This window comes from Quercus robur, chromosome 5, assembly GCF_932294415.1.
Source record: "Quercus robur chromosome 5, dhQueRobu3.1, whole genome shotgun sequence".
Classification (NCBI taxonomy): domain Eukaryota; kingdom Viridiplantae; phylum Streptophyta; class Magnoliopsida; order Fagales; family Fagaceae; genus Quercus; species Quercus robur.
The window spans coordinates 46,448,653-46,517,302 of record NC_065538.1 but is presented as its reverse complement, the minus strand read 5'-3'; the positions used below and the strand labels follow the sequence as shown (position 1 = coordinate 46,517,302).

The window sequence follows — 68,650 nt, the reverse complement described above, 5'->3', positions numbered from 1 at the left end:
AAATCTTTCTACTTGAATATATTCTTTTTCCCATAAAAAAGTTGCAACATGACCAAAATTACAAACTAAAGAAAAGCAGCCAAAATGGTACAGCGGTGTCATAATAGAGTTCAACAGATACATAGTTTTGATGGAAAGAGTCAAGCAAAGTTATTAGTTTACATATCGTTCTGTGCAACCCTTGGGCAATGATATAATGTAAGAACAAACCCAACATCTTGATAGCAATTTCACACCTTTCTAACACTAGAGAAAATTCATACAATACAAACAAGAAAACAATTAGTAAAAGGAAAGACCAAAAATTGTACCGATAAACTGGGACACTTCTTGACAAAATCCTAATAAGTTCCCTAGCCTTGATCATAATATATGGGTCCCTATCTATGAAGCACGAACGCGGTTGGGAGGGTGCTGCACCAGAGTCCGATGCGGCTACCCGCACGTTGGTACCGAGTCTAAGCTTTTTTTTTTTTTTTTTAACAGATTCACGTTGACTTGGCTCAATTTGTGCCGACTCGGCTTCCATTCTCGCCGATTTGCGCCGAACCAGGAAGATTTGGCCAAAATCAAGTCAAATCGGGTCGTATTGACCGGCAATTGAAACAGGCTAAAATCGGCCTTAAATCATGTCAGAATAGCCAAAATCGGCTTTGAATGAGGCCCAAACATCCGAAATCTATCCTTCCTCAATTTTATTCTGAATATTTGTTACTTCTTTTGTGTTTTCTTTTTTGTTTTGTGTTTTTTGCCTTCTTTCTTTGTTTTGTGAATCAAGGCATAGTAATGTGTTTTTTAAAAATATTTTAATAGTAAAAATATATAGAAAATATAAATAAAAATATTTTTAATTACCGCACCCCGCCGCATCCACACCCTACTTTTTCAAAAATTGCCAAGTCCCACATCCGCACCCGAATCCGGAAACGCACCCATGCTTCATAGGTCTCTATATTTCTGACACACAGAGAAGAGAGAATCATGAAATTAATCTTTCAAATGTAAAACAATGAAAAATAGAAACTTCAGGCAGTTTTTAGTAATATGAGATGAATCTGATAACTAAACTTACTAAGTTCATATGAAATGCCATACTCTTTCAAGGTAGATTTAACAGTTGGTCAAACCTCTTGCAAGTACTTTTCCGAAGAAAGCAATTAAAAAAAAAAAAAAAAACCCAAAATTAAGAGCAAACAGTCAAACACCATAAAGAAAAATAATTTTAATTTAAAAAATAATTTGTGGTTTTGAAATTTTTATCTCTATATTAAGGGAAGATAGTGGAGAATTCCGGATTCATTCCAAGAAGGGTTGAACTTTTCGATTTTCTAGCGGTCCATGTTTGGGGTCCTCATCCCAAGGCTTTGGTTTGTTGTGCTTCTTCTGAACAATCTATTTATTTATTTTTTTTTTTTAACTGTTTTAAAAGGAACTAATGGCCTGTTTGGACGTTTAAAAAATGAGGAGGAGTAGAGTAAAGGGAGGGAGAGTAATTCAATTATCTTGTTTGGAAGTTTTTTAAGGAAGGAGGGGGAGGGGTTTGGAGGGATTTGAAGGGGTTTCAACTACCTCTAACTTCTCATTTTTAATTCCCCCAAATTAGAGAGATTTGGAGAGAGAGTAGAGTAGATAAATTATTGACCAAATGAATTCCCCAATTTACCCTTTCTAAATTAACAAAATTACAAACCAAAATAAACGCTCTCTTCAATCTCTCTTGTTAAAACCTTCCTTCTTCTTCTTCGTCAAGATCTAGGGCTTCGTTTCTTGTAGCACAGACTCAGAGAGAGAGAGAGAGAGAGAGAGAGAGAGAGAGATCGTACGGACATGGTGGCTTCTCAGGAGTACATGGACAAGATGCAGCTCCGCTAGAACTATCGGAATCTCTGGCACACTGATCTCATGGGCACTATTCAAGCAAACACTCTTTATATACTTGAACTTGTGGATCTTGAGTGTGTTGTGGATTTCTGAGTTTTTGAGGAGCTGTTTTGACTTTGACTTGGTTTTGACATTCATTGACTTTGTGAATTCGTTTTGATCTCTGTGAAATTTGAATTAGTTTTCTTTTTTCTTTTTCTTGGCATCCAAACAGCGAAAGAATAGATTAAAAAAAAAAAAGATTTTGCTTTATTAATTAGATGGACAAGGCATTCTCAATGGACTCTATGTTGCTAAGTCCATCTTTAAATAGGGGTAAATTTGTCTATTTAAACCATTTTCTCTCATTTTCATCCTAATTTTTAAAACATCCAAACCAGAGGAAAGGTTAATTACTCTTTTCCCCCTTACTAATTTTAAAAACATCCAAATAAGGTAAAGGATAACCATTCCCCTTTACTCTCCTCTCCTCTCCTCTACTCTCCTCCATCTCTAAACTTCCAAACAGGCCATAAATTTGAACAATAATTTTAGGGTATGTTTGATAACTGTTTTTTCCTCTTATTTTTAGTTTCCAAAAACAATTTTCTATTTTTGAAACTAAAAAACTTTTTTTGCAACCTAAAATGGATAGGAAACAAAAACTGTTCTCAAAACTCAATTTGTGAAGTAAACCGAAAAGATGCGAAAGACTGTTTTCAGTTTTTAATTCTCAAAAGTCAATAAAAATACGCATTTAATTTAATGAACCTGTCTCATTTAATGAGTTAATATTAGAATTCAAATCCTAGTAACAATATATTTTAGTTTTTTGCTATTTTTTTCTTCAAAAAACTATTTTTTTAATTTCAACTAACCAAACATGTTTTTGGTTTCAAAAAGACAAGAAAATTGTTTTTTTTTTTTTAATTTTTTTTATATTCCCAAAAACAAGTTTTTGAAAAAAAAAAAATTTGTTACCGAACATAACCTTATATTTTAAAATTAATTGTATCTCATATAAATTTTTAAAAAATAATATTGAAATTTCATTAAGATAATATTTGGCAACAAACTTGATTATAGCCTAAAACTACAACTTCACTTAATAACTGTTTATTGGAGGAGAATTTTAAAAAATCTACCATTGGATTACGTTTTCTTCTTATATCCTTCGTGCTTGCAAAATTTCTAGAAGATCAAAGATCAATAGCTATGGCATCAATCAAATGTTTAAATGTCAAGTTTTTGTAATTTAAAATTATGGTATATTACAATAAACCTACCTGTAATTAGACCTGTTTTTACTTTGCTTACTTGTAGTTTAAAACTTGACATTTTGCCCACCTAAGATTAACTCAATTACTCTTCCGTAACCTACCTTCTATTTGCCGTTAGATAAACATAATTTTAGGCAAAAATAAACTTAACAAGAATCAAAAGGCTAGGGTTTTAAATTATGAATTGGGCAACCAAATTTACACAATTTCAAGTTGAGCCTGGTCCCTTCCCCATCATAGTCTTAGTATACTAGTAAATTCGCTCTCTCATTCTTCTCTTCTCATTTCTCCTTAATTCTTTTTTTCTTTTTCTTTTTTAATATATATATCAAATAAACATATAAAAAATGTAATCAATGAATAAAAGACAAAAGAAACACATTACAATAACAACTTTCAGATGCAATATCTTTGTAAAGTGCCAAACCTGACTTTAACCTCCAGCCCTTCTATACAGATGGGTGAATATGTGTAACGAAGAAGAAGGGTAGTGCATTAGGTCAACTGGTTGTGATTTTCGTTAGAGAGAAGGGCATTGAGGGACGATAGGGGTTGGGGAAGAAATCTAGGAGGACATAGCCTTCTCGAGGCAAATATGCTTTGGGATTTTTTTATTTCTTTTTATTTTTTTAAGATTCAGGTAATAGTTTGAAGGTTCCTTTCTTTCTTTCCTTGGTGGTGTTTGGTTGTGTAGAAAAGATCGAAAATTAGGAGAGGGACAAGCTAAGATCAAGCTCAATCCATGGTAGAACAAACCAAACCCACCCTTAAAAAGTGTTGCTGGATTTCTCTCCCTATCTTACCCCCCTCCAATCTAGCACCTAGGAGCCACCACCGTGACACCAAACCCATGGTTGATCAACCATGATCCAAACCCATGGCTGGATTTTTCTTTACCTCACTCTTCAGTTGTTGGCTTATCTCTACCTCACTCTCTTTTTTGGCTTATCTCTATCTCACTTTCTTTTGTTGATAATGTTGTTGGTTGTTTTGAGATGTTGGTCTTCTTGTAAAATTTGGTTCAAAATTTTGAGTTGTTGTGAGATTGGTTTTTTTTTTTTTTTTTTTTTTTTGAGGCAATAGATAGAGTTGTTGTGAGATTGTTGATATTATTATAGATTAAAAATAATTTCATTAGGCCCTTTGATTGGCGTGTCATTCCTCCACTTTGATCTCATTGAAGTTCATGAGCAATTAAAAACCTTAACTTTTTTATTCTTGTTATATTTGTTTTCGCCTAAAAATGTTTTTTTTTTTTTTTCCTAATGACAAATGGAGAGGTGGGTTACATAAGGTTAATGGAGTCAACATCAAGTTAGTAAAGTGTCAAGTTTTAAACCACATGTAGGCAAAGTAAAAATTGGTTTAATCATAGGTGGGTTTACTATAATTTGCCCTTAAAATTATGTGTGTACACCCCCAAAAAGGATTTTCTTAAAATATTTTTTTTGTATGGTATCGCACATTGGGTCCTTAGTGACGTGATTCTTTGTGTGCATGCATTTCTAAGGTGAGGTGTGTGTGTGTGTGTGAGTTGTTTTTTCGTATTTTTATTTTAGGAGTCACTATCAACCATTGGTTTTGTATTAAGTGTGATTGGTCACTTATATGTCTAATTTATTTTAAGTTACCTAATTAACTAAACCAATTTTAAGGGTTTATTAATTAAATTAAACCAAAAGTCCCAAACCAAAGATCTTGGACTCAAAAGTTCGGTTACATGTGGAGAAGGTGTTAGGCACCCCACACCGCCTATCCAAAGGATAGTACCCAATTTTAATTTATTTCTAACATAATCTTTTTAGTGATGAAATAATACACTTGGCATTTTTGTTTTTGAAAAAACTTTGTACAAACTATACACACACACACATGTGAGTATTAACTTATGTATAATGTATCATGTGAATATTTATTTCAAGGATTTATTTACAACCAAAGTATGCGAAGTATATATTTACATAGCATGTGTGAGGTGTGGACACCCCCCAAATTTTTGAAATTTTCTGGGTTTGGTCACACATTGGGTCCTTGGTGACGTGACTCTTGTGTGCTTATGTGTCTAGGGTGGGGTGTGTGTATGTGAGTCCATTTTTCTTATTTATTTTTTTTTAGGAGTTGCCACCAACCATTGTGTAAAAGACCACCAAAGCTCTCAAAAAAGAGATTTGGGTACTTTTTTAGGGCACCTCTCTTTTTGGGTAAATGGTGTGGAGTCGCCACTTATTTTTTATACACAAAAAAAAAAAAAAAAAAATTAAGTACAAATTACATGACTTAATTGTTCATTTCTCATTGATTGAATAAAAAAGAATACATAGTTGATAAATTGAGTATTACATGGATTTAGGTCCTAGTTACAAATTACCAAAGATACATGGCTTTTGGTCCTAGTTACAATCTACCTAAAAAATAAAATGAAAATAAAGATAAAGCCTAGGTCTACCTATCCAAAAACACTAAATTCGAAGGTTAGGTTACAGAATAGGAAGGTGTTAGGCACCCATTTCGCCCAAACAGAGTTTGGTCTTCTAGACTCTCATGACCAATGTACCCTTTTATGCATGACATGAATGATATGTTGCACATATGAAAAACTAAATCACATAATTCTATTTATGAATGCATCCTCTTCTTTGTTTAAAAAAAAAATCAGATTAGTGTTGTGATAAAAATAAAAATAAAAATAAATAAAAATTGACTTGGTTTAGAAAAAGCAAATCTATTTTTGTACATGTAAAAAAAATAGTTTTTGGCATAGAAAAGTCAGACTTGTGTTTATTAAATAAAACAAAGCCTTTTGGTTTTTTTTTTTTTAATTTTTTTTTTTTAAATATTAGATTTGTTTTTGAGAACTAGAAAATTTGGTTTTTGGTTTATATTAAAAAAAAATCAGATCTATTTTATAACAAAAAAAATATAGATTTGTAGAGAGCTAGAAAAAATCAGATCTGTGTTATGTGAAATAAAAAAATAAATAATAAAAAAGATTATTTAGAAGAGAACTATGTTCATCAAATAAACCTATGCTACATGCATTAGACAAAACAAACAAAACTATTCATAACCTTTTTTTTTTTTTTTTTTTAATTTCAAAATCTACAATGTTAAAAAAAATCCAGATCTATATCTAAAGATGATATAGATAAGTTTTTTTTTGGATTTAAAAAAAAATTAGATTTGTATCTAAGGAAGATACAAATTAGTTTTTTGATTAAAAAAATTCAGATCTGCATCTAATGAAGATGCAAATCAGTTTTTACTTAGACAAAAATTTAGATTTGCATCTAATGAAGATGTAAATCAGTTTTTTGATTGAAAAAATTTAGATCTGCATCTAATGAAAGATGCAAATCAATTTTTTTGATTAAAAAAAAATTCAGATCTACATCTAATGAAGATGCAAATAATTTTTTTTGATCTAAAAAGATTTGATAACAAGCAGATTTTTGAAACAAAAAAATAGATCTTGACAATAAAAACATCAAAAACATATTCCAATAGAGAAAATATTGACAACACATGATATGAGTATTTAAAAATCAAAACTAAACAAATATTGAAAAACTACCTCTTGCATGGACGTACTCTTTTTCTTGAGAGAATATTTTAGGGTTCAAAGAAATTTATGCAATTATCTTTGAAACCTAAAAATCCTTGCTTACAAAAAAGAAATTCTTAAGACTAAAGCCTCCAGAACCTCTTTAACGTAAGAGAGAAAATACCAGAAAGGGGAGTCAGAAAAGAGGAAAATCTGAGAGCGTGAAAAAGTGTTCTCAATTTTGAGATCTAGTCTCTATTTATAGAGGCCGGAAGGCTCGAAAAAATAGCTTAGATGATTAGAATACGAACAGGGATGCGTCCTTATCGCTAAAAAATAAAAAATGATGTGTTTTAACATAATCCCAATGCCCTCAGGCCGAAACCCAAATTTGTGCTATTCAGCACTTTGAAAGTGCCAATCGGCACTCCAAAAGTGCCAAATGGTGCCAATCCCGCTTTCGAGTTTGGGTGTGTTTTGGACTCATTTTTTTAGGTCTTTTTGGGCTGGGACTTGCACTTAGACGCATTTTTAATCCATATTCTAAGAATTAAACTCTTTTCTAGATAATTCAGGTCTTTTCAGCAACAATTCTCTTGTAGATAAATACTCTAAAAAAAATCTTGATAAAATCTAGATTATCCACAATTTTATTGTTATCAAATTATCCCCTTTAATCCCATGCAAAAAATCCTATTTTTGACACTAACTATCAACTAATCACAAAATTATTTAATTAATTTTAATTGTTTAATCAATTAGAATTAATTTAAATTAATCACGCGTGTTTGACTCTACCTAAACACAATGCATGCTGACTGTGCAAACTTGATCATGCGATATCTTTCGATCCGACGGTCTGATTTGGAAACCGGGCATACCATCGTGATTGTTAGAACCTCAAGATTATTTTTATGATATGCAATGAACAAATTAATGCATGTAATGCAATCATGAATTTTGGGTATCTGAGTGGTCATTCTAGTCATTTTTCTTGATTAAATCATGAGTGCAAAATCGAATGTCTACAGAATGCCCCTTATTAACAGATCTTGGAAAGCGAATGTCAATGTAAAACAAAGACACTGATTTTAGTGGTCATGACTTAATTGAGGTTGAATTTTCAAAGATTACCTAGCTCTTGAACCTAAAATCTTAGAATATAGAACTAGTGCTTTACCTTTTGACAAAAATGAAAATTGTGAATACTTGACCTACTTGGTAGTTGATGAATTTTTAAATGATTCTTGATAATTGAGGTGACCGAGAGGCTCTTCTATCTTAGACTGGATGTGGATGGTAACCAAGGGGCTTTTCTACCTCGGAATTGGAAATGTGGCAATCAAGGGGCTTGTCAACCTCGATCTTGAAAAAGGTAACCAAGGGGCTTTTCTACCTCGGAATTGGAAATGTGGCAATCAAGGGGCTTTTCAACCTCGATCTTGAAAAAAGGTAACCAAGGGGCTTTTCAAACTTGATCTTGGAGAAAGGTAACCAAGGGGCTTTTTAACCTTTGAACCAGAGCTATGGCGACTAAGGGGCTTTTCAACCTTAATCTTGAAGAAAAGGAACCAAGGGGCTTTTTAACCTTGGAACCGGAGCTGTGGCGACCAAGGGGCTTTTCAACCTTGATCTTGACGAAAGGGAACCAAGGGGCTTTTCAACCTTGGAACTAGAGCTGTGGCGGCCAAAGGGCTTTTTAACATCGATCTGAGCTGTGGCAACCAAGGGGCTTTTCAACCTCGATCTTGATGAAAGGTAACCAAGGGGCTTTTCAACCTCGAAATTAGAGCTGTGATGACTAAGGGGCTTTTCAACTTCAATCTTAGCTTTGGCAACCAAAGGCGTTTTCAACCTTAATATGAGCCGTGGCAACTAAGGGGCTTTTCAACCTCGATCTTGAAGAAAGGGAACCAAGAGGCTTTTCAACCTCGATCCTAGCTGTGGCGACCAAGGGGCTTTTCAACCTTGATCTTAGCTGTGTCTTGCAAAAAGTCAAAATTTAGGATTAGACTTTAAATGATGAGGGCTTTGTGGTCCCATTGTTTTTGAGATATGTGATTTCCATTTATTCCTTTTTTATTTGAATTTTTTCATTAGCACGAAACCCTTGACGGATTTTTGTGGTTTCTTGAAAAAGATTTTTTTTCTTTGAAACTTGAAACTTGAAATTTTGAAAATTGAAACTTTGGAATTTTGAAACTTGAGATTTTGAAGCTTGAAACTTGAGATCTTGATATTTGGAACATGGAATTTTGAGATTTGAAAATTTGCAACTTGAAATTTTAAAACTTGAGATTTTGAAAACATGAAATTTGAAATTTTGAAACTTGAAACTTGGATTGAATTTGAAATTTAGAATGTGGAATTTTAAGCTTAGGAATGAAAATTTTGAATTGAAAATTTGGAATTTGAAAGTGAATCTTTTATCCTTAATCTGCTCCAAGAATTTTCTTTTCTCTCTCTTTTTTGGAAATCAATATGACCCTTCTCTTTTCATGATTTCTTTTTAGAAGAAAAGAAAAGAAAAGAAGAAAAAGAAAAAGTTTTTTTTTTTTTTTTTTTAGGAGTTGAATTAGTCAACTCAATTGAGTTTTAAGTATGGGGGCCGAATTTTGGCCCCCCACTTTTTGGCTTTCTCTCTTATTCTTTTTTTCTTCCTCCTTCATCCTTTTCTTCTTTCCACCATTAACACTATTCACCATCTTCTTCACCTTGCATTTTCTTCTCCGTCCCACCATTTCTTCTCTAAAAAATTACTTTCCTAAGCTTCTCAACCCCCCTTCACTCATCTCCCTCAATATTTTTTTCAGATCCTTACGTTCTTGAGCACTTTTGCTACATATCCTTTTTGGTGAAACCCATTTTCAAACTCCTATTTTCTTTGCACAAAAATGTCATCATCTTCCAATGGACCCTCCTTCTTACTTTTCATGGAAAGAAATATCATCCATCATTTGAATGGAATGATGAGGAGAGGCTCCTTCAAGACCCCAAGACCCATACTCCACATTCCCACATGGACTTCAAGGTGAGTTTTTCTTTGGTTTCTTTGTTTGGAAAAATGTTGTTTCCATGCTTCATTGAAAGATTGATGGTGAGATATTGTCATTTTGTTGTTTGCTCTAGTTGGAATTTAGGGCATTGTATGATTGATCATGTTGTAATTTTGGCTTTGGAGCATTTTTGAAGTGTTGTATTTATTTGGTTATGGTGTAATTTGGACAATGTTGGTAGCTCATTGAATTTTGGTAATGTTGGTAATTTGTGATATTGTTGGGTGAATTTTGGCTTGGATTTTGGGGGCATGGACATTGTAAAAAATTTGTGTTGTAAGCTTGTATGAATATATTCATAGTGCATGTGGGAAATTTTGTTGGTATGTGTAAATTTTATTTCATGAACATGGCAAAATTTTGTGGGTATGAATATGGAGAATTTGTGGGCATGAAATTTTGGCTATGGAAATATTTTTGTTGGGTATGTGATGTTAAATCATGGGAAAAAATTTTGTCGTTATGATTTTGGACGTGGGGATTTTTTTGTTGTGATTTTGGACATGTAGGAATTTTTTATGGGCATTTTGGACATGTAGGAAAAACTTTGACGATTATTTTGGACATGTAGGGATTTTTGGTTGTGGTCATGGACATGTAGGAAAATCTTTGATGGTTATTCTCGACATGTAGGAAATTTTTTGGTTGTGGTCATGGACATATAGGAAAATTTTTGGTTATTTTGTACATGGGAATTTTCTTTTGTTGTTGGTCATGGTAAAATTTTGGTGGGACATTGAATTTTTTAGATGTATGATTTTTGGTCATGGGAAATTTTTGTTGGTACGGAATGAGATTTTTGTTGGCATCCTGATGATGGGCTAAATTTTTGTGTTGGAGAGTCTCAAGTGTCGAGGTAGCCTCTAAATGTTGAAGGGCATATGGGAAGCATTGTCTCCAAATATTAGGAATATCATCAATGATGCGGGTTTTGGTACTTTCTGAGGCTTTATTGAATCAAGAGACTCATGAGTACAAGGACCTTCAATTACTCCTTGCCTTGTCAGAGCGCTTTTGGGACACCACGTGTACTTTCCATTTTTCGAGTATTGGTGAGGTGATATTGATGCCTTACGAATTATTCGTCATCACTAGCTTGAGGTTGGGTGGTGAAAGAATTTGGGTCAATGACTCCCTTACTCCAAAGGAAATTAAGAAACTTCTAGGCATAGTGCCTTCCAAAATGAGGAGTAAAAATGTCCCTTTGATGTGGCTGTATGCGAACATCGCAAAATGTGATAATGTGGCAATGGGTACACGCATGTTCATGCTTCTTTTTATTGGGACTTTCTTGTGCCCATATTTAGGCAGTACAGTGAACCTGTGCTATTTGGAGAGCATGAGAAATATTGAGCAAATCAAAAATTATGACTAGGGCAGTATGGGTTGTGCTACCCTTTTACACTTCATGATTCAACTTTCTAGGCGTAGTCTCTCAAGCTTGGGTGGTGCTCCATTTGTCTGGCAGGTGAGATTTGGAATTTTTGATTATGTGTGGGTTTTGAAAAGTTATTTTGGCTATGTTGTAATGGTGTTTTGAAATTTTTTTAATTTTTTTCCAGGTTTGGATGTATGAGTACTTTGAAGTTGGTCCTCAAATTCAGGAGGAGGTTGATGATATTTATCCTAGATTTCTCCATTGGTTGCCCAAATACCGTTTGTCAACGCCCTCCAAGCATTCTTTGGAAATTTGGCATATGGTGATTAACAATTTGACTGTTGATGATGTGAGTCTTTCTTTCTTTCTTTTTTTTTTTTTCTTTTGTGTGTGTGTGTGTGTGTGTGTGTGTGTGAGGGGGGGGGTTGGTGTTTGATTATGGTTTGGTCTTTTTCTCATTCTGGGTTTTTTTGTGATTTTTCAGATGTCTTTGAATCCTTGGGTTGGATGTGAGGAGTATGATGAGTGTGAGCAAGCGTTGGAGTTGAATAGTCGTCAGGTATTGTTTGAATGTGGGCATGGGAGGTACTGGTATCTTGGTGATCGGGTGTTGCCTTAGGTTCAACATGTGTACCCTCCTACAACAATTATGGTGCCTCTTTGTCCCTCCATCCGGTTGGTTGATCTTTTGACTAATGAAGAGATTGCTCGAGCTCGTGTTGGCCATGTTGTTTCAAGAATACCAAGGACTTATTCTGAATTTATTCAAACTCAATTGCAAGGTTTTTTGGCCGGCATTTCTATGACATCAGTATTTCCCTCCCTTTCTAAAGTCAAATTTTCATCTTGTATTCTCCTTTTCCATATTTCTGCTTGGTGACAATATTTGCATGTTAGACTTTCAGGCTCCATCTTCTAAAGGAGAGGAAGAGGGAGAAGAGATTCCTCCTCCTCACCATGCTGGTAGCTCTTCTAGTTCTTTCATGGAGACTTATCCTCATTTTCCGACATGACAATATAAAGTGATGAATCCTGATGGAACATATAGTTCCATGCCTTTGGATAGGCCAGAGCACACCCCAAACGTCCCTTGGCCCGATCTGGTGTGTTCTTGAAATTTTTTTAGTTCCTTGTCCTTATTTCTTCTTGGCTTATTGAATGGCTCATGATCTGATAGATTTGTGCTTTAGGTTGATGTTGATCTTGTGGAGGAAAGTATGCAAATGATCGGAGGCTTGCAATTGGTAGCACAAACTCAATCTTCTCAATATGTGATCAATGAGGCGAGCTAGGTATGTGATGATACTTCCTGAGTGTCTTTTGCCTGAACTTTTCTTGATAATGGACCTAACATTTGACTTTGTTGACTTTTAGGCGAGTTGAATGGCAGTGGCTGATTCCACTAGAAGAACTTTGGAGGAAAGAATTAGAAACCTTGAACTTGAGAACTGTCAGTATAATCCTTGATTCTACGCAAGTCAAGAGGGAAATATTGAAGGTGGTTCCTCTAGAGGGCAGAGATGTTACCTCCAAAGTTAACGATGTCTCTGCTATATTTGTTGATATCACTACTTTCCTTTTCCCTCTAGGAGTCGGAGTAAAAATCAACTCCTTATAGAAAGCAAAAAGATAGTCAGTGAATCAGAAATTTGACAAACAAAGACTCCATAGAAATCAGTTTATTGCACCCAGATACCATATTGATATATTACTAACCTGCTCCGCACGTGAGAGTCCCAAGTACAGAGGCAAAACAATTAATCCTGAAAATGTAGATTGACTCGTGATTATGTCCAACAAAACTTTTCATAATGATTTTGATTGCGTCTAATAGAATATAATCTTAAATACTAATCTACAAGATAAACATGTAATACTGCCAACTCAATAAAATCAAACTTAAAACAGTGATGCAGTGCAGAGAGCAAGCTCCCCTGTTCTTTGTTAATACAAGTCAATTCCGGTGGTTCAAGAACCACGGTATCATGTATTGTAATATGATCATGTGAATACCGATCAAAGGAAGAGGGAGGAAGCAAGATAATAATAATAAATGGACAATACCAACAGAGGATGTGGATCAGTTACAATATTATGACACAAAACCTCAATTGTATTTAATAAATACAGAACCATCTACAAATCATGGAGAATCTAATAAATCACAACATACAGACACACACACATACACATGGCCGCATGATTGCATATAGACAAACATGTACAAATTATAAATATAGCTTGTGTGTGTATTTCAGCAAATTACAACTACTTTAGGATGTATACATGTAGAAACTACAAAGTCTAGACATAACTTCTTTGTCATTCGAACCTGAAGATTTCTTTCCATTACTTTGAGCTTCCTCATTAAGCAACTTGACTGCAGTATCAATATCATCTTGACCAGTGAGAAATACCAGAATATCACCCATGGGTTCCTAAAAGCAACAAATATAATTTAGACGATAAATATTTGTGAAACAATATACCACTCTCTACACATATTAAGAAGGTAATCCTCAAAAAAAAAAAAAAAAAAAAGGCAGCCTCTCATCAACTTTCACAATAATTTTTTTATTAGTAACTTCCACTAAGAAAAATGAAACCATTGCCTACAAGGTTCTATGTATAGTCGCAGCTGGGAAACACATGGACATGGACACCGATAAATAACTATGGTCAATAAAGAAGAAACAAGCTTTCAGGGAATATAACATGGTACATCAATTTACAATTCATTCAATAAAAATAATAATAAATAAATAAAAAAGTTCAAAGGACTTATGAATCCTTGGTAAGGAAGTCAATCCACAGTACAGTTCATTTGTAAAATTAAAGATTAATGCACTGTGGGGAGAAAACAATTTGGTTCCTCCCGTTTACAGTTTAGTTATGACCTTTCTTATGTAGTTCCTTGCTGTAGGAGCATCACCCTAAGCATACGTCACTAAAACAGATTCAATGTAGATCTGCTGCATATGTGATGTAATGGTAGATCAAATCGATGCTACAACTTAATATATGAAGTAGCAAGGGGTTACACCATACAATTTCAGTTAGGAATTTATTAGCAATCATTCCAAGGCAGCACCACCAAAGGACATGAAGCTTACACGAAGAGCACACCTAAGGCACCAGAGGAGGAAAAACTAGCAAATGCAAAGAATCAAGGATCTTTAAGAAGGAAAGAGAGCTGGTTAGACATCTAAATTGGAACATGTACTTTTTCTGCTTTTTTTCCTTCTTTCGTTTCCTTTTTTGAAAGGGACACCCTAGCATGCAGCTAGTGTACTAGAAATCCTTAAAGCTAATGAGCTCTAGCTAAAATTTGCACTTCCTCCCAATAAAAACAGGTATAGGTGAGATTGTAGGTTCAAGACTCACTGGGTGCATGTGTGACTTACCAATCCAAAATATAAAAATAGCAAGAGAGAGAGAGAGAGAGACCTTAAGAAAATTATGTGTACCTGATTATGAATTGACAATACTGTTGAAACAACAGCCTGAACATAGTCCGAAACGGGCTCCTCAGCAAAATGAATTTGTACATTAAACCCTCTACCCTAAAAGTTAAGCAGATTACAATGATATATCAATTTTATATCCATAAGAAATCATAATGTTACCTGAAGAAAACTACTGTAGTTCTGTAACAAAAATAATGATTAAATGAATTGGCATTCCAAATTAGAAAAACCAGGAAGGAGGGTGGGCAGAGAAAGAGAGATAAAATGGCAATACAGTATACCTCAACTGATAGGATCGCAGGTTCCATCTTTGGTCCAAGCTCCTCACCTTCTAATCCTCGATGCCTTTTACTAGTTACAGAAAAATAATAATAATAATTTTTTTCAATTCAGATAGTCAAAAAAGACAATATGTTTGTTGGCCACATACTAAGGAAAACAATTACTATTGGTCAACCTAAGTTGAGGCAACAAAGAAAGGAAAATCAAGATAATTTTGGAACAAAAAAATATGAACCTATACAAGAATATGATGAAGGTGATAACCTGTATTAAAGAAAGCATATGAAAAATAACAATAGGAAGCATGCTTTGGCAGTAACAACTAGCATACTTTTACTTTCACTTAATAACTTTTTGTACAAGCCAAGAGCCAATAAAATACAATAAAAAGAATCTTATAGCTCACAGGAACTTTTTTTATAAGCAATAATATCCATTAAAGAAAAGTGCAAAAGGGGCACAACCCTAGTACACAGGAAGTATACAAAGGAAAAACCCAAGCAGGGAGAAAAAAAAAAAAAAAAAAAAAAAAAAAAAAAGGTTAACAAGGACTCAAAAGTTATCTAGGTACTCTAAAAATCTATAGTACTAAATAGGACCCCTCTCCAGTTTATATGAGTGGGCTACTTTGAATGGTCATCCCTTCTCTAGTTTACTAGATTTTTTGGATTCTTGTAATTTTTTGTAATCTTGATACACTGCTAGTACACTGCCTGAGAACAGTTTGTTGTTTCTTTTTTTGATTAGTAAAATTTACTTATCAAAAAACAAAAAGGTTTTATTGAAAAAGGTCATTGACCTTATGTTTAAATGGAGGAATTGATTTTGTAATCATTCACCAAATATTTGGTACCTTGTTCTATTATGTTTGATGTGAACTATATATGGATGGAATGCAATCAACACACTTACAAAGAGGTGAAAAGTACAAGGGTTCAGTTGTTAGCAACCTTCACTAGTTCCTTATATTATTGGTCTCGCATGTGGGGTTTTCTGAATAGTAATTCCATAGTGTTGTTCATAGAGCCCCCACATTTTTTTCATACAATTTTTTCTTGTTGTAATTCTTTATGATTCTTCAGGTCCGTTGCACATGAAGTAGTCTTTCTTTCAGAAAAAATTTCTTAACTATCAAAAAATAATATCTATTTTCTTTCAGAAAAATATAGTTAATTACCCCTGTAAGTTACCAAACTCATCAAAATTGGTGTACACTCAGAGGACTCTAGAGAGGGTCTTTCTTATGAGTTACAAGGGTAGAAGAGTAAAGGTTGAATCTTTGGAGCCAAGATCATTAAAGTGCCTCAAAGGTACGAATTTCTTCCTAATCACTCTCATTTCTTAAAATTTCTATAGTCTAGGGTTTTAGAAATTAGGGATTTTACAAGATTAGAAGCATGTCAATTGATTCATTTGATTGTGTAAAATATCATACTTTGATGGATTTTTGGACTTTAAGGTTAGATCATTGACTCTAGGATGTTAATTACTTAATTTTTTAAGAGGATTAATAAATAAATTGGCACAAAATATGATCTTAACATTAGAATTAAAAAATAAAAAATAAATAAAAAACCTGCATATTTGGATTCTACTAAAACATAAAATGAGTGGAACCTGCCCTAGTTCATAAAAATGAGTTGTAGATAAAATAATTTTAATTGGAAAGGAAAATATGGAAAATTATAGAAAAGGATTAGCTTGAGAATATCTGAACTTGTGCCAATTAGAGAAGTTCTAAGCGTTGATGAGTTTACAAGTGATCTTGGATGTCATGTTTCATCCCTTCCTATGTAATACTTGGATATGCCTTCGGGAGCTCACTTCAAGGCAAGGCAAACCTAGGATCCCATTATAGAGAGAAATCATAGTCAACTGGCTGGCTGGAAGAAATAGCACTCATCAAAAAGGAGACTCACTCTTATCAAAAGTTCACTACCTAGCCCAACTTTTTTTTTATCTCTATTCCCACTATCTGTAAGTGTGGCAAAAAGATTGAAAGAATATTCTAAGGGATTTTCTTTGGGGTGGATTGGACAAGAAATTCAAATTCCACATAGTTAACTGGAATGTTTGTTGTAAACCAGAACCATGGCAACAGAAACCAAAGCAAGCCAGTGCAGAATCTAACTTCACTCTAAGTCTTAGAAGAAAACCTGGCTTGGAAGAAAGCAGACATTGATTTTGCTTCAATTGTAGCAGAGGAAATAATCAGGCGCAGCTCAGGTCGACGGCGTTGAATCTGGAAGTAAGTAATAATAAAATGTACAAAAAGGTTATAAACTCAAGGAAAAAAAAAATTTTGGGGGGGGGGGGGGGGGGGGGATTTTACAGTTTTTAGTTTTCAAAATTTCCTGTGGTACCTTTTTTAGTAGACCAAGTAATATGTCAGTTGAAATGGACCTTTCATGAGCCTCATCAACCATTATGACACTGAAACAGTAGAGAAATTGAAGGGGAAAATATTACGGAAATAATATGATTATAAATAATACAACAACATTTATAACAACAGTTATTAAAAAGACAGACAATTATAGTTTTGCTGAACATAGTATACAACAACAACTAGCCTTAATCCCAAATTTATGGGGTCAGCTATGGATCCTCAATAGATTAGTTAGAATTGGTCACAAAAAGGAAAAAGTAAACTAATAAATTATTGTTACTTTCTGGACTAACAAGCAAGTGCAAGCGACAATCAATCAAATAATTTTTTTTCATCGCTAATTTTAGTAGTTGGTTTTTGCATGTAAAATCTTAATGCACATGTATGAGCGTTTGCAGACCAGCTAAAACTGACCAACATAAGTTAATCTTAAGAACCAAATTTTTTTTACAGAACCAATACATAAGGAACAAGGGAACATAAGTAGATTGAGTTTAAAGATGGGCTGAAAACATGAAGGAGAATAATAAAAATTTCTAGAAGTGTACTCAATACCTATACTTGGTCAAAAGAGGATCATCCATCATTTCCCTCAGTAACACCCCATCTGTTAGAAACTTGATCATGGTTGTATTCTGTGCTGCCAAACCATGGAAATTCTCAGCAGTCATGACAAGGAACTAAAAAACAACAAAAGCTGTTGCACAAATTCTAGTTTAAAACACCAGAAATTTTCTAAAAATCATATGATATGTGCAAGATACAGCATTCTGATGTAGATTATGCTCTTATCACAACAGAAGATTATCCTATAAAAGATTTAGTGAGAGCTTGAAAAGAAAGTAGAAAGGTCTCACTGTATTTGTAAGATCTTCAAATCGAATTGTGTAGCCAACTTCCTCTCCAAGCTTGATCCCCATCTCTTCAGCCACCCTTGCAGCAACTGACTATGAAGCAATATAGCAAATATTTATAAGCAAACACCCTCTCATATGGTAATACTGATGTTAAATGTTCAAACTAGAAAGTCCGAACTTAATTGCAAAGAATAAGCTTTCCTTGAATTTCTGCACATTTATGAAGATACGCTCTCCTTCTTGAGGACTTCTGTTGAGAATCATGCATTAGGCATCATGCATCCTATCCTATCCTATTTATCCTATCAAAGTTACCTTTTTATCTCCCACCAGATGAAGCAAAAAGATTAAAGGTTGCTATAGCACAATAGAAATAGTAGCATACCCATACTCCCTCCCCTGCTCAGCCAATGAACTAGTATGTCATGATGCACATACACACTATTCCAACTGCACTCCTTAATTAGGCATAACATTATCATGCATAAACAATATAGATAGTTTGACCAATAGATGCTACGATTTGATTATTGTCATGATGCAATGCAAGAAGGACCTCACTGAAAAGAAGTTTTTTTTTTTGAAGTTTCATTGATGAAGATCCTTTCTCATTTCTCATTTTGATTGTTTGGTGTAAATAATATAGGTTAAATTATTAAATACACCAATTCTGAAAAGTTTAAGCTCTTACCATAACTAACAATCTATCATGGTATAAAAGCATGTGATCCTTAGGGTCCGTTTGGATTGAAAGGAGAAAGATGAGGAGTGGAGGAGAGTAGAGTACAGTTGGCTAAAAATAGACTAATTTTGGGCCAAATCTACTCTACTCCCCCTCAATCCAAATGGACCATCAGTTCGAACCATGTCTCTACTATAATTCCCATATAAAAAGTTAAAAATGCCATATATTGGGACCCACTTATTAAGGTAGAGTTTGAGCCCCACATGTGAGTAAAGTGCCAAAATTTTGACTAAATGATTCAAAGGTAAAAACAATTTTAGTCCCTAAACTTTACCAAAAGTTCGTTGCTCAACCCTAAACTTTAAGAAGTTTATTTTTCGTCTCTAAACTATTAAAAATATTTTATTTCTGTACTTAAACATTTAAAAAATATCTTTTTTCATTCCTGTACTATTGAAAAAAATTCTTTACAAAGTTTAAGGATGAACAAAGAACTTAATTAAAGTTTAAAATTTAGAGACCAAAATAGTATTTTACCCATAATTTGAATTTACCATTTCCTAACAGACACTACTTCTAAAATTACACCATCATTCTTCAATAAAATCAAGTACTTTTCAGATAATTGAATAATCAATCTTATAAAACAGAAACAAAACCACAATAATCAACAAGTAAATAACCTGGACAGCCAAACGCCTAGGTTGAGTGCAAGCAATAACACGCCCACCATCAGCCCAACCTGCTTCTTTAAGGTACTGCCAATTTCTCACCAAAAAATAACCATCAACATATTGAATTCACTGTTACTATAAAAATAAGCAAAGGGAAAAAAAGAAAGTGAACCTGAGGAATCTGAGTGGTTTTGCCACTGCCAGTCTCGCCAACGATAATAGAAGTGGCGTGAGTTTCAACCAAATACAGAATCGCGGTGCGGTATTTATACACGGGAAGCCTCTGCCTCTGCTTTTCCATGCTTCCATAGCCGAATCCCGAAGAGGAAGAGGAAGAGGCAACGGTGGACAAGAACAGAACTCCACCTTCTTCGTCGTCGACCATGCGAGGCTTCTCGGTGCCGGGCTTCCAGAAATGCGACATTGTCGTTTTCTGTGTTTTTTGTGTTTTCTTGCTACTACGCCGTCGTTTCGGTTCTTGCTTGCTGCTCGCTGCTGCCTGCTGCTACTCTCTTTTTGAATTCTGCTCTGAGCGAGTTCGTTTGGAAAGGAAAAAGGGGCGAGGCCGGGTTATGGGCCCGGTTTGAATGGGAGCGGGTCTCAAAACAATAGCTGGCCCGGTTTTGTATCAATCAACCCCTGCATCAACGTTTTGGGCTGAAAAGTTTAGTCCAGGTGTAATTTTAGTTCTTGAAATGAAACAATAAGGGGCTGTTTAGGGCTGTTTGGCTTCACTTTTTGGATCAATTTCTATCACTCAATTTCCATCACTCATAACTCATCACTCATCACTCAATTTTTCACATCCGTTTACCATCATCACCCAATTTCCATCACTCAATATTTTTCACACTATTTGTGGGCCATACCTGTCAGCCGATGCAACTTTTTTTTTTTTTTTCTTTCTTTCAGTACCCAAACTCACCAAAGCTAAAAAAAAAAAAAAAAAACCAGAACTGAAGACCGAACAAGTTAAAAAAAAAAAAAAAAAAAGTCAAAAGGTGGTCAAAAGTTGCGGCTATGGGTCCCTCTATGTGTGTTTATTTACGGAAATGTCATTGAGTTATGAGTTATGGAAACTGAAAACAGTCAAAATATGTTTTCAGTTTCCATAACTCATAACTTAAAAATCGGAGAATTGAGTAATGGAAACAGAGTTATCGTTTGCCAAACAACCTTTTTGCTATGGGTCCCACCATTTTTGAGTTATGAGTTATGGAAACTAAGAATTGAGTTATCAAAATTTGCAATAACTGTTGAAATTATACGCTGAATTTTTTATTTTTTATTTTCCTTTTATTGTATCAAATAGAAGTTGAAATTTAAGTATTGAATTCATAAATATTGGTTGGGCTATTACATTCTGCGGCTTGGTATAACTTTAAGCAAAATTATATCATCTAATAATTTTTTAATAAATTAATCTTTCAGAATTATCATTGTTGGATTATATGTTCTTCATGTTCTTAATTTGCATGCTAAGTTTTGTGTCAATCGAATATTATTTATTATTTGATTTAAAAATCCATCTTTTAAACAGAATTTTAATTTTAAAAACTTAAAATTTAGACATTTGATCTATAACATAATTATTGATTTCAAATTATTTTGAAATATTTTAAGCATGTAAAGGATAAGGAAAAAAAAAATCTAATTTAACAATGAATTTATTAAAACTCGCACCCAATAAAAATATATATTTAGTAGAGTAACTTGAAAAGATATATATGTGTGTGTGTACACACTAGCCACATCACATGCATTTTGCGCATGCGATCAGGCTCTCTTTTGTTGGAACAATTAGAGAAAGCGAGATAAAGAGAAAGAGAAAGCAATATAATGAATTTTATTATAAACAAATGGTATGTTCATACCTTCCTAGTTGAGTTTTGAGTAATTGCCTTCTTTTGAAATTAGTGGGATTATGGGAACAAATGTGTAGGATTTTTTTTTTTTTTTTAGAATTCGAAGAAGAAAGAGAAAATGGTAATTAAAGATGGAGAGACATGTAGGATGAAGAACAAAGGGGAAAAAAGTTTGTATAATTGTAGTAGTGGATTTTTTTTTTTTTTTTTTTTGAGAGGAAATGATAGTAGACTTTATTCATAATCAAGGTATAGAATTGGGAAGAGAAAAAAGGGGCATTGCTCAATTCAAACAATAGCCTTCTCTTTCTCTTGTGCAACACTAACAAGAAACTAGAGTAGCTCTATTAAAAAGTCACAAAAAGGAACTAAATGAAAATAAATTAAATAAAGACTTCAAGCTGTAGTGCAATACGGTAGTGTACCACTCCATCCAAACAATTCCATAGATAAGTAATATAGCATGCCAAAGCGCATCAGTGAAGTGTTGTCCTCCATCCAAAGCAAAGCTAGACCTTCCCAAGCAAGCTTCAAACTTTTCAACATCACACAGACCAAGTTCTTTTTCTTTCTTTTTTCTTTTTTTCTTTTTTCTTTTTTCTTTTTTTTTCGAGAAATAAAATTCTTTGAACCTTCCTCCTTCACCAAACAGTGAAGGTCTCTAAAAGTTTAAGAATTTTCATCTTAGTTGGAATGGCTAAAGACCAACCTCAACTATGGAGCATTGAGCTGAGGCAACACACACTTCCACAACTCTCTTTTTTACAAGAGTTTGATCTTCACCATCAACACTATCATAATGTACAGATGATCTTTTATTAGAAATTTGTGAGTTTTCAGATGGTTGTGGAATAGCCGCTTCATTAGACCCGCGAAGATGCTTTTTCCACTTTCTCAGACTTTTTCTAACAAATAATTCCTCAAGAGATTGTTTATTTATTCCAGCCGAAAATTTTGGTCTTTGATCATTATCAACTACAATTACCTCACAATCTTCTGCCTCCATATTGTCGACATCTTTTTCCGTGAAATCCATCCCAGTACTTATCTTGTTATTGGTCAAAACCCGAACCCCATCATCATTCAAATTTAAAACTTCGTCCAGCTGCTTCTTTCCCGTATCACATTGTTGCACAACCTCACCCTTATTCTCTTGTATCCCGTTCAACTTCACAGATCCTTCTGGCGCTGTATCATTTTTTGAATTCAAATTGGGTTCCCCCACATTCGAATTGAGTATTGTGTTATCCACTGAAAATGCAGTTTCTCTGCTTGGTCCACAACTATCGCCCCTATTCTGCGAACGTTGGGAATCCATTAAGAGTTCAGCTGTAGAGGAATTCCCATTAGGTTCCAACAGACTCAGCTCCGATGCAAGGGAAGTAGGTTCCAAATAGTAGATAGTGTCATCCACATCTAGTTCAGGGGCTTGGTCATCAGGAATCAGTGCATGTGAGTGAGATTGATGGTTGTGTTGAGTATTGCCTTGACTTTGCTTTCTTGGAGCCACCACTCTCAACCAATGACCATATTGTAATTCATCCTCTTCCAAACAAGGCCAAAATGGGTAACTAAGCATAATTTTTCAACTATCTAGTTAGTAGTTTCAGTTTCCAAACTATATTATTTACTAGCATCTTGAGTCTTTGAAACTTGATTTTGGCCTATAAATCAAGTCTCAAAGACTCGATTTTCATGGCCTAATTATGTCTGATGTGGCATTTTTTCCACATGGCGACAACATGAAAATCAAGTGTCTAAGACTCGATTTATAACCCTTATAAAAACTAGAATACCAAAGAAGAACCCAGAGGAAAAAAAAAAACCCAAGCCGCACGCGACCCATCAGAGAAAAACTCATCAGAGAAGAATCCAGGCCGAACTCATTAGAGAAGAACATCAAAGAAGAACCTAGAGGAGAACCCAGGCCACTACGCGCGACCAGGCCTGGCGCGAGCCCAGGCCGCGCGTGACCCAGGCCGTCGTGGGAACCCAGGCCATGCGCTGGTGAGGTGAGCTCTCTCTCCCTTTGATCTGAGTCTCTAAGATTGGGATTGTTGTGTTTCTGGGATTTCTGAAATTTGTTTTTGGGTATTTCGGCTGGTACATGAGACTTCAAATTTCTTTTAAAATTTTTTGTTTATAAATCGAGCCTTAAAGGCTCGATTTCCAAGTGGTCACCACGTGGGAAAAATGTCACATCAGACCATAAAAATCGAGTCTTTAAGACTCGATTTATAGGCCAAAATCGAGTTTCAAAGACTCAAAATGCTAGTAAATAATATAGTTTGGAAACTGAAATTACTAACTAGATAGTTGAAAAATTATGCTTAGTTACCCATTTTGGCCTCCAAACAAAGTCGACCCACTTGTCTTTGGGGGCACTCACGATCATTGTGACCGAGAATACCACACCTATAACAGAATATTGGAAGCCTCTCATATTGGAAATAAATCCATCCAGCCTCCAATCCTTCGATCCACATTATCTTTCCATGCATTAGTGGTTTTGTTATATCCATATTCACACGAATGCGAAGGAAAGGTCCCATGCCAAACCATTTCGAGGAACGTCCACTGTTACCAGTTCACCAATTTCCTTTGCTATTCTACCTCCCACTTCTTTATTCATGCTCCTTATTGGAACATTAAAAGCACGGATCTAGAATGAAGCATGCTTGAACTTTACATCACAAGGACTTATATCCCCATGGAAACGCTTCAGTAAAATGAGGTGTTTATCAAAAGACCATGGACTCTTGGCAATAATTTCTTCCAAATTGCTTTCCTTCTCAAAGATGGCTAGATATAAGTTATTTCCAACATCATTAATAGAAACCCCATGTGAGCAGCGCCAAAGTTGACGTAATGTAGCTATGAATGCTTCTTTATTGTAATCTTTGTTGATCTGGAGTTTCACTAATAGACTGAATTGGGCTCGCTTTTGAGAGTAAGTAACCTCCTTTTAGATTTAATTAGCATCTCGCCCCCTTCCTTTACCGACAACCTAAATCGCTTACACATTTCCTTCATTTCAAATTCCATGGGAGAAAAACAGGGTGTAAGCCAAAAGGTATTCAAAGGGTATCTTTACTATTGAGATTAGGGAATGACAAGAAAAGAAAGGAAGAATAAGAATGGAAAAATCCTCTACCTGTCTAAACTGGAGAGGTTTCAAGCTTGTAGATGGACACAAGTTTAGGACTTCTACTTTCTCTAGGCTTCAGACTTCAGAGGAGCCCAGGGAAGACAATAACTTTTTTACTAAACCAATAATTGTAGTAGTGGATTTGGAGATGGAGTTTTGAGTTTTGAATTTAGATGACTGTTTTCCTAAATGTCTAACGTGAGTGAGAAAGTTTATCAAAAATAAAAAATAAAATAACATGAGAGATAGTGAGAGAAAAAGGAAAATTTGTTTTTTCTTTTATTTATTTAACTAAAATTTAGGAGTTTAAAAAAATAAAACAATTTCTTGTGAGAGAGAGTGAGAGGGAAAAAGGAGGCAATTAGGAAAAAAAAAATTATTTTTAATTTTGCTAAAATTTAGGAGTTTCTAAATTAGTAATTTTACATGTGTAACTATACTATTTAAACCTCCTAAGTAGATGAATTTGATAATACTTTAAGCATTAAAATATAGGAGTCCAAACAGAGAAAACCCCTTAAATAATAGTACAAATACTAGGCAACGGGCTAATGACATAGAAGGCATACAAGGTGTACTTGATGGCCATTTGGTGCATCTTTTACACTATTTTACTTCATTTATATGCATAATTAATAAACTTTTGGCATATTCACACCCAACCTCTCTATGATTTGAGGTAGTAGTATTATGTCTTTCTATTATTTGGAATGTATCTCACTTGACTCACTCGATGTTTGCTTCATTGCACAACGATAATCAACCTCATAGTATTTTGTTGAAGAAGTGTTTAAAACTAATATATATATATATATATATATATATATATATATATATATATATATATATAATATAAAATAAATAAATAAAAAGGGTAGAGACTCAGGAAATGGCCCAGACCCACTTAGAATAGTGGTTCCCAGTATTTTAAGTATTTCAAGCCCAACACAATTAATTTGTAAGAGAGTGGGATTTTCGTGTCAATTGCAATGCCAAGTAAGATCCAAGCTTGATTTTTAAAAGAATAAGGCTTTTAATATGAACAGATGAAGCACAAATTCGGTATAAACACTTCCTTGGTCTCATTCGAGGATTGATTGTTCATAAACAGTCAAAGCTTATTTCTCTATAATTTTACATTTAATTCTTACTTTTCAAGTTTCTACTTCCCAAAAAAGTCCCACTTTCTAGAGGGGTTCCTTTCCTTATATAGTCTTTTCTATTGCATCTCAGTCCTCCACATGTACATCTCAGGCGAATAATTTGGATGCTTGTCCCATCAGGACCCTTCTGGAGGTGGTAGAGAGTGATGTGAGCTGTGGAATCACTATTCAAGTGTCTTTTTCTCATAAATATAGCCAGCTCAGTAGGTGCAGAGTATTGAATGTGGAGGTGATGATTACTTTCTATTAGGGGTGGCAAAGTAAGTCTAAACCCATTTGCCCACCCAAACCCAACCACTCTAATTGAACCCAAACCTACCAAATTATTAGTTGGGTTAAATAGGCATCAACCCAATTAGACCCAGTGATTATTGGGTTTTAACTAAAACCCATTGAAGCCCATTTAACCCAAAAACAATATACCCAAATTCAACCTAGCCCTTCACATAAAATAAAAAAATAAAAAAATCCAACCCTCAAACGTTTCAGTGTTTCACGAGGGTTTTCATTTTCCGTCATTTTCTCGGCCTCCAATCACGTTTTAGTCGAAAACCCAACAACTTCAGCAACTTCAAAGCTTCGGAGATTCCTCAAATCTTTGTCATTTCTCTCAAATCTTCATCTCCTCAAAAAGCCCACTTGGTAATTTTCAAATTTCAATCTTTTTTCTTTCTTTCTATCACCACTTTGCATTGTTTGGTCTCTGAGAAAGTTTAATCTCCATCAAATCCAATAAAACAAGAAAAAAGAAACCAAACCAAACCATAAATCAACCCAAGAAATAAACCCATAAACACAGTAACCAATCCATCTCCAGCAAACCCTTAAATTTCACATGATCAAATTCCTATTCCTTAATTTCCTCATCAACCTCAATCTTAGATGTGCAAAATCAAATGGCAACACAAGGCCACTGATCCCACTCCCAAATCAAATCAAACACTCGCTCCTCTCGTTCTCTATAAACCACATGAACTCAAACCCAATCTCCCAAAACCCCACGCTCACTGGCACCACCACAACCACCATAAACCTCCTTCACCACCGCTTCCTCCTCCTTTGAACCCTTAATCTCCATGGTGCATCTATGCCTTCTTCGAGCTCTGATCCTAGAAAAAAACCTCGACCTAAAGCATTTTAGTGAGCCCAGGGTTGTTTCAAATCCGGTCACAAGGGTCAAGATCATGAACCCTGTTGCATCCGATGATTGCCGTAGCAACAAGGGTCTAGCCATTTGATCTGAACCTACCTCCTCTGATGGATGAAGATTTCGGCATCAGTGATGATCTTCAAGCCAAAGCCGAACCACTCGAAGAGAATTTGAAGCCAAAGTTGAACCACCTGATCATCGCCAGCCGCATCTCAGCCTCTCTCTCTCTCTCTCTCTCTCTCTCTCTCTCTCTCTCTCTCTCTCTCTCTCTCTCTCTCTCTCTCTCTCTCTCTCTCTCTCTCTCTCTCTCAAGTCTTAACCCAGATACAAATATTTGATTTTAAGATTTAAAAAATTAATTTAATTAAATTTTTAAAAATTATAAATTCATAATTTTATTTTTTATTTTTTGACATGGCTTTTTTTAAAAATTAAAATGTTGATGTGTCATTTAAAAAATGCAAACTAAAATATTTTGGTACTTTGGTCATTTTCAATTTAGGGGTATTTTGGTAATTTTGATAATTGGGTAATTGGGTAGATTGGGGTTTACCCATTATAATTGGGTTGCGTTAGATTTGGGTTAGAAGCAATTAGTTAAATGGGTTTTAATGGGTGAATGAGTTTTATATACCCATCCCAATTATGTCCACCCCAAACCCACCCATTTGACACCCTTACTTTCTATAAATATCTCATCTCTTCTTCATTTGCACATCTCTGATGTCTTTCATGGTGTCTTGCTTGTGGGTGTAAACAGACAGCTAAGGCACCTCGAGGTGCTATCTTTCCTCGAGCTCCTGGACAATGGGTCCACCCGTATTCCGTCCTTAGACCTCTGCTTGCATATTTAGCCCGAACTAGCGTCAGCTTCATGTTCGACTTCCTCGGACTTCGTTTACGTGTCGAGCTTTGATTGGTGCTTGAACGGGCCTTTGCCTTTCCCCGAACTGGACCTATGAGCTATATTTTTTGTTTGGGTCCCTCCCTCCCATAAAAAGAATAAAGAAGGCTCAATGTAGAAGAAAAAAACATGTGGGTACCTAATGAATTCAATAGTTGGTTAAATTTGTAATCATTTTCTCATTTAATCATAACAAAGTAATTAGATTGCATTTTTAAGTGACATGGTATTTTTTAAAGTGAAATAGCAACATTTATACATCATATAACACACACGACCTGCTTCAATAGTGGAAGACCAAGACCAAACTAGTTTCTAACGGGTCTTCCCTGTTAATGTGTAATAGGTTGTGGGCTTTAGGCCCACCTTGTTTACTTGTACTATACACATACTTGTACTACACATTCTGCCTCTTATATAAAGGTACTCTTGTATATTTTATTACTTGTGAAATACAATACTATTCATTCAGTATTTCTAAAATGGTATCAAAGCCACTACTTTAACTTTCTTGTGTCTTGCAATCTTGTTTTTGTTGGTATTTTCCCCTGCCTCGACTTCTTCAGTTAGTAAACCTTTTTGGTTTCCTCTCCTGATTGCTCCACTACCGTCAGAGGTACTTAAGGTTGAATCTCCACCACCAGAAGCTCAATCTCCACCACCAAGATCATTGCCTCCGTTGATCTTTCACATCAGACCTCCAATTAAGACATAAGACATATCTTTGTGTAGATTTTCAACCCCTCTACACAACGCCGCCAGAATCATCATCATCTGACCATTCACGCGCCACCACATGCCGGTCAAAATTTCGTCAAATTCTTCCACGCGCCATCAGTTTTGCTTCGATCTTGTCGCCGCCCCCACTATTGGAATCGTCTTTCTCCGATCTACATCGTCGAAAAAGAATTGGCCTCATCGAACGGCTCAGGCGCTCTCATGCGCCGCTTGAATATTCTATAACATCATCTACGCGCCTTACGTGCTACAAGCGCTGCCTTGCTGCTTGCTGACGTCATCTGTGATGTCACTCTACCACGTCACCTTGCCACATTAGTCCTAACTGCGTCATTCGCCACATCATCACCCAATCAGCTGCTGACGTCATAGCCATTGACTCGTTGACTTGTGCCGTTGACTGTGGACTGTTGACTTTGACACTAGTTGTTGACTTTGACTTTGACCATTGACTTTTTAGAGTTAACTTTTTGCAATCCAAGTGCTCATTATCTAGTTTTTCGCGTAGAGTCCATTTTTGCATATTTTGCTTCTAAATGAAGAATAAGGATAAGTCTTCGTTTTATTACAACAATCATTGCCGATAATCCAACAAACGTTTTTGCAATTTTTGCAAATGTCTTGGCCATAATATTGAGACTTGCTATCATTACAACAAATTAGTTGCTGTTATTGTTGCTAACATTGAGAGTATCCAGCCAATGGCTCTCATCTCTGCACAGTCCAAGTCTTCTGGATCCACTATCACCATTTCCACAGTCAACCTTCAAAACATCATTGTTAATACCATTTGTATGGTTGGTAATGCATCTTATTCCTCTTCTCTCTCAGTTCTATCTAGTATGTCTCCTTCCTCTTGGCTTATGGATTCTACTTGATGCAATTACATGACACCTCACTCATCCTTATTTTCTCAACTTGAACCTATATCACTCCCTCTTAATATTCGCATGGCTAATGGTTCCACAATGTTTGGTCATAATATAGGTTCCATCTTGACCTCCAACCTCTCGGTTCCTGGAGTCTTTAATGTTCCTAACCTTTCTTACAATTTATTTTTTATGGGACAATTAACTGAGTTGGGTTATCACATTACCTTCAATTATTCTAGGTGTATTATGCAAGATTCGAGGACAAGACAAGAGCTTGGGACCGATCCCAGAGTTGGGCATATGTTTCCCATGAACAACCTTCATCTTCCACCTATTGCTCTAGTTTTCGTTGCTATTGTTGTTGCAGCTGTTGTAGTTTCTTCTATTCCTTCCCTTGCACTTTGACATGCTCGACTTGGTCACGCATCTTCCTCTTGGGTACAACACTTGGCTTCTAGAGGTTTGTTAGGTTCAATATCTACAGAAAATTTTGATTGTGTTTCGTATCAATTAGGAAATAACCAGTTTTGCCTTTCAATACTAATGAATCAATGTCTACTGATATCTTTAACCTAATTCATTCTGATATTTTGGGGTCTTCCTTTGTCTCTGGTATTGGTGGATCTCATTATTTTGTTGTCTTTATTGATGATTATTCCCTCTATAGCTAGATTTTTCATATGAAACATCGTTCTCCATTATTGCAAGTATATTCTAATTTTGCAAAAATGGTTGAAACTCAATTTTCCGAACGAATCAAAATTTTTCAATATGATAATGCTCTTGAATACACTCAATATGCTTTCCAAGCTATTTTGCATTCCTATGGCACTATTCATCAACTAACTTGTCCAGGTACCTTTCAGAAAAAGGTAGAGCCGAACGAAAACTTTTTCATATTCTTGACACTGTTCGTGCTCTCCTTATCTCTGCCAAAGTTCTTGCTCCTTTTTAGGGCAAAACTGCTCTTCATGCTGTTCATACTATTAATCGTATTCCTAGTCTTGTCATCCAAAATCAAACTCCATATGAGCGCCTTTTGGGTCACCTCCAGACTATCACCACCTTCACTCCTTTGGTTCTACCTATTTTGTTCTTCTTCAACCGTATGAGCATAACAAACTTAAGCCTTGGTCTAGACTTTGTTGTTTTCTTAACTATGGCGAAACTAAAAAGGGGTATCGGTGTTATGATTCTATCTCTCATTGTCTTTGTATCTCCTGCAATGGTGTCTTTTAGGAACATCGCTCCTTTGTCGAGTTTTCTCACTTTCGTGCCTCAATATCTACCTCCTCTGTCTTAGATCTTTTTTTCAGATGAGCCATATATTCCTTCTATAGTTACTCCTGATCCTCCTATAGACTTCTTTATCTAACCACCAGATATTTTTTATGCCTCTTCTAGATCACCCTCTAATGAACAAGTGGAAGATGAACAGGTCAAAGATGAGCCACCCAACCCTGAGCTTGGATCCCCTACTCCTGCTCCGCCTGAAGATCTTGCATAAGACATTTCACCTTGTCACTCAACTCAGGTAAGGTCCATTCCTGCATATTTACTTGACTATTATTGTTATACTGCCCTTGCTACATTGCACGAGCCTCACACCTATCGTAAGGCCTCCACTGATCCTTTATGGTAAATTGCAATGAAAGAGGAACTTGATGTATTATCTAAAAACCATACTTGGGATTCATTCAGTATTTCTAACATTCCCCATATCAAAACCTATTGGAAAGAAATGCTTAAATTAAAGAGAGAGAGGGAGAGAGAGACCCCAAAAGCACACACGCATATAGCTTTCAACTTTGATAAGTCATTAAAATTTTATTTTGGCAATTATTATTCATAAGATAATCCACTATGCCTTTGTTTCCATAATGCCAAATGTGATATACTTAAAAAGATAAGTTTAGTGGGAGAATTAAGTCCAACCAGAGATGATAGTGAAATTTTTTATGTAATTAAGCACAAATTTTTTTGTAGTATATATTCATTTCGTCTACAACAACAACAACAATCAAAGGTTTGATCCTCCTATTATTTTCTTATTTCAAAATAGCAGCACCATTTACAAATGCGTGAAGCTTGGGTAGATGTGAAACAAAGCAATCAAATCCTACATTTGGTTGCAGAGGAAAGTAGATAAAAATTAATGAAAAAAAAATTAAGTGAGATAAATAAAATTCAAATGTAATAAAAGAAGATTTTAGATCTAACAACTGTTTATTTTAGTGGCTTTTTTTTGATAAAGAAAAATGAGCTACATAAAAAAAAAAAAAAAAAAAAAAAAAAAAAAAAAAAAAGAAGAAGAAGAAGAAGAAAGAAAACTGAGCTACATATCCAGGAGTCACAGGCAGATTTTAGCTTCAAATTTTCTACCTTGTGATGACACTAGGTAGCCCATTTAGTCTCAGCCAATAGCCACCACTCGCACACAAGGAACACCAAACCAATTTTTGTGAATTAATTAAACAAGCACATAATGCAAGCAGAGCAAATACACAACACAAATGGAAAAACTTCCAACCTTTTATTACTTTATCTCAAAGTACAAAGGAACGCCAAGGCTTTACGTCATACAAAATCTGCCTTAGTTTAAAATCCAACCACCTAGACTATAACCCACACAAAGATACTATGATCCTACAGAAAGTAACCTTGTTTTTCTTTGCCCAACACTTACACAAATTTTTCCCATAAACACTTATTGCTGACATCCCCAACAGAATAGGTTTTTAAATTGCATGAAAAAATTGGCGTGAGCAATTACTTAGCCAAGTAACTGTTTCTATGTTTACTGCCATAACATGGGTAATTGCCCCCTTGGATACATTGTTTAAAAATCCAGCACATGCACAAAATTAGCCCCAGCCACAATTACTTGGTAATTGTCACCCCATGCCAATGCAGCGCCACCTCCCAAACCTGGCTAGCATGCTCCAACAACAACAACATCAACACCAACACCAATGCAACCCAACAATGCATCACCACCCATATATATGCAACCACTTGGCCGTGTGAGCCACAACCCATAACAACATTAGAGGCAAGGAGACTAACAACAATTAACGGAAGGACTAATAATGCTCAACTCCACCAAACACATGTACATATTCTTAAAGACATCTCACTATTGTACAACGCACTACAAAAAACGCAAGCTATAGTCGTGTTTTTTTTAGCCACATTTACAAAAACGTGGCTATAGACTTAACCTATAGCTGTGTTCTTAAAAAGCGACTATAGGTTAGGTCTATAGCTGCGTTTATAAGTGGTTTTAGTCACGATTTTTTGGATAGGGCCTATTGCCACGTTCAAAAAACGAGGCTATAGCTAACCTATAGTTGGGTTTTTAAAATGCGGCTATAGGTTAAGTCTAGAGCCGTGTTCATAAACGTGGCTATAGGTCCAGCAAAATATTATTTTTTTAAATGAGGACCTATAGCCACGTTTAAATGCGGCTATAGCTAACCTATAGCTGCATTTTTAAATGAGGCTATAGGTTAAGTCTATAGCTGCATTTATAAACGTGGTTATAGATCTAGGCAAATAATTTATTTATTTATTTATTTTTAAGAAGGACCTATTGTCGCATTTAAAAAACACAGCTATAGCTAACCTATAGTTGCGTTTTTAAAACGAGGCTATAGGTTAAGTCTATAGCCATGTTTTTAAATTGAGGCTATAGATTAGCTATAGCCGCATTTTTAAAATGCAGTTATAGGTTCTTCTTAAAAAATAAAAAATAAATAAAAAGACCTATAGCCGCATTTGAAAAACGCAGCTATAGGCTAAGTTTATAAATTATAAAATATTACTATTTATAAAATATTTATGTACAATTACACTAGTTTAGTGATAAGACACGCATGTGACAATATTTTCCCTAGGTTCGAACCCACTAAAAACATCTTAATTTTTAATCACCGCATTAGATATTAAATATTAATTTGTTCAAATTATATCAAGAAAGTTCCAGGTGTCCTAGCGGCAAGGACACACGTATTCCCACCAGTCGGCCCAAGTTCGACCCATAGTAAGAGCTTTTTTATTTTTTCTCTTCTTATTAGCAAAACTACTTCATTTTGGGTTTGCTTTATAACCCTACTAACCCTATTTTTTAGCATTTGTCTCTCTCTTCAACAGCAGCCATTCTCCCATTTCCCTCTCCAGTCATTCTCTTCCTCCCCATCTCTCTCTTTCTATCTAACTCTTATCCAAAATCCTAGTCCCCTAGTGTGAATCTAGAATCTTCTTCTTTTTCTTCGTTTTTGTGTTGGCTATTGGTTTGGCCTACCCGATTCGATTTTGATTGGGTAAGGTTTTCAAGTCCGATGGCCCCGAGTCGGAGAAAAGGCTTGAGTAAAGCAGCAGCGGTGGCAGCTCGCTGGCAATGGAAGGTCGGCGATCTTGTGCTTGCTAAAGTCAAGGGCTTCCCTGCTTGGCCTGCCAAGGTATAAAGTTATGATCTTTATTGTTATATTTTGGTTTTTCTTCGTTTTTAGGTGGTTTCTCTGTTGAATGGATTTGCTTTAGTTAGGGTTTCGAATAGCATGGTTTTGATGTGATTTTTTTTTTTTAAATTTTTGATGGTGGAGAAGATGGATCGATACTAGAAGGTGAAAAAGCCGAAAGCAGATACTCCGATTGATGAGAATGAGATTGGGTATCTGTATTTACACTCAGATTTTGTGTTTTTCACTGTTTTTGATTCTTGTTGGCTTGGATATTTCCAAGACCTGTATTTGCAATTGTTGGTCCTTAAGTGGCTATTTAGATTTTGGATTTTCAAGTAGATAATTTTAACCATGTGGGGGCAGAGAAGAGAAATTTGGTATTTAAGATAGATGAAGGAAAAGGCTGATAAATACATATAGGTAAATAATAGGAGGGGGGGGGGGGGCTGGTGAAATTTGAACCCCAGTTCCTGGACCATTGGAAGGTAAAGGCTGATAAATGAACATACAATTGCAAAAAGTTATTTAATTAGATACAAAAGGTGGATTGTTCCAATAGTTTCTTTTTGGGTCCATACCTGGTTAGGTGTTACAACTTGACCCTGAATTTTCCTTATTATTGATAGGGTGATTTTACTTCAACACCTAGGAACCATACTCAACTAAGGATGATAGATTAGTTTGGTCACTTATGTAACATTTCTCTCCTGTCTTTTCATTATTGTACAATTGACCTAATAGGAAGTTTCATTTTTTTACAAATTCAGGGGAGTCAGACTAGATTAGTTTGGTAACAATATGATCAACGTACTGATTTACATCTTTATGTTATATTAGTTCATCGTATCATAGTTATATGGCTATAATTATACAGAGGTTTCATTTGCAAATTTAAGGGTCAATGCCAAAATGAATTGACTAATACTATTTTTACTTCTTTTGGATTCCATGTTAATCTGTTTGACATTAATATGCTTCGTGAATTGTCCCTATTATTCTTTACTCACTAATAAAGATAATGATGCCTCATCAGTTTTTATGTGTACTAATGGCCTTTTGGCTTAGTGGCATGTACACCTTTTTGGTGGTTCAATGTTTGGGGTTCAATCTCTAGTAACTTTACCTATAAAAAAAAACCTATTTTTGCAATGCATTTATATTTTAGAGAGTTCAAAATGGCACTTAGGGCAATGCTAGTATTCTTTATCATGAGTTAGCTAATATGGTTGCACATGCTGACAATATTTGTATTGTTGGTTGTGTTGAAGGTACTTAAGTAGCTTAATTTGCCACCTGATACTCCAATTTTGCTTGAAAAAGGAGATATTATAGGGTAAGCTGACCTTGGGAGATCCTACTTGCTGGTCACAAAGTTGGGACACCAGAGCCATTGTTTAAGGAACTTGTATAACTCTCCTACTTCTATGATTTGTTTTGTGACTTGTGATGAAGATTTTTTGTTTGGAATTGAGGGTTTTTTGTTTCATTAGTAAAATCTGCTCAAGGCTTAAAACAAGATGTTGGGAGATAATTTCCTTTAAAGGAAAGTTAGATAGTGTCATTTCATTTGTACATATTAATTGTTTCCCTTGGATCATCTTGGAATTGAGAGAAGAGTTGAAGTTGGAGATAGTGTCACGATTACTCTGTTCATTTATGTCACTGGATTAGTAAAATATATTTGCACTTAACCTTGATCATTTGGTTATGTTTTGCTTGGAATCTTCCTTTTGTTATAGTTCAAAAAAGCTGTATTACATACATAAATACATATATATCCAATGCATTTGCCAACTGGCCAGGGGAAAAAAAAATTATAGCCTCATTTTTAAAACGGGGCTATAGCCAAATTCAAAAAAAAAAAAAAAAAAAAAAAAAAAAAAAAAAAAACGATTATAGCCGTGTTTTTTAGATGTGGCTATAGCTGTCCCCTATAGTTGCGTTTTTAGAAATGTGGCCATTGGTCCTGGCCTATAGCTGCATTTGAAAAAAGTGGCTAATAAACCCTCAGACCTATAGTTACGGGTTTTAGGCCACGGTTGAAAACGCGGCTATAGGCTAAATTGACCTATAGCCACTTTTTTAGGTCTAGAACAATATTCCACCAAATTCTCATATGATGTGATGAAGACACAATATATTTCCTCGCTATGAGTAGGGGAAAAGCTCGTGGAAGAATTAGTAGCAACAACTCCAGGAAGGAATCATCCACCTTAAAGATAATCCACCACCAGCTAAGTTCTTAATGTGAGGTAATGCATGTGCATGCATGTATAAATTCTAGAATGAAGTTTTTTTTTTTTTTTTTTTGAAAAATTACACAATTTCATCATAAACTATACTTCATTTTACATTTTGACCCATGAACTATCGAAATGCAAGATTGACCTTCCAAAATTATAACTCTGTAACACTTAATCATTTGCCATATCTGTTTGGGATTAAGTTTAATAAAATTTAGTATTAAAAGACCAATTTATGTACCTCTCCCTCAAAAATTGATAGTAGAGGGTAAATTGTTCTTTTAATCTTACATTTCATTAGACTTAATTAAGAAAGTGACCAAAGACAACAAATTGTTACATGAGTTTTAGTTCAGGGGGGTTGATTGTACATTTCTTGTTATTCAGGAGGGTAAATGTAAAATGAGATGTAATTTATGGTGAAAAAAAAAATGTAATTTTCCTTCTCTTTCTTCTTTTTATTACAGTATTATTATTTTTTAGAAAGAAAGAAACTAACTTGAATGATAGTTGAGTGAGTCTACAATGTCGGCTGAATAGTGGAGCAAGAGAGGCGGTTGCCTAAGGCCCCAAGTAAAAAAAAGGCCCTCAAATTTTAACCAATAGGGTTATTTATAATCAATAAATAAAATAATTTTTTTTACCAGATGAAAAACAAATAAAAAATAGAGAAAAATGCAACGTTCACAATATTTTTTACAACACTTTTACAATTATGCTAAGTAGCAGGTTGTTACAACCTGTTATTGATGGCAAAAAAATAATTATAGTGATATTTTCAAAGAAAAAAAAAGTGACTTAAAACCTAGGATTTGTTGTAAAAAAATATTGTGAATGTTCTACTTCTAAAAAAAATAAGAATAATAATAAGAGTTTAGTTAGCAAACTTTTACTAGTTCTCGTCTAAGTCCACCACTAACACCACTCTTTTACTTACTATTATTAATTTACTATATCAATAAGTATGAAAAATTTTGTCAAATTTTTTTTGTTTATAAAATTTCTAAAAAAAAAAATTCTACGTAATTTATATTAATTAGTAGTAATTTTGCATTTAAAACAAGATAATCAATTTTCACCTCGGCCCCAAATTCATCAAGCCGTCCTTGTGAGTCTACGAGATGTTAATGATGCAGGTACGGAAAATTCAAAGATATCATACAAGAAAAGTAGTATAATTATATATAATGATTACTAAAATATTTAATTATGACCAATTCAAGGACACAAAGTCATGATAAATCCAAAATTCAAAAAGAAAAAAAGAGTAAGAAATTTAAAAATACTGAACTCACACTACTGGACGAGTTTTTTCTTTGATCAAAGATACTGGAGACTCAAAGATTCTAACACCGAATGTTAAGAGGGAGTTTGGATTCGAATTATAAGTGGCTGCTTTCTGACTTTTTTTTTTTTTTGTTCCAGCCGCACAATTTGATCAAGTCAACTGTAAATAGTGCATGGATGCACTGTTTACAGACCCACAAATTCCACTTTTCAGTCACTTTTTCATTAAAAATGGGTCTCACAACACTATTTACACATTTAAAAATTATTTTGTTACAATGTTTTCAGTTTCAACAAAATAAATTCTATCTAAACAGACCCATAAAATTCCATTTAAAAGCTACCACAACTGCGCGTTTTGGCAATCACGCACAGTCAGATGCAAATTCTTGACTGATATACATATCATTTACGAGTGTGGGGAAAGAAAAAGTGGACATAGTCAAAGTCATGAATTTGCATCATATATATTTATTTCCCCACTTGTAAATGATACTTTTTTGCTTAATACTACACCCAAAACCAAAAGTGCATGCACCCAACAGTTCACCCAACATGTATGAACTAGCCAGGAAATTAAGGAACTTTTTGCCAGCAACATTTCATTTTTGATAGTCCGCCAGTAGACATTTCAATGCTTTTGTATTATAATAGTATTGACAGGTATTATGAAAGGACTAATCCTCAAACTTCCTTCCCAGTTAGGGGTTTTTAATATAATTCCTGTTTACCAAAAAAAAAAAAAATGATACGGTTTATAGAGAAAAACAAAATGATATATATATATATGTATGTATAATAATTGAGTGTAATATGATATGTACTAGACTGACGAAAAATTAAAGTTTGCTTAATTAGAAAGTTAGATCGATCCCAAATGCCGATTCCTTTCATAACTGTTTGTACTGTTTCGAGACCTTTGTTCAGTCCTGTGCTCGTTTACTTTCTTTTCATTCTCTTTCTCCTCCCCCATGGTCATCATGGAGCCCAAGCTAATTACTATAAGAACAAAGAAATAAATATCGGTGTCATCATTGATGTGAATTCCCGCATAGGGAAGGAAGAGCAAGCAGCGATGGAAATCGCAGCTCAGAATGAAGCTCCAAAGGGTCGAAGTGTGTCTCTCCATTTCCTGGACTCTGACAGAGACCCCCAACAAGTTGCTTCTGCTGGTGAGTTAATTTGTTTTACTACTTTTTTCTTCTATTTTTTGGTGGTTGTTGTTTGATTTGTCTACTATGTATGCTTGAGATATGATAAAGCTGTTTGAGATGGATAACATGTTGACGTGGTTTCTTTCCATTGAGTACACGTTTTCACTTCGTACAAAAATGAGTGAAACTTAATCATTTGGTAGTGTGTAACTTATAAAAAAGGGTAAATTTTACTAACTACCCTTGAGGTTTGGAGTAATGTCAAGCAGATCCACATCTTCTCAAAACTAACCAGTTTGGCCCAAAGTACAACTTAGAGCGCGTTTGGATTCGGCTGAAAAAAATTGCGTTTGCGTTTTGCCTTTTTTTTTTTTTTTTTTTTTTCACGCGTTTTGGAGCGTTTTGGGTGTTGCGGCTACTGTTCATGCACTGTTCAATGAACAGTAGCCGCAAACTTTGACTTTTCAAATTTTTTTGACCAATCACAGCACATCGTGTACTGTTCATGGACCCACAAATTTCACTTTTCAGCAACTTTTTCATTAAAAATGGGTCCCACGATACTATTCACACATTTAAAAATTATTTCGCTACAGTGTTTTTCAGTTTTCAGTTTCAGTTTTCAGTTTTCAACTGTATTCAAACGGACCCTTAATCTCTAAACAGACTTTAACAGACGTTATTTTTTAACTCTCCCTTCTCTCTCTTCTCCTCTCTGACCCAAACTTCTCTTCTCTCTTCCGTAGTGTCTAGGCCGAGCCCAAGTCGGCGTTGTTTCAAAACAAAACCCTAACCCAGTAATCGCTTCTATTCGCTCCTCGATTCCACTCTCTCTCTCTGTCTGTCTGTCATATTAACAAAAACACACAGAAAACCAAAAACAGAGAGTTTTTCCATTTTGAGCCTCTCTGAGAGAGAACACACAGAAAAGAGAGGCAAAAAAGAGACATGGATTCAGACGAAGGAAAGCTATTCATAGGAGGCATAGCATGGGACACCAGCGAAGAAATCTTCACCCAGTACGGTCAAGTCACCCAAGCCGTTATCATGCGCGAGAAACCCACTGGTCGCCCTCGTGGTTTTGGCTTTGTTGTCTTCTCTGACCCTTCTGTTCTTGACCGTGTCCTCCAGGATAGGCACACCATCGATGGCCGCACCGTTAGTCTCTTTCCTCCCTCTATTTGCATTCACTTTCTTGTTTCAATTTTTGGTTTTCAGTTGTTTTTGTATCTGGGTTTTGGCTTTTGAATTGGTTTGATTTGGGTGGCTGTGACTGTGACTGTAAATCTGTGGTGGTTGGGCTCCTATTTATGGTTTTGGTTTGTGGTGGTGGGCTTTGTGACGATGGTGGTGAGGCGGTGGTTTTGGCCTCAACGAGTGGTGGGTTAAGATAGGGTGAGAAGAGACGAGAGAAGTTTGGGTCAGAAAGGAGAAGAGACAGAGGGGAGAGTTCAAAAATAACGTCTGGTAAGTCTGTTTAGAGATTAAGTTGTACTTTGGGCCAAACTGGTTAGTTTTGAGAAGTTGTGGACCTGCTTGGCATTACTCCAAACCTCAGGGGTAGTTAGTGAAATTTATCCTATAAAAAAATAGGTGAAAAATACACAATTAATTCTTAAAATTTAACTGAATTCGTATTCCAGTCATTGAAATTTGATTTCAGGGGCAGTTTTCATTGGTGTAGTTAAATGGTTCCTGAAGTGGGGTTGAAAGAGAAGATCACAACTCATAACCCTGTCTATGGGCAATGCCCATTTATTTATTTTTTATTATTATTATTTTGGTGGAGGAAAGGCAATGCCCATTTTGTTTATTAATTTTGTATGATAGTCATGTACGTGTGTCAATATTGTATGATAATTAATTTCAATAATCTATTAGGGCATGTTTGATAAATTGTAATGGTGATTACATATGAATATGAATAGGTATTATAAAGAATACAAGATATTGTAATGTAATACTTATTACTATTCATTTGTTTGGTGATAAAACCATGAGGATAATTGCATTAAAGAATTTTAAATTAAATTGTCTAAAATACCTTTATTATAAAATTACAAATACACTTGATAAGGATTAGTTTAACCAACCCAATCTTGAATGGATGGCCTCCAACAAATCCAATCTCTCTTCTTCTTCTTTTTTGTAAATAAAATTGCTTTTGTTTCATTGTATAGAAGTAGTGACATAAGTAATCAATTGGTCTTTCAAAAATTCTTGAGGGTCTTCAATCAAGTGTACCACAGTTGTAAAATTTGACCAACAAACTACAATCTTACTTGAACAATGGTAAACTACTCAATTTTTTCAAAGTCTTTAATCTTGATTCAATACTTGGTTTTGCTCTTAACCCAACATTAGGTAATTTGGTAGAAATATTTTCTCCCATGACTTTCAAATATCCAAGCTTAAACTTATTCTTAGGTTTATCTTCCCTTTCATATAGATATTCTACCAAAGCCTCCACTAGTTTCAAATCTTTAACAGGAGTCCACTCTCATTTAAATGGACCTTGAGAATTAAGTGTATTTGATTCCATATCTAAAAAAACAAGACAAATCATAATGTACCTAAAATACTAACAAAAGAAAATTGGAAGTTGATAAATAAAATGTAAATAATATACAAAAGTTTAGACACAATTTTAATAATTGAACAAAATGATAATTTAAAGAAAGAATAAATATAAACGATAAGAATTGAGATGATTTTATTTTTTCCCAATCTCAAATTTTCCCCAATATGAACGATAAGAATCTCAATTTTTCCCCAAAGAGATAAGGCTGAAAAGCATTAAATAATCTAGCTTAAAATAATATATATATATATATATATAATTTTTCAAAAGTGTCCCTATTAACTTCCAGAATTTAAACTGATAATAAAATAATGGCTAGGTGTATATTGGAAAGTCATTGAATTAATTGACTTTAATGTTATGGAGTGTTTGGCAAACCACTACAGTCAACAGTAGTTCTATTTTGATATCTTAGATGAACCCCCAAAAAAAAAAAGTTCAATTTTAAGCAGACCACAATAAATTATAGTTTACATCCACATTAATGTGAGAATTTCAAATTTAAAACAAGATTTTGACTGGAATATGCATGTGAAACCGACTAAAAATTTAAAGACTTGATTTTTGGATGAAATGTGTGAGGAATTAGTACATCGAAATTCCATATAACAAATAACGTGTCAATGGGGTTTTACTTAATGTTATTAGCTTAGACAAGAGCCAATGTAGGGAGCTGCTTGAAAATATTGAAGAATGGAAGGTTAGGTTGAGTTTAAATTTAGGACTTGCTTGATCTATCATTAAAGCCAGGTAGAAACGTTGCCTAAATTCCTAGTTCTACATGAAGATTGATTTAACCTAATCTTTTGCCTACCTATATATACCCTTTGAGGCATGACTTTGAAGACAATTAAGGAAGTTAGCATACTAAGGGTCCTTTGGATACAATTTATTTTGCTGAAAACTGAAAACACTGTAACAAAATAAATTTTAAATGTGTGAATAGTGTCGTGGGATCAATTTTTAATAAAAAGTTGTCGAAAAGTTGCTAAAAAAGTTGCTGAATAGTACACTGGTGTGCACTGTACACTGACCAAAAGTCAAAAAATACGGCTAACCAAGAAAAAAAAAAAGAAAAAAAAAAGAGGCAAAACGCAGACGCACAAACGTTGTATCCAAATCGGGCTTAAGTGTCCGTTTAGCAAAATTATTTTTGCCAACTTATTTTACTATTCAGTTTATTTTTGCTACTATTCATAGGTCCCACTACACTTTTTGGTATTATTTATGGGTCTCACTGTACTATTTTAGCTAACTTTTACCTTTATCTATAGTACTTTCAGTAAAAAGTTTTCAGTTTCAGTAAAATAAGCGAATCCCAAACAGACCCTAAAGTTAATCTAAGAGCGCCCTTCTCTCTTGAACCTAAAAAAAAGATCCCATCTATCATCTATGTTCAACCTACTTGCCCATCACCTAGCTTGCTGTCATGATTTAACCCCAACTGCACTTCCTGCCCATGGCATATCAATAGCTTGCAGTTTGCCAAGCCGTGACCATGAGTCCTTCACAAGCATATGGCCACCAACACATTGCCTTCAGGCCCATTCGTGTAGTCATGTATTACCATGACCTGCTACCTCAATCCACCATGCATAGCATATGGCATGACTCCCTCTTCTGCCCATTGTTTTGTTTGGTTGGCATAGGTGCAAGGTGCACGACATGCAGCCACTACTTCTCAAGCACCAATGGTCTTACAGGTCACAATAGTACTAGGTAGTGGCGGAAAAAATCTTGGACAAGCCAAAATCATCACTCCAGAGGGGGTTTAATCCCAGCACCCACTTTAATTATATGATGATGAAGACAATATATGGTGATGGTTTGTGTTAATACTACTTACATTTTGATTGCAGCTGAAAATCTTATCAAAGAGAAGAAATTGATTGCTATCATTGGAATGCACTCATGGCAGAAAACAGCTTTAGTTGCTGATGTTGGAAACAGGACTCAAGTTCCAGTTCTTTCATTTGCATCACCTGCCATAACCTCACCAACGATTCAACTTCGTTGGCCTTTGTTGATTCGGATGGCTAACGATGGTTCTGCACAAGTAAAATGCATAGCAGATATTGTCTGTGCATGCAATTGGAGAAGAGTGATTGTTATTTACGAAGAGGATGCATATGGTGGTGATTCAGGAATGTCGGCTCTCTTAGCTGAAGCTCTTCAGAACATTGGGGTGGAGATTGAGTATCGTCTGGTTCTTCCATCATTTTCCTCTGTGTCTAATGCTGAAGGACTTGTACAAGAAGAGCTGGTGAAGCTAGAGAATGAAACGCTGTGTCGGGTTTTTATTGTTCTTCAGTCATCATTAACGATGGTGACTAACTTATTCAGAGAAGCTAAAAAATTGAGACTTGTTGGAGGAGAGACAGAGTCAGCTTGGATAATCCCAGACAGCATTACAAACATGCTGGACTCTGTTGACAAATCCATTATTTCCTCTATGAATGGCACTATAGGAATCAAAACACAATACTCCAATCACAATAAAGAAAATGTCAAGTTTGAGAAAAGATTCAGAGCCAATCGTTCTGAGGAAGAAAACTCAAAGCCGGGAATTTATGCTCTACGTGCATATGATAGCATTAAAATCATTACTCGGGCCATAAAGAGTAGTTCTGATGTCTCTAGTAGCCTTTCGAAAAATATATTATCAGACAGTTTCTCAGGTTTAAGTGGAGAAATACGTTTCGAAGGGAAAATGCTTTCACAAAATCCCAAATTCAAGATTGTGAAAGTGGATGGGGAGAAAAGCAATGAATTAGACATCTGGACACCAGATAATAATGGGGGTGTTAAGAATAAGAATACAAAAGAAAAGGCTTGGCCAGGGCTAGATAAGGTTCCCAAAGGCTGGGCAATGCCTTCAAAAGCAAAACCAATGAGAATCGTAGTTCCAGCTCATGCCATGTTCAAAGAATTTGTGGTGGACATGAACAGAAACAACTCAAATGGCGAAATATTTGGTGGTTTCAGCATTGAAATCTTCCATAAGGTGATGGAACAAATGAATTATACAGATACTCTGCAATACATATTTGAGTCCAAAGATGGATCCTATGATGACTTGGTTGAACTTGTCCATAACAAGGTAAACTAAGTAACTAACTTTTTATCTCTGAATATATAGCCATATTAGTCAATTCATCAATTTTTTGTCTAATGTGTATTTATTTTATGAAATTGTTAGAGATACAAACTATTTTACAACATTTTTTTACAAACTGTTGATATGGTGAGTGATTATTGATAAATGACAAAGTGATATCAGTGGTGACTCCAAATGAAAACCAGTAAAAATTTGTCATAGTAATAGTTTGTAAAAATATTATAAAATAATTTGTGGTCGTCATAACAACCATTAACTTCAAGAATTGATACTAACCTGCCCTAAATGTACATTGAGGACTCTTGTAAGTGCACAAATTCTAGAATCAGTATATACTAAAATTCAAGAATAAGAAGTCTTCTTTTCAAGACTTTTTTTAATTTTGGTAATTGAATTGATATTTCCTTTTGAGAGAGGCAGGGAGGTAAGTGGGTAGATTAGAGAATATGCGTCCAAATATAGGATAACTAGTATTAAACTATTACATGTGAAATTTAAGATCAATTTTAAATTTTCAAATTTTGATTAATATTATTATTATTTTGTGGCTTCAAAATACTGACAAAGGTCTTCATTTGGACCAAATAAGGAAGACTTGTGATGCTGTTGTTGGTGATATAACCATACTATCCAATAGGTCAAAGGATGTGGAATTTACTCAGCCATACACAGAGTCAGGGTTGACTATGGTAGTTCCAGTGAAGTCTAAAGAGTCACCGTGGATGTTCATGAAGCCTTTTACCTGGGGAGTGTGGTTGGTGGTTGCTTTCATCTTGATTTACACCATGTTCATAGTTTGGTTCTTGGAACATCCATCCAATCCGGAATTTAAAGGCTCGTTGAAGGATCAGATTGCAACCGCCATGTGGTTTGCCTTCTGCTCTCTGTTCTTTGCTCACAGTAAGTATAAATGTTCAATTATAGGACTCAGAATGTTATGTTCATTGATTCTCAAAAGAAAAAAAAAAGTTACGTTCATTGGTCAGCTCAATAATTATAAGCCTACACACACTCTTAGGCAGATCACACGAACAACCAATCTGTAGTTATATTATTGTTTCATTTTTTTTTTTTGTTACCACCAAATAAAAATATATATATATATATATATATTATTGTTTCATTGTTCCTGCAGTTTCCATATGCTCTTTCATTTCTCGGCTTATGAATATAACATAATTATGTTAGGCACATTAAAAGGCAACCCATCCCAGGGTTTCTAGTTAGAGATATAATTCATCATGTCAATGATCATGATAAAACTAATCTGCATTAGGCAGCCACAGTTCTAGAATAATACACATTAGACAGGTCTAACAATTAGCAAGGGAGTAGCAAAGACAATGAATAAATCCTATGTCCCACTCTTAGTATTCCACTTTATACTGTAGTAGCAACTATATATCCCATGTATCTGAGTATTTAATTTAGCCGATGAATGTTCTAAATTTAGTCTTCTATAATTAGTGGATGATCTAGTTTTCTTTGTTAGGCTTGTCCTGAAAATGCAACTTATGAGTGTATGACTAAATATAAAGAGTAGTCAGGACAATCATTGAATTTTAAGAAATCCATAATTATGTGTTTAATGAAAACACCCCAAGGACCATTGCATACTGCAGTTAGTAATGTCAATCTTGGCAAATCCTCATTTAGGAGTTAAAACACTCATTAGCACATGTTTTATCTTTCAGGAGAGAGGATTTACAACCACCTTACACGAGTGGTGATCGCAGTATGGCTATTTCTAGTGTTTGTGTTAACTGCAAGCTACACTGCCAATCTCTCTTCAATGCTCACTATTAAGAAAATGGAACCGAGTGTCACATCTATGGAGTTGCTTAAGAGGAACAACTTAACCGTTGGTTATGACAAGGGTACCTTTGTAGGCAAATACCTGGAGGAAGTGCATAATTTCAGCTCTACCAACATCAAGGAAATTGATAGCGAAGAGAAATATATAAAGGAATTTGAAAGCAAAGGTATAGCAGCTGCCTTTCTTGAAGCTCCATATGCGAAAGTCTTCCTCCATAAATACTGCAAGGGATACATCACTGACACCAGTCATACGGCCACCTACAGATTTGGAGGCTTTGGATTTGTGAGTAACATTTTTCTTAATATTATATATATATATATATATATATATATTTATACACATATACACGGCCACCTATATATGTAGGGTTTGTGAGTAACCATTAACAAATACAAAAACCTTCATACTTCATCATTTGATCATTCTAAAAAAGTTAGTAAATTTTTTTTAATTAAAATAAAAAGAAGTACATACAAATGAATTTTGCATTTTGGGCACCAATAATCACTTCAATGTTTCATGCAATTTTTTCCATGGAATTCAAAAGCTCTTTGATGTTTCTATTTTTTGTCTGATCTTGCACTTTCAATGATGCAAGGGTCCTAGGGATAGTTTCTACTTTGTCTTTAAAGAGAGAGAGAGAGAGAAAACCCCAGCTCTTGCAATTTTCAAACAATGCTAAGGAGCTCTTCTAGCTTATATGAGTTTTTGGAAGAGGAAAAAAAAAACATTTTAAGATGTGTGTAATAGACGTTGCTTTTGTGTGTGTAATAAACTTCGAACAATATATATTATACACATGCTTGTTACATACACCACTTTTGCACAAAAATCATGACTTGAGTCACGATTTTAGTATAAAAAAAATGTGTGTAAATTAATGGGTGTTTGTAAGGGACATTTCTCTTTATAAAATTACTCCCATGGTGCTTAATTTCTATCATTCAATGTTTTCATTAGAGCTAAAGCTCTACTTTCTACATTAATACCAAATAAACCCTTTACCCCTAATTGTACAGTTTTTGCTATTGACAACTTTTAACCGAAAGGTTTTTTGGTATTTGACAAATTCCACATAATAGTGCACTAAAGTTCTGAATTTATAAATTATGAATATTGAATTGTAACGTCCAAATTTCAACTTTAACCTTAAAAGTTGTTATCAGCTTTAAGACTCTTTTAAAACTCTAACAAAATTGCTAGATTTTTGTGTGTGTGTGTGTGTATATAGTACTTGTTACCTGTTAATGCACTAGGAGACACACCCCGGAGCTCTACAATTAACAATTTGATAATTACAATAAAATTATATTTTCTATAGCAATGCCAAACATGCACATAATCTTTTAAATTCGCGCGAATATAAATTTTAATTAAAAGGAATGGAAAAAAAGGAAATTTAATTAAGTGGGCAATAAAGAAATAGAAATGGCTTTCAACTCAATTAAATTAAATAAAAGTGAAGTATTAATAAATAAATCATGTACTCCAAGCAATAAAATAATCAAATTCAATGATATTGATTTAGAAAGTAAAAACATTGGAGTTAGTAAAAACATTGGAGGTTTTTATTTTATTTTACTTTTTGATAATTTGATAGTTAGGGGAGTGAGGATTTGAATCCTAGATTTCTCCATTTGAAATACTAGGAAATACTAACTAATTGAGCTACAAGGCTATGGACTCTTTGTATTTTTCCTTAATAAATATTAATTATTGTTAAAATTTCTTGCTTTCCAAGCAGGCATTTCAAAAAGGCTCTCCGTTTGCTAGAGAGTTTTCGGAAGGAATTCTGAGACTATCAGAGAAAGGAGATCTCAAGATACTTGAAAATGATTTGACTCCCCCGAATGAGTGTTCAATGAATGTGTCTTCTGATGAAACCAGAAGCTTGGGCCTAAAAAGTTTCTGGGGTCTCTGCTTGATATCTTTCTCCACTTCCACCATTTGTTTTTTGCTATCCTTGATTCATTTAATAAAGAACTATCAACGCTATGAAGAGACAAACCGAGGTAGTGTAACTCCGAGTGGGAGTGTTTGGGACAAGGCAGCTAGAATAGCAATGTACTTTTATGATAAAGAGATGGGGCTAAGTAGAGCTCAATCTTCAAGCGAACTGAGTCTGGTTATAATACAAAGCTAATCCATGTTCCAAACTGAGAGTTCAGTGTAAAGTTAAGATTTTATTTTTTTAATTTGATATTGTACAAAGTGTCATGTGTAATACCTGAATAAGCTTTATAAAATTTAATCCGACACATGAAATAGAACCCTTTTTAAATGGAAGGATACTTTCTCCTCATAGCCATGGAAGTGATGTAGGATAGAATATAGGGTTTAAGTCTTTTGTTTATTAATTTCTACAAATATTTATGTAATTTTTGGAATTTTAGGATTATGCTTTCCAAAAAAATAATTTAGTGTTCTTTTTATGGTATTGTATTAATTAGAATCCATTTACCACCGCGCACTCTAAACACGATGGTTGTTCCACAAGGATAAGTGCTTGTGGGATGTGGAGGATAAGGGTTGAGGTTCAAATCTCTAAGGGAAAGTTTTACACACATATATACTTAGATTAGGTTAGAGTATAATTCTATCTCAAAAAACAAAAAACAAAAAAACAAAAAAAAATCCATCTAAGAATATTTTTAGGAAAATAAGTTTTTTAAAGCCTTCGAATAGGAATGCAATTTACTTATTTTCTTTCTTTATGGATTTCAAAGTTCTTCACAGTGACTTCAATGACTCATTGAATTTAAAAGTTTGCATCTAGCTAAATTTATATTTAACCCACCACTGCACACTTTTAGCATGATGGTCATTCCATAAGTATAAGTGTTTGTATGTGGGGGAGGTAAGGGTCAGGGTTCAAGCCTACAAAATGGAACTTCACACACACACACACACACACACACACACACACACACACATATATATATATATATATACATATATTTAGATTATGTTAGAGTAGAGTTTTTATGTTATATAAAGATAAAAAGTTAAAAAACTATATTTAATCCTTCTGCACAATCCCTTTTGCATCAATTGCTATAATAACTTTTAGCATTTGGGAAAAATGTTCATATACTCCTTAAACTTTCAACTACTAGCCAAGACAATCTGAACTTTTTAATTGGCCAATTTAGTTCCTAAACTATAGACAACTACTAAATCAATATCTATATTAGTTTCGTGTTAAAAAACTAATGGTTAACGTGAGAGACATGTGAGATTTAAAAATTAGCAATCTCGTTCAAAAAGTCTTCAATTGAATCTCTGGAGTAACCCTAACTCTAATCTTGGACTCAACTTTCAAAACCCACCAAGAATCTTCACCTTCTTGCTCATCATCATCATCATCATTGCCTTGTTCTTCAATCTAAGAGGACTTGATGAAAGAGTAAGAAGTGAGTTTATCGGAGAGGACCTATTTGTCCATTGGGGTGTTTCCACCAATGTGGAGGTAAAGCTTGACTGGGTTTTTGAGATTTGGGGTTTGGGTTTTGGCGAAGCCAAGGGGGCCCTAGCCTTTTGAAATTTCCTTTTAACATTGGTAAAAAAAACTACAAATTAAAAAATAATTTTATCACTACCCCCTTTAGATTTTAGAATTGGCTGCACAAAAGTTTTAACTAATCCAATAAAAGTCAAACCCAATCTAGCAAACTTGATACAAAATACCCAAAAATGATAAATTTGGTATGATAAAAAAAACCTAATCTAGCCCATTTCCTCAACCTATGGCTCTCCCAAATGTTAATGAAACCCTAATTTTTTCCTTCAAAATATTCTAAATCACCATTATTTTTTAACAAAAAAACCTGCACTAGCCCATAGCACCACCTCGTCAAGCCAATTCACTGCTCTGCCATTTGCTCCACTATTGACTTATAACTTGTATCTATCTCTTCCCATCTCCCTTTGTTGCCATTCATTGCTGTGCTGTTACTTTTTATTTATTTATTTATTTTTTATTGCAACTTACTTTCTACTATGGAAGATAGCAAGTAGTAGGACTGTCTATGGGTCAGTTCGGGTCGGTTTTGGCCTCAACCCAGACTCGACCTGCTCAGGTCGGGTGGAACAAGAATAGACGTAACTAACCGCCGACCACCACGGGTCGAGTCGGCCATGCTCAGGGGAGCGAACGGTCGGTTAAGTCGAGTCTGATGATGAGCAATGGTAGGTGGAGGAGAAGATCTATCTTTGTCGATTTGAGTTGAAAGCATTGGATGTAACGGAATATTGCCAGATTTGAGTAGATTAGAGCCTAATCTAACCAAGAATAGCTAGATTTGAGTAGAACTAAGTCAGATCTAACCAAATATTGTTGGATTTGAGCAATTCTGACAAAGGAGGAGAGTAGATATTGATCAGATTTGAGTGAATCTGAGCAAATACCACCGTATCTGAGCGAAGGAAGACTAAGGGTGGCCGGATTGGAGTTGAGGAACACTAGAACGTCATCGGATCTAGGTAATTTTGGCCTTTTTTTTTAGCATTTGTCAGTTGGATCAGGTGGCTCGGGTTTTAGAGACCGAAACCCGCCACTCGACTTGCCGAAGTTAGGTTTCAAAAGTTAAGACTCGTCACCAACCGACAGAGGTGTCGGATTTGGTCAATTTGGCTGGGTCTCCGGGTTGCTTGGACAGCCTTAGCAAATAGTAACTTTGAATGTGAATGGATATTAGTGCTTTTTTTGTTTTGTTTTGTATTTTTTTTTTTTTTTGAGAGTGAAATGGATATTAGTGCTATACATCTATTGAAATATGTGGCTGAACATGAATTGCTAGATATTATATATCTCTTATAACTTTAAAAATTATAATATGTAATATATTATTGTTCATTTTATAGATTTTGAGGTAAAGACAAACTTTTGTATAATTGTCATTTTATTTTACTTCACCTACACAGTAATTTGTTCATATTTTAAATCACACATGTCTGTCACGTGAGTTAATCGTTAGTTTTTTAATACCAAACTAATAGAGGTGTTGATTTGATAACTGTGTATAGTTTAGGGAGTAAATTGGGTAATAAAAAAGTTCAAGGAGTGTTTTGGCTAGTTAAAAGTTCAGGAGGGTGTGTGAGCATTTTTCCTTTAGCATTTTGATATGGCAAAAAAGGCAACAATAAAAGCAAGCATCTTGTTGACACTGATTATAAGGTGTACTCCCTTAAGATAGTTGTTAATGCTTGGCCTCGATCGAAGCGGAAAACCACCGTCGTGGTAGGCCTTCATTCGACCACTCGGCGTGGTGATGCTCCCACATGCGCGGGGCCCGTTGGAGGCCCCTCTGGATGATTGTGCAGTTGTTCGCGTAGAGCTTTGGGTGCTCTCTCTCTCTCTCTCGGGGGAGGAAGGTAGGTCTACCTTTGGAGGTGTGGCAGGAATCTTGACCAAATGTTAGGTGATTACCAAAGGTAAGTGAAGTCGCCACCAATCATTGAGTTTTTTTTAAGGTGTGATTGGTCACCTGTTTCTAGTTGATTTTATTACCAATCTTAGGCTAAGAAAATGACATTTTTCCTAATCTAATGTGGATGACGAAAAATATTGATTCTTGAGTCTGGAAGTTTAGTTACGTGTGGGGAAGGTGTTAGGCACCCCACAACTCCTGTCCAAGGACAGTTCTTTGTTTTGATAAAATCTTAATTTTCAGAGATTGACAGTAAAAAACATGATTTTGGCATTGGCTTTTGGGGCTTTGCATGCATGGGGGCTTTGAGGTTCGGCTTTTGAATGGGTGTGATCCCAATTTATGCTTTCCTAAGGCATTCGGGCAAAGTACCAGATTTCCATGGCGAAAATCCAGTGAAATGTCACCTTACTTTCGCAACAGAAATTAGGCATCGCTTTGCCTTAGGTGACATGGACTATGACAATCACATTGGGAGGGGCAAGTAGGTATATATATATATACATCATGCACAATGCAAGCACACAGAGTAGGAAAGTAAATGCTTACATTCCTAGAGTATGGCCCAAAATATATGTGTAGGAAAGTAAACAGGGGTCGCCATACTCTAGAGATGAGGACGAATAGTACACGGCATGATATACCTAATACAACCCATCTAAGAGAGAAAGGAGGGAGGAGGAAGGGGGTATAAAAGAGTACATAACCAAATGGGAGAAGCTAGACCCCTAAATCTACTGAACATAGCCGCTTAGCTTATATCCAGATGCTCACATCCTCACCCTTTTTGCTTGCGCTTGGGAGACCGTGCCCTAACTCCATGCGTCCTCACTCCATGTGTGTACACTATATATTATTATGACGGAGCTAGCGTCATGTGACTTTGTCAAATTCTACTATATGCAAACAAGAATTATAATGGCTAAGAGTGTTACGTTCATCATTTGGATCAACTTGTTTTTGGAGTTTTTGCACCAAGTTGTCAATGTTGGGATCCCTGAAACCCAAACTGCTACTGCACCATATAAGCGGAAATGCTAAGGTTTCAGCGGCAGTTTTACCAGTGTGGTTAAATGGTTCCTGAAGTGGGGTTGAAAGAGAAAACCCCATCTTATAACCCCATCCATGGGCAATGCCAATTTTGTATGATAGTCATGTACAAGTGTCAATAATGTATGATAATTAATTTCAATAGTCTATTAGTCCATTAAGTCAACAAAATAAAATGCTATTTGTCATACATTAAACATGAAGTAAAGTTAATCAATTTATAGAGCTTTAAGATTATAATATAATTCCTTCTCAAAAACAAAAAAAAAAAAAAATATATATATATATATATATAAAACTTGCTAAATAAAGAAAAAGAAGTAAATACTTAGAAGAAAACCTATAATGAACTTATAAAAAAAACTACTCAATGTTAGTAGTTCTGTAGATCCAAGATTGAAAATATTTATAATTGAGACTGAACGTGAAGTTCATGAGTAATACCTTTAATTAGTGTTTTTATCTAAAATATTAAAATCCCATTGAAATTTAGCATATATACAAATATAAACAAATATACATTGAAAGTGGATTAATATACCAATTTAAAATAATCTAATTTTCAATTAATATATATATATATATAATTTTTCAAAAGTGTCCCTATTAACCTCCAGAATTTAAACTGATAATAAAATAATGGCTAGGTGTATATTGGAAAGTCAATAAATTAATTGACTTTTTAATTAGATAGGTATTTTGAGTATCCGAAAATAGAATATTAGGCAAATAAAATGAGAGAAAGGCATGAGTGAGAGAATATTAAAAATACCCTTAATGTTATAGAGTGTTTGGCAGACCACAACAGTAGTTCTATTTAGATATCTTAGATGAACAAAAAAAAAAAAAGTTCAATTTTGAATTGGTTTTATTTTATATCAAGTTTTTCTAGAAGCAGATCCACAATAAGTTATAGTTTACATCCACATTAATGTGAGGATTTCAAATTGAAAACAAGATTTTGACTGGAATATGCATGTGAAACCGACTAAAAATTTAAAGACTTGATTTTTGGATGAAATGTCTGAGGAATTAGTACTGCGAAATTCCATATAACAAATAATGTGTCAATGGGGTTTTACTTAATGTTATTAACTTAGACAAGAGCCAATGTAAGGAACTGCTTGAAAATATTGAAGAATGGAAGGTTAGGTGGAGTTTAAAGTTTGGGCTTGCTTGATCTATCATTAAAGCCAGGTAGAAACGTTGCCTCAATTCCAAGTTCTACAAGAAGATTGATTTAACCTAACCTTTAGCCTACCTATCTATAGGCTTTGAGGCACGACTTTGAAGACAATTAAGGAGGTTAGCATACTAAAGTTAATCTAAAGAGTGCCCTTCTCTTTTGAACCTAAAAAAAAGATCCCATTTATCATCTATGTTCAACCTACTTGCCCATCGCATAGCTTGCTGTCACGATTCAACCCCCACTGCACTTGCTGCCCATGGCATATCAATAGCTTGCAGTTTGCCAAGCCGTGACCACGAGTCCTTCACAAGCACATGGCCACCAACACATTGCCATCAAGCCCATTTGTGTAGCCATGTATTACCATGAGCTGCTACTTCAATCAACCATGCATAGCAAATGGCATGAGTCCCTCTTCTGCCCATGGTTTTGTTTGGTTGGCATAGGTGCAAGGTGCACAACATACAGCCACTACTTCTCAAGCATCAATGGTCTTACACTAGGTCACAATAGTACTAGGTAGTGGCGGAAAAAATCTTGGACAAGCCAAAATCAACACTCCGCAGGGGGTTTAATCCCAGCACCTACTTTAATTATATGATGATGAAGACAATATATGGTGGTGGTTTGTGTTAATACTTCTTACATTTTGATTGCAGCTGAAAATCTTATCAAAGAGAAGAAATTGATTGCTATCATTGGCATGCACTCATGGCTGAAAACAGCTTTAGTTGCTGATGTTGGAAACAGGACTCAAGTTCCAGTTCTTTCATTTGCATCACCTGCCATAACCTCACCAACGATTCAGCTTCGTTGGCCTTTGTTGATTCGGATTGCTAACAATGGTTCTGCACAAGTAAAATGCATAGCAGATATTGTCCGTGCATGCAATTGGAGAAGTGATTGTTATTTACGAAGAGGATGCGTATGGTGGTGATTCAGGAATGTCGGCTCTCTTAGCTGAAGCTCTTCAGAACGTTGAGGTGGAGATTGAGTATCGTCTGGTTCTTCCATCATTTTCCTCTCTGTCTAATACTGAAAGACTTGTACACACAGAGCTGGTGAAGCTAGGGAATGAAACGTCGTGTCGGGTTTTTGTTGTTCTTCAGTCATCATTAATGATGGTGACAAACTTATTCAGAGAAGCTAAAAAATTGAGACTTGTTGGAGGAGAGACAGAGTCAGCTTGGATTAGGTTAGAATAGAGTTTTTATGTTAAAAAAAAAAAAAAACTATAATTAACCCTTCTGCACAATTCCTTTTGCATCAATTGCTACAGTAACTTTTAGCATTTGAGAAAGATGTTCATACACTCCTTAAATTTTCAACCATTGGCCAAGACAATCTGCACTTTTTTATTGGCCAATTTAGTCCCTAGACTATACACAGCTGCCAAATCAATATCTCTGTAAGTTTCTTGTTAATAAACTAACGGTTAACATGAGAGACACGTGAGATTTAAAAATTAGCAATCTTGTACTAGAAGCCTTCAGTTGAATCTCTGGAGTAACCCTGACTCTAATCTTGCACTCAACTTTCAAAACCCACCAAGAATCTTCACCTTCTTCTTCTTCATCATCATCATCATCACCATTGCCTTGTTCTTCAATCTGAGAGGACTTGATGAAAGAGTAAGAAGTGAGTTTATTGGAGAGGACCCATTTGGCTATTGGGGTGTTTCCACCGATGTGGAGGTAGAGCTTGATTGGGTTTTTGAGATTTGGGGTTTGGGTTTTGGTGAAGCCAAAGGGGCCCCTGCTTTTTTAAAATTTCCTTTTAACACTGGTAAAAAAAAAAAAAAATCGCAAATTAAATTTATCACTGCCAGCTTGAAAATTTAGGGCCTATTTGGTAATGTTGTTCTAGTAACGTTATTTAAGTGTCGTGGAAATACGTGTGGGTGAAAAAGTGTTATGGAAATCCGTATTGCATTGTTTAAACAATGAAAACTATTGTTCAAACAATATTACCAACAAGCCCTTAGATTTTAGAATGGGCTGCACAAAATTTTTAACTAATCCAATAAATGTCAAACCCAATCCAGCAAACCTTATACAAAATACCCAAAAATGATAAATTTGGTATGATAAAAAAAAACCTAATCTGGCCCATCTCCTCAGCCCATGGTTCTCCCAAATGCTAACAAAACCCTAATTTTTCCTTTATGTGACATTTAGTATGGGGTAATGTTTTAGGATTCCCAAGAATGTTTAATGTAAAGTTGTGACTTACAAATTTGTATTTTGTTGGCTTTTATTCTGTGCCAAATTTGATTGTAATTATATTCAATCTTGTGTACCCTGTATTTATTGTGGGATGTGATTGTAAGGGTTGTGTGTTAGAGAAAGAGAGTGTGAAGACTCAAGCAAGTGAAGCCAGAAGACTTCTCGTGGGTGTCTCGCGACTAAGCTTCCTGTGAAGTGAAGCATGTGCCTTGCACATGACTGGAATGCGAAGAGTCTGTATAGATGGAGACAGCTATGTCTCGCGAGTATCTCGTGGGTAAGGCCTTCTCGCGAGACACCCACGAGACATTCTGTTCTGCCAGTCTGTACTGTCTGATACACACTTTTTGTACCCTTACTATATATACCCATATTAGCCATAAATGTGAAAGAGAGCTTCTGAGAGAAAACCCTAGCTAAAACACTTGAGAGTTAGAAATTGTTATACCAGCAATTCTCTACACATTTGTTTGTGGAATTTCCTCATCTCCTACCTCTCCATTTCCATACTATTGAGAGGTCAATAGCCCAAACACTTACCACACATTTTGAGAGTGTCCAGTGAGGTTTTGGTGCTACTACATTGGAAGAAGCCAAGGATGGCAGATGCAACATAGAGCTTGTTGCGGGATCCGGAGAGCTAGACAAGACACGGTTCCGAGAAGCCTTACTAGAGTAAGAGGTTGGAAGGCTTACGTATAGCGGGTAGATTAGGCTTGGAGGGTCTCTTGCTTACCCATGTATCCCAACTGATTGTTTAGTGGATCGATTATCGCTTGGAGGGCGACGGAGAGGTTTTTCCCCGAGTTCTTCGGTTTCCTCTTCGATAACACGTCTCGGTGTTATCTGTGTTTGCATCTCTCTTCCCTACTCTTGTTCATTTCATTTTACTGCTGTGTTGCTTTAAATATGGATTAGAGTAGCTCTTGTATTTGTATGCTTGTGTTTACACTATTCTGCACTTAGTATCAAGTTAGTGTAAAATCAACCAAGTCATAATTTGAATTGGGGGTCTAAATAAGCTCTTGTGTTTTCACACTTTTCGAGCTTTCAATTGGTATCAGAGCGGGTACACTTGATTCGGTTTCATTACCTAAATGTGATCTTTGACCCCTTGTGTGTTTTGCCATGGATAATACTTTGTATACTTTTATGGATGTTGTTGATTGTAACATGTCATGTGTTTGTGAAAATGCCTCTATGAGTGTTTATCCTCATGATTGTGATTCCATGTTACATGAATCTATAGGTGTTGCTGATATTCCTAACATCAAACTCTTGAAGAAAGATGCTAAGAAGTTGAGCAAGTTATTTTGTGAAAATGATGATTTGATTGTTAAGCTCAATGAATCCAACAAATTGGTTGAGAAATATAAGAATCTTGCTGAAATTTCTCTTGAAAAGCTGAAAGAGTTTGAATGTTTGAATATGGACTTGGATGCTAAACTTGTTTTGTCTAACAAACTTGTTGATGATCTTAAATCTGAAAATGAATCTCTTAAGATGCATGCCAAGTGTTTGATTGCTAAACCTGTTGTTAAAACAGAAGAAAATATTTGTTGCAATCATGTTGTGGTACCTGATTTTGTGCCTATTGTGTGTTCTACCTCAAAGAACAAATCAGTGTACATTCCTCCATATAAAAAAAATCAAAAAGTGGAGAGAAGGACTCTTAAACCTAAGCCTCTGTTTAGGTTCCATCCTAGGTAATTGAGTGGATCTAAGTTTGTTCCTACTTGCCACTATTGCGGTGTGATTGGTCACATAAGACCTCAGTGCTCCATGTTGAAAAAAGAACAAAACCATGGTGCTAGATCCCTCTCTAAAAAGCCTAGTGGACCTAAACACATTGTTTGTCACCATTGTGGTGCCTTTGGTCATCTTAGACCACATTACTCTAAGTTTCAAGCTCTTAAAAGAATAATAAGAAAAGAAAAACTTGAGCTGTTTGAAAGGTGTGCTATGAAAGCAAAACCGGATTTGGGGGAAAATTGTATGTTGTTGAAACAAGTTGTTAATGCTCTTACCTTCTTATCTATGTGCATCTCTGGTTCTCATTCTTCCAACCCTCGTCTCACTTCTCTTGAGACACTCATTCCAAACAATCATTTTGTTTGGATGAGGAAGGGTTCCTATGGTTGAGATTGTGCTCTTTTGGTCCTTGATCTAATTCTTTCGATCTTTGTAGGACCCTTCATGCATTAGATGCTTTATTGTCATGCATTTGTACATATTACATCTCTTTATATGCATTGTTTTGTTTTTGTTTTTGATCTTACTTTTATGTCTTTATTTTGTGTGTGTAAAAATCCAAAACCACATAAAAAGTGAAAAATTCAAAAAGTTTGATCATATAAGTTTTGAGCACATATCACATGTGAGTTCGGTCTAGTACCTTCGTACTAATGGCGTAGTGCATTTACGAGCTTAGCTTGTTATGTATGCACAAATATCTTTGTGGAAGAAATCTTGAAAACTATGTGTGAGAAATCTTGAAAACTATGTGTGATTATTGTAAATAGATCTTCAAACTTGTCATGAATGATTGGTCAATAGTCTTGATGGTTTTGATACTTGCATAGACTTGAGCCTATATCTCTTCCCACTTTATTTTTATGTTTTTGCTATAGAGCTCACCAAATGTAAATCTTCAAATGAAAAGAGATAATGAGCTGCAAAAGCCTGTCGCACATACTAGTATTTGACTAGGAAAAAGGGAAAACGACTTTTATATTAAAATGTATGGTGCTAAAAAAGCTAAAGGCTATCTCTCAATGTTGAAATATAAAAAATTTCAAGCACCAATCTCAAAAAGAGATGTATTGTTCAAAAAATGATCAAATGTTATGATTTGTAAAGAAACCAAAAGAAAAGCTTCAAAGATTTTGTAATCATTTTTGTGGGAGGTCATATATGTTCATTTCTATAATTGAGATAGACCACTTGATTTAGTACCAGTTGTGTATGATTTGATTGAATTGATCATTGAAACTTCACTCTAATCTACGAACTATTCCACATTTGATTTTCACACACAACACACAAGTTTAATGTTCAATGAATATCTATTTCATTTGTGTGATTGTACATGTTCAAATGTGATGTGTATATGCTCAACCATATGTGGATCAAACCAAAAAGATTTTTGCTCTTTTTGTTTGCTTTTGGAAGTGATTTATATCACCCATATTTTTCAAAGTTTTTCAAGTTGTTTTTGTGTGAAAAACATGTTTTCTGGGTGTTTTCATGACCCATTTCATATGTAAGCTCAACTGGGAGTTAAATGGTCCAATTTTAAATTTTTTTCAGCTTTGGATAGGGAGTTTCGCGACTATTTCGCGAGTAGCTTGCAAGTAAGGCTTACCTGCGAAAAATTTCGCGAGTACTTTCGTGAGTCAGCTTCCTGTGAAAATTTCCAAATCAAGTTTTTAAAGGGCATTTTGTGGGTCATTTGTTTTAAACGTCTCCTATCTTCTCCCAAATCTCTGTTTTAATGTTTCTACATCAAAACCCAACTAAATTCAAGTGTTTTTCATTCCATTAACATCTCTAAGGTAATCTTTAATACTTTTCATTGATTTTGATCCTTAGATTATGTTTTTGGGGGTTTTATGTTCATAGTTGAGATTTTCTCAAATGGGAGTTGGAAAACTTATTTTTTGTCAAACTTTTTGATTGGGCTTTGTTTTAAATGATAATTTGCTTTGGATGTTGGCCCCTTGTGGCAAAAATAACATGTATTAAGGCAAGATTTTCATATGTTCTTGCATTGTTTATCATACATGTGTAGTGTGTGCACTCTAAGTGTTTGATAAAATGCCCAAATGATATTTTCTCGCTGTTTTGGACTCCGATGAGTACCAAACTTTGGGGATTACCATAATTATTCATGTTTATCATGTTTTGATCATTGGTGGTGTGTTTTATACACTATACCCCGTGAGTGCTTATTCATGCATTGGTCATGCATCTCACATGCACACTAGTTGCACCTTTGTTGCACACACTCTAACACTTGACATGTTTTGCATTCACTAATGCTAGTTAAGTCTTTTTAGACCTTTTATCACATATTACATGTTCTTATATCCTTGTTGTGCCTAGGTTTATATCATGTTCCATCATCCTTAGCATGTCATGTTTACTTTATACTTTGTAGCATTTTCTTTTAATGTTTTTGCCTTATGTTTGAGTTTCATTTTCTCATTCATCTTGCACCCCTCATGCATCATTTTTTATCCTTGTCATATCTTCTTTTCTTTCCCACCTTCCTCTTGATTCATTTGTCTATTCGTGACAAAAAGGGGGAGTGTATACTTTCATCATTTCTATATGACTCTTGTGCACATTCGTAGGGGGAGAAATCCATAGGGGAGATGCATATATCAAGGGAGAGAAAACATTCTTTTGTGTTCTATGCTTTATTGCTCTCATCGCATCGTGTTTTTGTGTTGAACATGTATACATCCTTATGCTTGTTCGGATGATCATTTGCTTTGCTATGTGATCATTGTAGTCATTTCTATATGACTGTTTTGGTGTATGATCAAGTTGCTCATATTTTTCACATCATGGTTACTTGATCGCAATTTACTTGTTACATTATACTTGTCCTTTTATTACTTGCTTTACCTTAAGGGTCTAATGTGTTTTGTGCAAATGTTTCAGGTTACAGCTATATATGTTCCAAATTCATCACAGCTCCTATGATTCGTGATAGGGGGAGTGATATGATAGGGAGAGAAAAATCTTTGTGTTATATTAACTATGTTTGCTTTGCTCATAGTTTATGATTATGCTTAGCTATTTAAAAAATTTGTGACTATCTCATTGCTTGTGTAGCATTCTCTTTGTACTTTTAGATATTGCTAAAATGTCTTGAGTACTTCACACTTGTGCCCTGGTAGGATTGTTCCTAGATTTGGTGTATTTTGCATTGGTCGTGTGAGTGGACATGCAAGTAATCATAAGTGATTGTTTCGTTGTACATGTCTAGATGAACATTTACTTGTTATATATTCATTGGAGTCATTCTTTAATGACTGCCCTTGTTTGATCAATTTTTTGTATACATGTTATCTAATGTTTACAAACTTGGTCACTTTATGCTTGCTCTTGTTTATACCTTGTGTTCAACTTGTCATAAGTTTAATGAAAATTTTGTTTTTATGCGAGTGTTTCAGGTTACAGGTATAAAATGCAAGTGCTTCACAGTTTCTAGATTAGGTGTGAGTGAGTTTTGCCATCGTTTCCAAACTCACATTTAAGTTTAGAGTCTGTGTTAGGGGTTTTGTCACGGAATAGCCAAAGGGGGAAATTGTAAAGTTGTGATTTACAAATTTGTATTCTGTTGGCTTTTATTTCATTCCAAATTTGATTGTAATTATATTCAATCTTGTGTACCCTGTATTTATTGTGGGATGTGATTGTAAGGATTGTGTGTTAGAGAGAGAGAGAGAGTGTGAAGACTCAAGCAAGTGAAGCTAGAAGATTTCTCACGGGTGTCTCGCGACTAAGCTTCCCACGAAGTGAAGCATATGCCCTGCACATGATTGGAATGCGAAGAGTTTGTACAAATGGAGACAGTTGTGTCTCGCGAGTATCTCACGGGTAAGGCCTTCCCACGAGACACCTGCGAGACATTCTGTTCTGCCAGACTATACTGTCTAATACACACACTTTTTGTACCCTCACTATATATACCTATATTACCCACAAATGTGAAGGAGAGCTTCTGAAAGAAAACCCTAGCGAAAACACTTGAGAGTTAGAAATTGTTATACCAACAATTCTCTACACATTTGTTTATGGAATTTCCTCATCTCCTACCTCTCCATTTCCATATCATTGAGAGGTCACTAGCCCAAACACTTATCACACCTTTTGAGAGTGTCCAATAAGGTTTTGGTGCTGTTGGGAAACATTGGAAGAAACCAAGGATGGCAGATGCAACATGGAGCTTGTTGCGGGATCCGGAGAGCTAGACAAAACACGGTTCCGAGAAGCCTTGTTGGAGTAGGAGCTTGGAGGGCTTAGGTACAGTGGGTAGATTAGGCTTGGAGAGTCTCTTGCTTACCCATGTATCCCAACTAATTGTCTAGTGGATCGATTACCGCTTGGAGGGTGGCGGAGAGATTTTTCACCGAGTTCTTCAGTTTCCTCTTCGATAACATGTCTCGGTGTTATCTGTGTTTGCATCTCTCTTCCCTACTCTTGTTCATTTCATTTTACTGTTGTATTGCTTTAAATATGGATTAGAGTAGCTCTCGTGTTTGTATGTTTGTGTTTACACTATTCCACACTTAGTATTAAGTTATTGTAAAATCAACCAAGCTGTAATTTGAATTGGGGGTCTAAACAAGCTCTTATGTTTTCACACTTTTTGAGCTTTCAATTAAAAATTTCCATATTTGGTTGCAAATCACGCTAGGGAATCAGGTGTCAGGAGAATTTGGATTCCCCCTTTAAATCCCTCTCAGTAGGAATGTGGATTTCCTTTAAAACATGTAGGTATCCAGATTCCCAAGTTTAAAGGAAATTATATTATTTATAAATTAACAATTTTAATCCTTTTTCCTTATCATTAAAGCAATTAAGATAAAATATAAAACAAATCATCAATATCTTTTCCCTTGTCTTTATCTTTTCCCACCAAAATAACATAAACAAGATAGACAATTCTGTTGATATATTCTTTAACAAAGTTCTATTTAGGTTTCATGTGTGGGGAAAAAAAAAATTGAAGGGGACCCTCCATTATTGCTAGGTATTCACTTTTGCTGTTGTGTGTGTTGCTCAACAAATTATTAATAGTTTATATTTTTTTTTTATTATTTATTTAGAGGAAGATTTTTTTTAAAGGACTTGGTAATTCACATTCAAATCTAAGGAAAGAAGAGGGAAAATAAATAATTCATTTAAAATTTCGGTGAATAAACCAAACATTATCATCTCACATTCCTAGAAATCTTAAGAGATTCTCAATGAAACCAAATATATGAATAACTACATTCGTAGGCATCCAGATTGCAAGGAATCACATTCCTAGAAATCTGGATGCTAGGAGTAATGTGGATTCCCTAGTACCAAACGTCACATTAAAATATTCTAAATCACCATTCTTTTTTAACAAAAAAACCTGTCTCACGGTATACTGCCCCATAACACGACCTCATCAAGCCATTCCACTGGTCTGCCATTCGCTCCACTGTTGACTCAAAACTGGTATCTATCTCTTCCCATCTCCCTTTGTTGCCACTCTTTGCTATGCTGTTACTTTATTTATTTATTTATTTTTATTGCAACTTACTTTCTACTGTGGAAGATAGCAAGTAGTTACTTTGAATGTGAATGGATATTAGTGATTTTTTTTTTTTTGGTGGAGAGAAATGGATATTAGTGTTCTTCAGCTATTGAAATATGTGGCTGGATGTGAATTGCTAGATATTATATATTTCTCACTAACTTTAAAACTTATAATATATAATATATTATTGTTCATTTTATAGATTTGAGGTAAAGACAAACTTTTGCATAATTGATAATTTTGTTTTACTTCACCTAGACAGTAATTTGTTCATATTTTAAATCTCACATGTCTCTCATGTGAGTTAATCGTTAGTTTTTTAACACCAAACTAACAAAGGTATTGTTTTGATAATGTGTATAGTTTAGGGAGTAAATTGGGTAATAAAAAAGTTCAAGGAGTGTTTTGGCTAGATAAAAGTTCAGGTGAGTGTATGAGCATTTTTTCCTTAACATTTTGATATGGCAAAAAAGGCAACAATAAAAGCAAGCATCCTGTTGATAGTGATTATGAGGTGTACTCCCTTAAGATAGTGATTCAAGATAACAACGATAGCATGAACTAGATTCCAAGAAATTCATCAATGTATGTTTAAAAGATGAAAGAGATCATGAGGATAGTAGGGAAATCAAGTAAGATAATACCCCTGAAACCTATAAAATTACCAAAATACCTTTGAAGCCTATAAAAAAACAAAAATGCCCCTAAAACCTATAAGATGATAAAAATACACTCTAAACCTAAAAAATAACTGAAATATCCTCAAAACCTAAAAAAATGACTAAAAGACCCTGAAAACTAAAAAATGTCAAAAATTCCCCCAAAACCTAAAAAAGCACTCATGGATATTGACTTTTTATGAACAAAGATGGAAGATGGCCATCAAGCTTTATTTCAAATAACAGTTAATGAAGAGTAATGTTGTGAGTTAAACTAGAATTATGTTGTTTTAATTTGGTCCTTTTTGTTTCATTGATGAGTAATGTAATATATTTTAATTATAGATGGAGGCTTGTATTGTAATGAGATATTTCTTAGATGGTTAGATCTACTGTTATGTAATGAGATATTATAAATCTTCTTGATAAGTGATGTGGTGATGATGTTAGGTCTTAAGAAGTAAGGATGAATTTGATCAAATTATTCACGCTCGATGCCATTACACTCAAGCAAAGGTTGATGGTCGAATTCATTATAATCTTTATGAGAATGCTTACATGAAGGCAAGTTTTAATTTGAAGTGCTATTCTATTTATTGCATATTTTATATTGATAGTCAAACTTTCGTTTTTTTGTTTTTTTGTTTTTTTTTTGTTTTTTTGTTTTTTGTGTTTAGGATGCTGAAGAAAATCCTAGTTATATCTACAAGATTGTGGAGATGTTTGAGGTTGTGAATGGAAGTTATTATTTTACAGCTCAATGGTATTATAGAGTAAGATATAGTAAGTATCATCTTAACACCATCTCTTAGTTGATACAATAAGAACTTGAAATCATACATTCAAAGGAATCATACATCAATTAAGAGGTGGTGTTAAGATGATACCATATCCTCGACTCTATAATAACATTGAGTTGTAAAATAAGAACTTCCATTTACAGCCTTAAACATCTCCACAATCTTGCAAATATAACTAGGCTTTCCTTTAGCATCTTAAACACAACAAACAAACAAAAAAAAAAAAAAAAAAAAAACAAGTTAGACTATCAAAATAAAATATACAATAAATAGCATAGCACTTCAAATTAAAACTTACTTGAACGTGAGCATCATCATAAAGATTTTAAAGAATTCGACCATTAACCTCTGCTTGAGTGTAATGGCGTTGAGCTTGAATAATTTGATTAGAATCATCCTTACTTCTTATGACCTAATATCATCATCACATCACTTATCAAGAAGACTTATAATATCTCATTACATAACAATAGGTCTAACCATCTAAGAAATATCTCATTACATTACAAGCCTACATCTATAATTAAAATATATTACATTACTCATCAATGAAACACAAAGGACCAAATTAAAACAAAATAATTCTAGAATAACTCACAACATTACTCTTCATTAACTATGATTTGATTTAGCTCTTGATGACCATCTTCCATCTTTGTTCATAAAAACTCAATATCCATGAGTGCTTTTTAAGGTTTTGGGGGAATTTTTGTCATTTTTTAGGTTTTAGGGTCTTTTGGTAATTTTTTTTAGGTTTCGAGAGTATTTTGGTCATTTTTTAGGTTTAGGGTGTATTTTTATCATCTTATAGGTTTTAGGGGCATTTTTGTGATTTTATAGGTTTTAGGGGTATTTCTAAAAGGAAATATCCATGAGTGCTTTCTTAGGTTTTTGGAGTATTTCTGTCACTTTTTAGGTTTCAGGGTCTTTTGGTAATTTTTTAAGGTTTCGAGTGTATTTCAGTCATTTTTTAGGTTTATGGTGCATTTTTATCATCTTGTAGGTTTTAGGGGCATTTTTGTCATTTTATATGTTTTAGGGGTATTATGGTCATTTTATTGGTTTCGAGGGTATATTAGTCATTTTTTAGGTTTAGGGGGGTATTTTGGTTGTTTTGGGGGTATTTCAGTCATTTTTTAGGTTTCGAGGATATTTCGGTCATTTTTTAGGTTTTGGGGTATTTTGGTAATTTTTAGGTTTAGGGGGCATTTTGCTAATTTTAGGTTTTAGTGAGTATTTTTGTCACTTTTAAGGTTAAGGACGTATTTTGGTAATTTTTTGGGTTCGGAGGTATTTTGTTCATGTTTTAGGTTTCGGGGGTATTTTGGTCATTTTTAAGGTTTCGAGGTATTTTGGTAATTTTTCAGGTTTTAGGGGTATTTCGGTAATTATTTAGGTTTTTTTTTTGGGGTGGGGGGGGGGGGGGGGGGCTACTTCGGCAATTTTAGAGGATTTTAGGAGTACCTTTGTCATTTTGAAGTTTTAGGGGCAATTTGGTAATTTTGATTATTGGGTAATTGGGTGGGTAAGGATTTTCCTATAATAATTGGGTTGATTTGGGTTTGGGTTAGAAGTAAATAGTTAAATGGGTAATATCCAAACCCTACTTGAAAAATTCGGTAATATCCAAACCCTACTTGATTACCTTTTACTCATTAAGAACCGGGTGTTACCTACTCAAGTTTTTGAATTGAATCTAGAGATACAATTAGTTTTATGAAATTCTAAAATTAAGATCATGTTTAGGGCTACAAACAAGTTTGTTATTTGTAGATGAAAATTTTGTTATATTGTTAATGAAAATTGGGGATTTTTGTTGGTGAAAGGTTGATGATTAGATGGGAAGCTTGATGAGGCTAAAATATTGGAGGATGGAAAGAGAAAGAAAAAGGAATATTTTGGAGAGAAGAAAAAAATAATATAAAAGATAATAAAAAGATTACTTAAATGGAAAACGAGTAAAAAAAAAAAAAAAAAACCGAAGAGGAAATTTGACTTTTTTTTTTTTTTTTTTTTTTAAATTTTAAGTAGAAGAGAATTTGACTTGGTTATATATAAAAAGTGGGGGTAAAAAAAGAAAAAGAAAATAGCTATAAGCTAAAATTTAACTAAAATTTTAGAATCTTAGATAAGTTGGTGTGAATGACCTACCAAGGGTTGCAACTGGCATGAATTTTCATATCCTCTCTAAACGTTGACATGACAGCTATATATGTATCATTGGTCCTGTTAGGAGCAATTATTTTGTAATGTACTTAGACATGGCAAAACGGGTCAGACCCGTTTTGACCCGACCCGTTTGACCTGCAACCCGTTTGACCCGTAACCCGATTGACCCGTTTAAAAATGACCCGTTTTGACCCGTGACCCGTTTTGACCCGCGACCCGATTGACCCGCGACCCGATTGACCCGACCCGAACCCGAACCCGAACCCGACCCGCACGTTTTGCCACGTTTACCAATGTTGAGTAGATTTAGATTGAGGTGTAATTTTTATAAAATATTTACTTATTCTTTTTTACTTAATATGTTATGTACTCCATTATAGTTTGTTATTTTTTACTTGCCACCTTTATTTTCTCTTCCTACTTTAAATAGATTAAAGATTATACCAAGATTAGTTTCTAGAAAGCTGGAACAGGAGTTGCACCAAATTTGGGTATCAATTCAAGTGTTTAGTGGTAATTGGTAACAATATCACTAGTGAGAATCTAATCACAATTAAGGAACTCATAAACAATTGACAGATTGCATCTATTTCCAAAATAAAAAATAAAAAATTGTTTGAAAAATACGGGTCAACTCAACCCGACTCACGACCCGACTCAACCCGTGACCCGTTTGACCCGCAACCCGATTGACCCGTTTTAAAAATGACCCGTTTTGACCCGTGACCCGTTTAACCTGCAAACCCGATTGACCCGACCCGAACCCGACCCGACCCGCCCGTTTTGCCACGTCTAAATGTACTTTCTTCAACATCACAAGTCAAAAATAACATCTTCCATAATGCCTCGTAAAATGTTGTTTGGATTTGACCATATATCAAAAGCTCCTTTCCTTGAACAAAATCGAGTTTTTTTTTTTTTTTTTAGTCAAGTCGAAGGCACCAAGTTAAAGATACTTGAGAACAAAGCTCCACTAAAACCAGTCGGTCTTTGTTTTCGTTGATCGTTTTCACTCACACACGTTTAACGTATATTGAATGGTATTCAACCATGTCCTTATCTATATAATAGTTGCTGTGATTAAGATTTAAGAACTTCATTTCAAAAGTTTGTAAAGGTTGACTACAGCGGGAAGAAGCTAGATAATTCCAAATTTGATGGTTGGTGCATTGATGTTTTCAAAGAGGTGCTTAAAAATTTGCCTTATTCTCTGCCCTATGAATTCAATGCCTTGAATGTCAGCTATGAAGAGCTGGTTCATGGTGTCTACAACAAGGTAACAACTCTAGATTTACCATGCATTCAGTTTCTTAAATATCTTCCTTAACGTTAGGGTCGGCCCTAAACATTTTAGGGCTTTAGGCGGGAAGTAAAATGGAGCATTTTATATATATATATATATATATATATATATTTATGTATTAATTAAATTAATATTTATTTATTTACTATTATATATTATATTATACTTCATTTGAAATATATTTTTCTTGCCTTTTGAGATGCAAATTGATTAATTAAATTTTTGTATTCAAGTTCTTCTAACATTTTATTTTCAATCAATAGTATAGCTAATCCATTTAATCTTTTTTGAGATATTGTCGATCTTAGATATGATTTTATTAATTTTAATTTTGAAAACCTTCTTTCTGTAGAAGCAACTGTGATAGGCATTGTTAGTAAAATTCTATAAGCAATGCATGTATTTAGAAATGAATCTAACATTTTTATATAATTTAGTATGTCAATTGGAGTATATTCTTTTATTTGTAAAATTTCTTTTAAAACTTTTAACTCTGAAAATAAATATAAACCATCAATATTATAATAAATATCATGTTTAAGACAG

At 34.7% G+C, this 68,650-nt stretch overlaps 2 protein-coding genes across 2 annotated transcripts; one reads left to right on the top strand and one right to left on the bottom strand.

Annotated features, from left to right (window-relative positions):
• Positions 1-11,843: 11,843 nt before the first annotated feature.
• LOC126726111 (probable pre-mRNA-splicing factor ATP-dependent RNA helicase DEAH9) lies at positions 11,844-19,996 on the bottom strand. The gene is made up of 11 exons (XM_050431235.1): positions 19,642-19,996; positions 19,479-19,553; positions 18,111-18,200; positions 17,809-17,888; positions 17,228-17,297; positions 17,021-17,106; positions 14,864-14,933; positions 14,583-14,678; positions 13,448-13,553; positions 12,832-12,878; positions 11,844-12,726 (listed from the first exon to the last, which is right to left on the bottom strand). The coding sequence occupies exons 1-11, from the start codon at positions 19,891-19,893 to the stop codon at positions 12,463-12,465; spliced, it is 1,236 nt and encodes a 411-aa protein (XP_050287192.1). The 5' UTR covers positions 19,894-19,996; the 3' UTR covers positions 11,844-12,462.
• Positions 19,997-38,115: 18,119 nt separating this feature from the next.
• On the top strand, positions 38,116-48,260 carry LOC126726108 (glutamate receptor 2.7-like). The gene is made up of 5 exons (XM_050431232.1): positions 38,116-38,474; positions 42,897-44,137; positions 44,749-45,055; positions 45,850-46,256; positions 47,719-48,260. Exons 1-5 carry the CDS (start codon positions 38,180-38,182, stop codon positions 48,115-48,117), a joined length of 2,649 nt encoding a protein of 882 aa, XP_050287189.1. The 5' UTR covers positions 38,116-38,179; the 3' UTR covers positions 48,118-48,260.
• The last annotated feature ends 20,390 nt before the right edge of the window (positions 48,261-68,650 follow it).

Excerpts from the sequence above, each read along its gene's own strand:
- LOC126726111 (XM_050431235.1), bottom strand. The coding sequence starts at position 19,893 with ATGTCGCATTTCTGGAAGCCCGGCACCGAGAAGCCTCGCATGGTCGAC. Across the intron at positions 18,201-19,478 it reads CTAGGCGTTTGGCTGTCCAG|TCAGTTGCTGCAAGGGTGGC; the intron begins GTTATTTACTTG and ends ATTGCTTCATAG. Across the intron at positions 13,554-14,582 it reads TATTGTCAATTCATAATCAG|GAACCCATGGGTGATATTCT; the intron begins GTACACATAATT and ends TGTTGCTTTTAG.
- LOC126726108 (XM_050431232.1), top strand. The coding sequence starts at position 38,180 with ATGCCGATTCCTTTCATAACTGTTTGTACTGTTTCGAGACCTTTGTTC. Across the intron at positions 38,475-42,896 it reads CCAACAAGTTGCTTCTGCTG|CTGAAAATCTTATCAAAGAG; the intron begins GTGAGTTAATTT and ends TTTTGATTGCAG. Across the intron at positions 44,138-44,748 it reads TTGAACTTGTCCATAACAAG|ACTTGTGATGCTGTTGTTGG; the intron begins GTAAACTAAGTA and ends CAAATAAGGAAG.